At 41.5% G+C, this 59,434-nt stretch overlaps 1 long non-coding RNA gene across 1 annotated transcript, besides 2 other annotated features; it reads left to right on the top strand.

Annotated features, from left to right (window-relative positions):
• The first annotated feature begins 398 nt into the window (after positions 1-398).
• On the top strand, positions 399-32,307 carry LOC107985833 (uncharacterized). Its single transcript, XR_001739229.1, has 3 exons — positions 399-470; positions 6,632-6,720; positions 32,242-32,307. It is a non-coding gene; the product is annotated as an uncharacterized LOC107985833 (long non-coding RNA).
• Positions 25,367-25,529: a silencer, noted in NCBI's record as "fragment chr2:192406286-192406448 (GRCh37/hg19 assembly coordinates)". NCBI's record gives its function as "represses an EF-1alpha promoter that drives an FKBP-Casp9 reporter gene in an ReSE screen in K562 erythroleukemia cells {active_cell/tissue: K562}" and the evidence as "EXISTENCE:reporter gene assay evidence [ECO:0000049][PMID:32094911]".
• Positions 47,811-49,010: an enhancer, noted in NCBI's record as "CDK7 strongly-dependent group 2 enhancer chr2:192428730-192429929 (GRCh37/hg19 assembly coordinates)". NCBI's record gives its function as "activates an origin of replication core promoter dependent on BRD2, BRD4, P300/CBP, MED14 and CDK7 cofactors, with strong dependence on CDK7, by STARR-seq in HCT116 cells {active_cell/tissue: HCT116}" and the evidence as "EXISTENCE:reporter gene assay evidence [ECO:0000049][PMID:35650434]".

Below are 59,434 nucleotides of genomic sequence, written 5' to 3' on the forward strand. Positions count from 1 at the left end.
AGTTCTTTATTCTTTGTTGCCACATAAATCCTGCAATCTTGGTAGAAAAATAAAGAATACAGGAGAGCTGTTTGACCTTTGCTCCTTGCTGGGCATTGGTGTCATTTATAGTTATTAGAGTGGGGACAGAACGGAACTCATTGATGACTGAGCGGGTGGGGAGAGAAGGAGGAATGGCAAGCGGGGAAGGGAAAGGAGAGGGAGGAGAACACAGATTACTACAAGAATCTCATGTTGTGCTTTCACTTTGGGCAAGTATAACACTAGTAGTCCTTTGTGGGAGCTCGAAAAGGCACATGGGGGAAATAAGTCTCTGGAATAAACAGTATGACCTTGGCTGCATGGCTCTACTAACTTGGTTTTGCAGAACTGAGATAAATGGATACTAGTGAATTTGCATCAATTCCATTTAAGGCTTTAAAAAGACATATGGATAACATTATTGGCTACAGACCCTTAAGAAAACTAAGGTAAGTTCCTCTCAAGGCTCAAGCTAAGTCTTGTAGCGGGTAAAAATAGAAAGCCTTAGGCTGAAAAGCTGAAGGTCTCTATGTTACCATTGCTGAACCATTGGTTTACTGGGCAGTAGGGCTGGGGATCAATCTAAAAACCTGTCAAGCATGGTTCTTTTTAAAAATAAAACAAGGCCAGGTGCGGTGGCTCACGCCTATAATCCCAGCACTTTGGGAGGCTGAGACAGGTGGATCACTTGAGGTTAGGAGTTCAAGGCCAGCCTGGCCAACATGGTGAAACCCCATCTCACCTAAAACTACGAAAACTAACCTGGCATGGTGGTGTGCGCCTGTAATCCCAGCTACTAGGGAGGCTGAGGCAGGAGAATTGCTTGAACCCAGGCGGTGGAGGTTGCAGTGAGCCAAGATCGCACCACTGCACTCCAGCCTGGGTGACAGAGTGAGACTCCATCTAAAAATAAAATAAAAATAAATAAATAAACACATAAGTAAAACAGACAGCCTGCTTGTTCTCATGGAATACATGACAACAGTAAGCAAACGTAAAAATGCACAGCATAAACCACAAAAATTTTAATTAATAAAAAATGTAGTAAGAGAGGAAGTAAGAAGACTTGCTGTCAGTGTAAATATTCTAAAAACAGTGCTTCTTTAGATCAGGCTAAAATTAATGTCACTACTAAAGTTTCAGACAACTTAGTAATTTGGGCTAAGAAATATTTATTGAGCACCTACTTTGTGCTGGATACTGTGCTATACCATGGGTATATAGTGATAAACAAGGAGATAGAGGCTGGCTTCAATGTAAGGACCTTACACTCTAGTGGGAAAGATTAAAAAACAAACAAACAATGATGCAAATGCAGGACCCATAATGCAAGAGTACATGGCACTTAATAGGTGTCACTTTGGGAGCCCTCTACTGATAGCTACAGAGAGTGTAAGCTGTTTTCGAAGAATTAATGATCAGAGAGATCATCTTGAAGACAGCATTTAAGTTGGACCTTAAAGGAAGCTTAAAACTTCAACAAAGATGTGGAGGGGAAGTTCTTCTCAAATGAGGCACAGCAATGGTGGATACCTCTGCTTAGCTGGGCTGCAGGGTGTGTTTATGAGAGAAGTGAGATGCCAGCTGGTGTTACATTGAGTGGTTTGGACTTCATGGAGAAATACTGAGCCACCAATATTTTTGAGCAAGAAAGTGACGTGATCAAAGAGATAATTTAGGAAGCATAATCTGGTCGAGTTGGGCAGAAGGATTGTCAGGAAGGGGGTTGGAGGCTGGAGATCAAACAAAAGGGTGAAGTCAGAGGCTCAGTGGGAATGATCCAGTCCAAATAGGATATAATCCATTGAAACAGAAATGAAAGAAACTGTTAATAGTCAAGTTTTATGGTTTAGAAACTAAGATGTTAGTAAAGAAAGTATTTGATTACCAGCTTGACAGTGTCTAGGTAGCTTTGCTACATTCTGAGACTACAAACTGCTTGCTCCAATCAACTCAGTAAAAATAACTGCATTTCTAATATTTTTATTGTTCAACTAGATCCTCTGTGACAGCATCTAAGGGGAGCATAAACCAAAACCTAAAAATACATGCATACCATTTAGTCTGTTTTAGGAACATTTTTGTACTTGTGTGTGTGTGTGTGTGTGTGTGTGTATTCAGTAATTTCTGGGCGAGGAGCTTAGGTAGAACAAATCAATTTGAAAATGGCAATGTTAGCCTTGCCAAGGTTGGCTTTTTAAGAAGATTATGAACCATTATTTGGGAGGTTATTCTATTTTTTTTCCTGAAGTACAACTTCTTATTCCCGAGGAAAAATATTAAACATTCTGATAATGAATTATGTGACAGACGAGACTTACAGCAAGCTGTTCTGCAATTCGTGCCACAGGAGAGTGCTGTTACCTGTGAACAGTCTGACAGACTACAGGAAGAACTTGGCTTAAGTCTCTCAAAGAAAGAAAGAAAGAAAGAGAAATTGGAAAATGAAGTTTGAGATACTGGCTTTAACTTACGATAATAATGGGTATTCAAAATGGAAAAGAAAACTTGGAATTTTGAGAGGTGTGGAAGGGAGAGTTTAAGCATATGATACAGGCTACTTCAATATATATCATTCCTTATTCATTGATGCTGTTGTTCCCCTCTTTTCTCTACAAAGAGTTACAAACAAGAGAAAAATTAAAGAATTGACAACCAGGGCTTAGCCACTTGGTCATAGTCCATTGTGCGAGCATATGCTCCATATAATATTTATGAAGGATGATATTTGTAATTGGTAGGAAAATGATCTAGGGTGCTGCTATGAATTAGAAGGTGCATGTAATTAGGGATCTATTTCCCTGAGCAATTATCATTTTACAGGTAAAGGTCTGGTCTGTAATCTGAGGTCATTAACTCTTAAATACAATGCTGCTAAAGAAGTCTTCAGAGTTTTCACTCTCAAAGAGGCTGTCTTGAATCCTTCAATTTAAATACGGCTTTCCTCCCATTGTGCTCTTTTTTTTTCTTTTTTATGTGTCAGATGTACTCTCTTTTCTAGAAAAGAATTATCTATTACTCATACTATTTGCTTAACTCTCTCTTTTCCAGTTAGTTGATAAGTTTCATGAGGCTCTATATCTAGTCATCTAGCTGCGACCTCCTCTCTGAGCTTCATATTTCTTTTCTTTTCTTTTCTTTTTTTTTTTTTGAGACAGAGTTTTGTTCTTGTTGCCCAGGCTGGAGTGCAATGGCACAATCTTGGCTCTCCGCAACCTCCCCCTGCCGGGCTCAACAATTCTCCTGCCTCAGCCTCCCGAGTAGCTGGGATTATAGGCACCTGCCACCACGCCCGGCTAATTTTGTATTTTTAGTAGAGAAGGGGTTTCTCCATATTGGTCAGGCTGGTCTGGAACGCCCGATCTCAGGTGATCCGCCCGCCTCAGCCTCCCAAAGTGCTGTGATTATAGGTGTGAGCCACCACACCCGGCCTGAGCTTCATATTCTACATCCAGCTGCCAACTCAACTTTTCCACTTGGATATTTAATAATCACCTCAAATTTATCATGGCCCAAACAACCCCTCACCCCAAGCAAACCTGCCTCTCCCGCAGACTTCTCAGCTGCAAACCCAGTAGCCATCACTGACTGCTCTGTCCTTCACACGCTATGGCTAGCCCATCAAGAAAGAAGTCCCTGTCACTCCAACCTTCAAATATGCACTGAGTCTACCTGCTTCCCATCATTTCCACTGCTACAATCCTAGTACAACCACCATTTTATCTCTGCCATTACCTTTGCACTTGCCTCCTTGGCAGAGGGATACTTTAAAAGGGGAATCAGTTCAAACAGAGGGATACTTTAAAAGGGGAATCAGTTCAAACCATTTCCCTGCTTAAAAAACTCCAGTGGCTTCCTATTACAGTCAGAGTAAATTCTAAGCCCCTTACCCAGTCTGCCAAGACTCTGTGGTATCTGACAGCATCTGTCACTTTCTCCTTTATTCACTTCGGTGGGCCAGTTGTAATAGCCTTCTTTTAGATTCTTAGAGAAGCACAGAGCCCTTGCAAGCTTCTTTGTAGAACTTTCTCCAGATCTAGTCTGCCTTATTTGCCATAGTATCTCCAGTACTAGAAAGAGTGGCTAGAATGTGGGAGACACCAGGCCGGGCACGGTGGCTCACCCTGTAATCCCACCACTTTGGGAGGGTGAGGTGGGCGGATCACCTGTGGTCAGGAGTTCAAGACCAGCCTGACCAATGTGGAGAAACCCTGTCTCTACTAAAAATACAAAATTAGCCAGGCATGGTGGTGCATGCCTGTAATCCCAGCTACTCAGGAGGCTGAGGCAGGAGAATTGCTTGAACCCGGGAGGCAGAGGTTGCGGTGAGCCCAGATCACGCCATTGCACTCCAGCCTGGGCAACAAGAACAAAACTCCTTCTCAAAAAAAAAAAAAAAAAAATGTGGGGGACATCAGTACTTGTTGGCTAGAGGAATGAATAAAATTAGCATTGTGGAAGTCAAATATTATAGTCAAAGTATTATCAAGACCAGGGCAAATCCAGATCACCTAGAAAACTGAGAAAAATGGAAGAAGGAGATGTTATATATATGAGAAGAGATATATATATATGAGAAGGTTTATACAGAAGATATGTCTTAATATGATAGGAATCCATTGTATTCTAGAGATTATGTTATCATAAGAAACAATATACTAACAGTTTTCATAATTCTTTAATGATAATACTGAAACATTCCTTAAGACAAGAAGAGGTAATATTTAAAAGTACATTCTAAGTCCATTTGTGCCTGATTTTTGCGTAGACGACTCATAATAACAAGTATTTTGCATATAAATTTGAATGTGGGAAAAGTATAGGGGCATTGCAAATGAGAAATGTGACTATTCAGTGAACGTTTGAATGCGTACTGATGTAAATGGTGACAGCATACAAGACCACTTTCCAAATCAAGCCCCAAGTCAAATGCCTTTTTAAATGAAATTAAATGTAAACAAAATACTAGTTGCAATGTTGGACAACAAAATTATATAATTAATCTTCCACCTTAGGCTATTTCTTTGTCAATAGCACAATCTTCTACTCTTTCACAAAGGTCTGACAATTGACTTCTTCTATGGTTGAAGAAGGCCTGTTACCAAATGAGCAAGCCTATTTATTGTAGAATTTAATTCAACTTTCTTGCTTGCCCATTAAGAAACACATACAGAAAACTTTCATAAAGAAACCTTTTAACTTTTCTTCCCTAAGGATTGCTATTAAAAAGCACACCAAAGCAAGGAAGATTTGAGCTATTTTAAAATATGTAACCCATAGTAATGAATTAATTACCATATAATACTTAAAGCTTTGATTATTCGTACATGAGAGCTTCCATTATTAATGATTGCTTATGAAATTAATCTTTCTAATTTCCATTATGATTCAAATTAACTTGATTAGTTGGTCTCATGATTCACATTTCTATCAACCTCTACTTTTAATTTCTGAAGCATGAAATGACATAAAATGTCTTTGGGGGGAAAAGCACTTAAAATTAAGATTTTACTTTGATGTAGTAAGTAAATGAATTGAATTAGATGAATAGCAATTGAACTTTGTTTTCATTCACACACTGTCCTCTGGTGTTTAAATGTCTACATTGCATGTTAAAATGAGAACCCAAGATCAAATGCAAAAAGTTAATAGCTTCTTGCACTTAGGAAGGTCCGTTTAACTTTGTGTTTGGTCTAATAATTGTCTGCCCTATCAAGATTGTGAGTAAATGGATAAAAAATTCAAATGACTTGATAAAAACTAAGCTCAGTGCTTTCTAATAATACAAACTGCAGGTTTATAGAACATATATTTATGCTGACAGGATACAGACTACCTTTTTAAAAGTGCACATGGAGATTTCTTTTAAAGTGAAATCATTCAGTACTAAAGAGTTCACTTCATTTCCCCCCTACATTTTCTCACTTAAGACTCTTCACTAGAGGTTTTGACAAAGGAGAATTTAGTGATGGTCTAGTGCAGCCATCAGGAGCAATTAGGCCCTGAATCAGGGCTTCGTGCTCATTTTGGAATTCTGTAATCCTAGCAAATATTTCCCAATTGCTTTAATTTGATCATTTTTTCCAACACCTTCTCTCTCTTGATTTAAATTGAAACCAGAGTTAAAATTTTCTTAATGTTTTTTGTTTCAATTTAGTTTACAATTTATATATGTGTGTGTGTATATATACACACACACATATACACACATATACATATGTACATATAAATACACACACACACACACACACACACACACATATACCTTACATGTCTCATTTTAAATCTTTTGGATTGGCTGGAGTCTGGGCTTGTGGATTTCATTGTTTTTTAATTTTTTGAGCAGTCTTTTGCCCCATTGTCTTCTAAGTGATGACTGTAATCATGCTGCCTTTTCAAATGTCATGAATCTAATTTTATTTGTTTAGTAGAGTTGACTGAGGAAGCCTGGTGAGGTCCATGACCAGGGTCTGGAAAATGATAAATGTTAGCCTCAGGGAATTTATCATTTTATGACAATATGTTCACTGAGGGAAAGTCATTCCAAGTAATTAGCATGATGCCGTCAGGGAAAAGCTACTTTTTGAGAGCAATGATTTTTTTTTTGCAGGTAAACGTATTTATCTGAAGCTGGAAGAACACTTTCAGACATAATGGGAGCATTCCCTCATGGAGCATGAGGGTGGCCTAAATGACCTTGTAAGTGATTGTTGACACGAGGAGTCTGTGACCCAGAATATGGTTTTATAAATTTCCCACCGCAGGGCACTGATGAACGACACCCAGCAAAACCTGGACACGTGATCTCCAAAACATGGGAAATTTACGCTTGGAGTGATTTATGCCCAGGAAAATTAGGACTAGCAATCATTTGATGCTGGTTCTTGGAGGACCTTAAAGGATTTAAACACTGAAAAATGAATGCATCATACAGGTCACTGCCTCAATATATTACAGCCCTGAAAATTACACTGGGATGTTCTGTTTTTGAAGTCTCATGAGGGCAGAGGGCATCCCTGGCTTTGCCCACTATCAAATTCACTGCACCTAGCAAAATGTCTGGCATGTAATAAGCATTCAATAAACATTTGTTGGAGGACTGGATAGTGAAATTTGGCATGGTAAACCAAAACTATTCAGATTATAATATTTTAAACTTTCCACTATTGATTATCTATCTTTTGTCTGTCTGTCCATCCATCCATCCATCCATCCATCCATCCATCCATCCATCCTTATATCTAGAAAAAAGACTACTCTGAAATTTGTGAGAACTAATATGAATGGCTTCATTTTTTATAAATAAAGGACTTACACCGGTCAGGCGCAGTGGCTCATGCCTGTAATTCCAGCACTTTGGGAGGCCGAGGCGGGCAGATAGCTTGAGCTCAGAAGTTTGAGGCCAGCCTGGCCAACAGGGTGAAACCTTGACTCTACTAAAAACACAAAAATTAGCTGGGTGTGGTGTCTTAAGCCTGTAATTTCAGCTACTCAGGAGGCTGAGGCAGGAGAATCATTTGAACCCGGGAGGCAGTGTTTGCAGTGAGCTGAAATCGCTCCACTGCACTCTGGCATGGGTGACAGGGAGAGACTCCATCTCAAACAAACAAACAAGCAAGCAAACAAACAAACAAACAAAAAACTTACTAAAGTCTTTAGCTAAAGACTCAACAAAGAAGTTTAAGAACAATGCCTGCTGCCTGACTGGCATGGATGAAGTCACTGTGGCTTGAGGTCTGGTCCTCAGCTTGACAGATTCAGATCCTGGATTTTGTGGCTCAATTGCTGATGTTACTATTACCTCAAAAATTTGCTATTACTACCAATAATAGGTTTTTGTTTGTTTGTTTTTTTTTTTTTTTTTTTTTTTTTGAGACAGGATCTCACTCTGTCACCTAGACTAGAGGGCAGTGGTGTGACTGTAGCTCACTGTAACCTTGAATTCCTGGGCTCAAGTGATCCTCCTGCCTCAGCCTCCTGAATAGCTAGGACTACAGTTGCATGCTACCATGCCCGACTAATTTTTAAAAAATTATTTGTAGAGATGAGGTCTCACTGTGGTTACCCAGGCTGGTCATGAACTCCTGGCCTCAAGTGATTCTCCTGCCTTGGCCTCCCAAAATGCTGGGACTACAGATGTGAGCCACAATATCCACCTAATAGGTACCATTTATTAGGGGTTTAATAATCTGCCAGGCTCAGTGTCTTAAATCTATCACCTTATTTTATCCTCACAACAACTTCCTGTGATCAATTTTATCATTGCTATTTTTTTTTTTTTTTTTGAGATGGAGTTTCACTGTTGTTGCCCAGGCTGGAGTGCAATGGTGTGATCTTGGCTTACTGCAACCTCTGCCTCCCGGGTTCAAGCAATTCTCCAGCCTCAGCCTCCCAAGTAGCTGGGATTACAGGCATGTGCCACCATGCCTGGCTAATTTTGTATTTTTAGTAGAGATGGGGTTTCACCATGTTGGTCAGGCTGGCCTTGAACTCCTGACCTCAGGTGATCCTCCCACCTTGGCCTCCCAAAGTGCTGGGATTACAGGCATGAGCCACCGCACCCGGCCATCATTGCTCTCATTTTTATAGATGAAGAAACTGAAGTTCACAATGGTTAAGTAATTTGCTCTAAATTACACAGCTATACTGAAATAAAAACAAGAAAGCCAATCTTACAATAAAAAGAATAGAACTTAGGTATTACAATAAAGACATTTTAAGAAATACTTTCAATATAGTCAGAGAAAAAGAAACACCAATTCAAGGTTACAAAAATTGTAGTTTAGCTTAAATATCCAGTCTTCTCAGTGTGTCTCTGTGACTACAAACCCAAAAATCTACTTCATGAATGTGAAGCCCCGGTTCAGTGGCTACCTCTGCCTCTCGATAAGTCGTGGGATATTAACTGTTTCGGAAAAGGCAGCCCTGAATCTTCCTTCGCTACTGGAAGGCCACTGACTGCTTCCCTGTCACTGCTGTAACTTCTCAGTCCTTTATTCTGGCCAGACTGGGTATGGACCCCAATCTTTGATTAGCTTTAGCAACACTGTGGAGAGTAACATGAGTTGGATAATGTGGCTTGCCAGATACTGTTTGCATGCTTGAGCTTGGAGCCATCAGTAGGAATGTGGTGTAGATTCAGTCTGGGCCTGTCTCTTTGTTCAACTTTCCTTAACTCTTACTATTTAGGAGGACGCTAAGCACTCTAACCCCAGGCTTATTGTATTAGGAACCCCCTGGGTTTGGGTTCAAGTATCTTTATTTAAAAGCTTCCCTAAAAGACTCTTATTTTTTATTTTTTTATTTTTTAGACAGAGTCTCGCTCTGTCACCCAGGTTGGAGTACAGTGGCACAGTCTTGGCTCACTGCAACCTCCGCCTCCTGGATTCAAGTGATTCTCCAGCCTCAGCCTCCCAGTAGCTGGGATTGCAGGCGTGTGCCACCACGCCCAGCTAATTTTTATATTTTTTAGTAGAGATGGGGTTTCGCCATGTTGGCCAGGCTGGTCTCGAATTCCTGACCTCAGTTGATCTACCTGCCTCAGCCTCCCAAAGTGCTAGGATTACAGGCGTGAGCCTCCGCGCCTGGCCAAGAGACGATTATTCTAAGTGAGGTAACTCAGGAATGGAAAAACCAAACATCGTATCTTCTTGCTGTTATGTGGGAGCTAAGCTATGAGGATGCAAAAGTATAAGAATGATACAACGGACTTTGGGGACTTGGGGGCAAGGGTGGAAGGGGGACTATAAAAGACTACAAATGGGATACAGTGTATATTCCGTGGGTGATGGGTGTACCAAAATCTCACAAATCACCACTGAAGAACTTACTTATGTAACCAAATACCATCTGTACCCCAATAACCTATGGAAAAAAATTTTTCAGAAAAAAAAATGAAAGCTCCCTCAAGGATTCAGAGCAACTAGATTGTGGAAACACAAGTTAAAAACCTTGAAATCCAGGCCTGAAAGAGTGAGGTCAAGGGACAGAGTGGGGAGAGAGCAAAGGTGTCCCCTGCAACACCACCACCCCTGCCTAAGACATACCCAGTTACCTAACAGACACCTTCCTCTTTCTGTGATGACTGACACCAGGAGGCTCCCTCCCTCCAGGGAGACCAGACTAACCAAGACCTAAAGTCATCTTTACTCACAACACCATTCATACAAACACTTCTTTGGGAGAAAATCATACAATGACCGTCATCATAATAGTCACTGACCACTTACTCTGTGCCTGGCATAGTCTAAGTGCTTACAGATATTATCTCAATTAATAGACTATATATGTATCTATATTGATATATATGATTGTATACATAGATTATTATACAGAGATACACGGATTATGTAGATATAATAACTTATGTGAGGTCAGGGTAGGGTTTTGGGTAGGGAGAGAAGTTGTTTTGAGACACTAAATAATGAAAAATAACACTATTTCCTTGTTTGTTTCCTTTTTATGTGCCTCCCACTACACTTTGAGAATAGTGAGCTCAGGGACCATGTCTGTCTTACTCACTGCTCTATACCATGTGCATATTGCAGTGCACGGCACACTGGAGGCCCAAAGATATGTATCAAATGCATGAATAAAAGGGAACTAAAATGCTGATAAAAAGTGTACTTTTACACTGATAAAAAGTGTATTTTTTGTGAGAAAACCTAAATGGGAAACCAGATTACATTCAGATTCAGAGCAAAGAAGGTTATTTGGAAGATACTGTTGGCTGGTAGCACCACACAATGATGCCATCCATCTCTTTGACCATTTCTGCTAAGAGGGATTGTGATCAGCGCACCCTCTTTCCTGAACATAAATGTGTTTTTGTTTTGTTTTTAAATAACAACTTTATTTACATACTACACAATCTACCCCTTTAAATTGTACAATTCAGTGGTTTTAATATATTCACAAAGTGACACACCCATCACCACTCTCTAATTCCAGAACGTTTTCATCACCCCAAAAAGTACCCCTTAGCAGTCGCTTCTTATTTGCCCTTCCCCTCAGCCCTTGGCAACTACTAATCTCCTTATTGTCTCTATGGATTTGCCTATTTTGAACACTTCATATAAATAAAATTATATATGTTCTTTTTTGTCTGGCTTCTTTTTGAACTTAGCATAATGTGTTCCAGATTCATTCATGTTGCAGCATGAATCAGTACTCCATTTCTTTTTATTCCCATGTACTATTCCATCATATTGACATACTGCATGTTGTTTATCCACTCTTGAGTTGATGGACATTTGAGTTGTTTCCAATTTTCAGCTACCATGAATAGTGCTGCTAAGAACATTCATTCACATATGAGTTTTTGTGTGGACATGTATTTTCATTTCATTTCTAGACATGGAATTGCTGGGTCACATGTAAAACTATAGGAACTATCAGACTGTTTGGTAGAGTGCCTACATCTTCTTAACAATCCCATCAGCAATGTATGAGTGTCCAATTTCTCCACATACTTTTTTTTTTTTTTTTTTTTGAGACAGAGTTTCGGTCTTGCCACCCAGGCTGGAGTGCAACGCCATGATCTCCGCTCACTGCAACCTCTGCCTCCCGGGTTCAAGCAATACTCCTGCCTCAGCCTCCCAAGTAGCTGGGATTACAGGCATATGCCACCACGCCCAGCTAATTTTTGTATTTTTACTAGAGATGGGGTTTTGCCATGTTGGCCAGGCTGGTCTCAAACTCCTGACCTTAAGTGATCCGCCCACCTCAGCCTCCCAAAGTGCTTGGATTACAGGCATGAGCCACCTTGCCCAGCCACCATATACTCTTCATTACTTGTTATTATCTTTTTAATTTCAGCCATCCTAGTGGTATCTCATAGTGGTTTTATTTACATTTCTCTAATAAGTAATGGCATTGAACATCTTTTCATGTGATTATTGGCCACTTATATCTTCTTTGAAAAAACATCTATTAAATCTTTCATCCTTGGCCAGGCGTGGTGGCTCACCCTGTAATCTCAGCACTCTGGGAGGCCGAGGCAGGCAGATCATGAGGTCAGGAGTTCGAGGCCAGCCTGGCCAACATGGTGAAACCCCGTATCTACTAAAAATACAAAAAATTAGCCGGGCATGGTGGTGGACACCTGTAATCCCAGCTACTTGGGAGGCTGAGGCAGCAGAATCACTTGAACCCGGGAGGTGGAGGTTGCAGTGAGCCAAGATCGTGCCATTGCACTCCAGCCCGAGCGACAGTGCAAGACTCTGTCTCAAAAAAAAGTCCTTCATCCATTTTGTAGTTGTATTATTTGTCTTTTTATTGTTGAGTTGTAAGTGTTCCTTATATATTCTGAATGCGTTATTGAGTTTATGATTGCAAATACTTTTCCCCATCTTATGCATTGTCTTTTCACTTTCTTGGTGGTATCCTTTGAAGCATGAAAGTTTTAAATTTTGATGGTGTCAAATTAATTAAGCTTTTCTACTGTTACTTGTACTTTTGGTATTGTTCTTAAGAAACCATTGCCTAATCCAAAGTCAAAAAAATTTACGCTTATGTTTTCTTTGGAAAGTTGTATCATTTTAGCTTGTACATTTAGGCCTATGATTGATTTTGAGTAGATTTTTATATATGGTATAAACAAAAGTGGTTAAACTCACGGAATTCTTTCTTGCTGAAACTTCCAGGCTCAAAGTGGACCTTTTTTTTTTTTTCTTTTTTTCAGTTTACCTGATCTTTCTTCAGATCTGCAAATCTCTTTTACAAAGTCTTAATTACTCAATTTCTTTGTTCTGCTCTTCTGGTATGTTGACAGAGAAGTAGGCTGATTACTTCTGGAGATTGATAACTATGTTCATCATGTGTTGACTCTTTGAGAGAAAATGTAGTTCCAGGTTCTTTGGGGTGGGGTTAAGGGTGGGATGATCTAACAATAATGGTTTCCTATATGCTTACCATATAGAACAGATGGTTTCAAACTTTTGGGTATGGTGAGAGTTTGTAAGTTTGTAATGGTAGAATATATAGCTTTGCCTGAACTAAATTGAAAGCTATAACCAAGAAAATAAATATCTTGGTAGCTCTTCACTTTTTGGGATCTTAGAATAAAATTTGGTCTTAATGTTAACTCAAAGTTGTGGCTGAAGTTTAACAGGACAGCATTTAACATTTGCAGAAATGTGTCTGCTTTCTAACTAGGTTACAAATTTGCTCTTGAGGATAACTCAAGGTGAAGACTTGCAGGTCTGGGCTTCCCCAGGCCCTTTGGTGGCAAAGATAAGCCATGAGCTCTTGTTAATTGGTCCCTGGATTTTAATCTTCAGATATAGAAGCCAACAGTTCATTGCAGAGAATTCTCATTTGGCAACTGAGTTTTCCCAAGTCAACAAAGCATAAGGTCATTAGTTCTCAGAAGATAGCACATCTATTTAATGAAGTCTTATTTGTTGGAAGTGGCTAGAGATCAGGGCCCAAATGAGCTTTTTTTCTTTTTTCTTTTTCTTTTTTTGAGATGGAATCTTACTCTGTCGCTCAGGCTGGAGAGCAGTGGTGTGATCTTGGCTCACTGCAACCTCCGCCTCCGGGTGCAAGCAATTCTCTGCCTCAGCCTCTCGAACAGCTGGGATTACAGGCACCCGCCACCACGGCCGGCTAATTTTTTGTATTTTTAGTAGAGTTGGGGTTTCACCATCTTGGCCAGGCTGGTTTTGAACTCCTGACCTCGTGATCCACCTGCCTCAGCCTCCCAAAGTGCTGGGATTACAGGCGTGAGCCACCGTGCCCAGCCAAATGAACTCATTTTCTAATCACTATACTTGACTAACACACAATGGCATGGTGGTTTTCCCTAGGTCTAACAATCAGTGAGAAGAATACATTTTTTTTCCAACTAGCATTAAAAATAAGTTTTCCAAACTGAAGAGAAGACTTCTGCCATCATTATTTTATGTTGCAGTATCCATATTTGTGTTCTCATTAAAAAATTCTTGTTGTCCTCTCTTACATAAACAGAGATGAATACATTCAAAGCAGGAGTATGCAACAAGATACATGGTTCAGAACATAGGAACTGAAAAACACAGTTTTGATGGATCGTTGCTACATCTGGTTATAGACAACTGATTCACAATTAATTGGGCCATGGAGCAAAGTGAGATTATATCTAGAAAATTTTCAACCCTTATTTTAATTCGTCACTTAATTTTAAAAATTTCAGCTTGTGCGTGGATTTGCCATAAAACCAATGATGCAAAAGCTTCATTTGCCATAGCCCTTTCCAGGCCCTGTATCAAATTTTGCTTTTGTAATTTATGTTATTTTCCTTAAAAGGAGTCTTCAAAAATGTATGGGTTTTAGGTTTCACCCTTGCCTGAGTTAGTTAGCTACATCTCACTTCTTTATATAGGCTATTTTTAAAATGCATGCACAAGTGGTTAAAAGCAGATGATTTGTAAAATGAGTTATTTCTTCAAGTTCTATAAAGCGATAGCAAGAAAGAAAACCCTAGATTTCTGTATCATCTATCTTACAAAAAAAAACCCTCCAGTTATCTGTTTTTTCTTACCCTTTTTTGTTTCAAACCACAGTGTTTCACTGAGCAGCTGAGGTCTCATGTGTTTAGTGGCTGGAAAATGTGGTTCATGTTCTTGACTTGGTAGGGCTCATGGAGAAGTGTGTTAGTCTGTTCTTGCATTGCTATAAAGAAATACCCAAGACTGGGTAATTTATAAAGAAAAGAGGTTTTATTGGCTGATGGTTCTGCAGGCTTTATAGAAAGCATGGTGCTGGCATCTGCTTAGCTGCTAGGGAGGCCCCAGGAAGCTTACAATATGGCAGAAGGTGAAGGAGGAGTAGCAGGCTTGTCACATGGCCAGAGCAGGAGCAAGAGAGTGAGAGTTGGTGGAGGAGGTGCCCCACACTTTTAAATGACCAGATCTCATGAGAACTCACTCACTATCATGAAGACAGCACGAAGCCATGAGGGATCCACTCCCATGATCCAAACATCTCCCACCAGGCCCTACCTCCAGCACTGGGGATTACAACTCAACACGAGATTTGGGCTTCAGATATCTAAACTATATCAAGAAGCCAGTTCTACTTTACTTGGTGGTTCTCCAGACCATGCTGTATAAGAAGCTCTGTCAGGAAGATGGATTTGGCTTACCCAAATGCCACATTCTGCTTCGGCTGTAGCTTCCTCATGTGTAAAATACACATAAATTACTTTCCTACTTCAGAGATGTCAGGTGAAATGCAACAGAATAGGTGCTCTTAGGAAAACAAGATGATTTAGAAATTAAGGAACTTCTGTGTAAGCTCTGTGAGTGTTCGACTATGTCTGTCTAGCCCCCAACCTTAGTACAGGGCCCTGGATATAGTAGGTGCTCCATAAATATTTGTGACATGAATGATTGATTGCTGTAGTAGGCTTTGATTTCTTTCATTGCCCTCATGTATTAGTTAAGGTACTGCTAGCTGTTTCAATAGTAACCCCTGCAATCTCGATGACATAATACAAATGAAATCTGTTTCTTGCTTATAGACAGTCCACCTGTGGGAGGAAGGCAGATGGAAGAGGAAATCAATGAGGGTCCTAGGCTGACAGAGACTCTGCCATCTTCAGCAGATGGCTTCCAATATGACCATGAGTGGGCATCAGTGTCAGGTGTCTGAAGCAGAAAGCGAGAGCATGGAGAATTCCACAGATGATATACAGAAGATTGCATAGAGGCCTGGAGAGAGGGTGCACCCTTCCCCTCACATTCCACTGGGAAGAATTCAGTCACTTCGCTTCAACCTACCGCAAGGGAGGCTGGGAAATGAGGGCTCTGGCTGGTTAGCTGCTGCCCAGGGACATCTTTACAACATGGAAGGGCAGCATATGGGTGGCAGCTGGCCTTCTCTGCTGCTCTAGAATACAGAACCTAACGAGAGAAAGAGAGAAAGAGAGAGAGAGAGAGAAGGAAGAGAGAGAGAGAGAGAGAGAGAAGAGGAAAGGGATGGATGATCCAAGGCAGAAATTATGTGGCATGTGATGAGAGAGGAACAAGGACAAAAAGAGTGTCCAGGACATCAGTTAGAGAGATGAATGGAAGCACAATAAGGATGCAAGTAAAAATAGAAGCAATTAATGTGAGAAATGTCCTTTGATCCTTTTGTACAAAAACAAAGCAGCATGCTTCAAACCTCCCTCTGTGTATGTCTTGCCTAAATTTTTCTCCTCGGACTCAACCTTCCATTCATTTTCTATGCTTCACTCTGCCAGAGAGACTATGAAAGCCTTTCAAAAGTAGTTTTCAGTCCTGACTTTGAGTAAGAATGCTACGCAATACTAAATCTTCAACACTCTACTTATTCCAGTTTTCCCTTAATGATGTTACCCTGAGGAACTTTATGGCTAGGAAAAAAAATTACAAGTGTCACATACTTTTTTTTTTTGAGACAGAGTTTCATTCTGTTGCCCAGGCTGGAGTGCAATGGCGCGATCTTGGCTCACTGCAGCCTCTGCCTCCCAGGTTCAAGCAATTCTCCTGCCTCAGCCTCCCAAGTAGCTGGGATTACAGGCATGTGCCACCACGCCCGGCTGATTTTTGTATTTTTAGTAGAGATGGGGTTTGACCATGTTGGTCAGGCTGGTCTCGAACTCCTGACCTCAAGTGATCTGCCCACCTTGGCCTACTAAAGTGCTGGGATTACAGGCATGAGCCACCACACCTGGCCCAAGTATCACATAATTTTTTTTTAAAACAAAAACAAAAACAAAAAAACAGCTTGTCATCCATTAGCTATATATATATTCAAATGCTGATTAAATTGCTGATGTATTTTTTTTTGGTTAAGTGTTATTCTGTCAGTGACCCAAGAGTCTCAGAAATAAAGTGAATTTCTAAAGAGAGAGTCCTCACACCCAGAATGAAGGCGGAAGGCTACTTCTGGAAATAAAATTGTGCAGATGTAGTTGCAAGTGAGTCAGCCTCAGTGAGAAACAAATTGTTTGAACAATAGACTTAATTAACTTGTGTTTATGTCTTCCATCATGGCAGGTGTAAAGTCCCAGGGCACCTGCGGATACACCTGAGCTAGAGCCTAGAGTTGCTTCTAGAAGAGAGTGAAAAATGACTGAAGCGTTAAATAAGACCATGATGGTATGGTAGCTCTCCCCTGCTGCCTGCGGGTAAGGCTCCAAAGGGAAGAGAAATATAGGACTGAGTTCCTGGAGCTTTGTCTACTATATTTCTTTTAACTTGAAAAGAGCATTTAGCACTAACAGAAGTGCAGTTTGGGTTGGCTTATAACGAGGATCCTCTCTATTGGGGGATGTATGCTGCTTCTAAATAAGAAAGAGGAGTGTCAGGAAGGTGAGTCTAACTGGCAAGAACAGGGGTCCAAATCAAATCAATCCCTTTCTCACATCTAACCTGATGGAGAGAAATCCCTTGCTTGTACAATGATGCATATTTGGGGAAATGCTTGAGGTGCTTCATCTCAGGTTTAGTTCTCTATAAAAAGAATTAAATGTTTCTCTTTTTGGAAATATTTCTGTCGTAATTTGGGCCTGCCTTCATTAAATGCTCTTTTTCTTAGACTTTTTTTTTTTTAGTGTTTATTGTAATGTGTATTAAATATGGCAATAAAATGCCTGGAGATAAACAGTACAGAGCATAAACATAACTTCTTGTCTAGTTGTGTGTTCAAGGTTGGCTTCATCCACTAATGATTGGGTTATGAAACTCACTTGGGTTTTTTTACTATTTAAAAAACTCAATCTACTTATTATTCATCTTACTGATGAGGCCAACTGCATTCAGTGTCAATGATGCAATACTCACTTGGTAGAGAAATAGCTTCCTTCCTGAATTCTTATTTTTGGTCTGAAAGTTTGCTGCCAATTTATAACATAGTTTTAGAGAGAAAAATATAATTGATAGGTAGAACTCTTTGAAGATTCAGGTGAATCCAAGGTGAAGAGAATAATTGAACATATTGTAGCTGTATTACTTTTATTTAAGACTGATTAAAATGCTGATATAGAATGTGTGTGTATTTTTGTACATAATTTATTCATTTCTCAATATCTCATCAACAATTATGGAGCACTTTCTCTATGACCAGCATGCTGGGGGCTGGCAGTACAAGGAGAATAAGATGGCCACAAGGAGGTGGGAGTAGAAGGAGATCTGATCTGGTAAGATGATCAGTTCGATCATTTTTGGAATATATTCACTAAATGTGACCTTGGGAAGAGATTTCATGAAGTTCTCTTACATTGTTGCAGGTTACTGTTGGCTTTTATACATTGAGCCTTTTAGCTGTTACAGCATATATGACACGTATACAAACTCATTCAGTCGAATTCCTCAAACTGCTATTGAACTACCTTTGTGCTAGAAGCAGTGATACGATGTGAAAGAACACTTGGTCTTCTTCAGGAGTTGCTTGAGGCAGAGAGTCATGCAAACGATAAGTTATATGGAAATAGCTTAAGCACCAAGCATGAAGGAAGCATAGATGAAGTCAGGTGATCTGTGCTGCCTGGAGAGAGCTCTTGAGATGAGGGGCCATTTGAAGTGAGCTTTAAACGTTGAGTGTGAGCAAAGAAGAGAGAAATGGGCAAGCCAGGTAGAGGGAACAGCAAAAAGGAAAGAACCTGAGGCAAGAAAAGGCATGGACCATTTAGAAAACAGTGGGAGACTCTGTGTGGCCAGATCAATGAATTCGTGGCAGTTAATGGTTGGGCATGAGGGCAGAGAAGCCAACTGGGAACAGTGTGGGCATGCCACTTTGAGGAATATTCCAGAGGATTTTAAGCAGGGAAATGAAGTTCTTATGTGTGGGAGGAAAAGTATGGTGGTAAGTGGGCTGTACATTGTGGAGGGGAGAGACTGAGGATAGCAAGGTTTTCTAGCCCTTTATAAAAGAGGTGCTGGGAGCCTAGACTGCAGAATTGGAATGAAGAACCAAGTTGCTACAGATAAGGAACTGGACTGGGCTTGAGGCAAATAAACCTTTAAACCAGTTTAGTTGAAAGGATAAGGTTCTGGGGGTTTACAAAGGCATCAATAACAAGGAAACAAAGTACTAGAGGAGGCTCAGGTTAGTTAGGAACCAGTTAGTTTGAGATGGGGGGAGTTGATTTAATGAAAGTGTCTTGGCTAAAGTATTGGAGTGTAAGGACAAGCCACAGATATAACACATTGATAATTGAGAACTTTGCTCAAAATAAATTATCCCACTGATGTTGTTTTCACTATCGAATACAGAGGTGAATATCTGTCAAAATGGCCTGGCAACCCTGCTTTGGTGGGGCAGCTTATTTAATATTATGAAAATTAACTATTCATTACTTTCCAATTTCAATCCCATTACGCATTGCATAACCCAACTGGGCTAAGGGGTCCAAGGTCTACGTTCTCTACCAATTCTACTACCACAAACAGTTATCTTGAGAAAGCAAACTTTCAACTTTCCTTCAATAAAATGATTGCTATTGTATATCAATCAGTAGAGCTTGCATGTCTGTTCTCTCCCATTGCTCAAAATGAGCACATAGTCTACTACATCATTTGTCTAAAGGATGGGCTTAGTTAGAAGTTATAAGGACTGCTAAATTTTGGAGCATTTGCTAAGAGAAAATGCTCAGGACTATCTTGTTTTTCTCTTCATTATAATGACTATTGGATTCTCTCAATTCTACTCACTTTTTAGATTTGTCATTACGGGAAACTAAAGCCATACACTTGTCTTGGCATATTGTTAGTGCCCTTTTGACAATACTTGACAGTAATCCAACTCCAAATAGTTTAAATCTTTTTTTTTTAAAAAAAGGGAATTTATTCCTCAAAAAATTTGGAAGTCAAGAAGGATGTTGCAGGTTGGTTTCTTCCAGAAGCAGACACACAGATGGAGTTAGGAGTGCAAACGTTTTCTTGGGTAGTAACACTAGTGAAAGGAAAAGGGAGGAAGCAGAGTGGGCAGAAGAGGCCACCAGTCTGCAAAACAGATCCCACAGTCTCTGCTAGCACCACATGGGGCTCTGAAGGAGCTCTGCATTGGGTGGGAATGGCTAGGACCGTGATTCCTGAACTGCGCTGCCTGACTCTCCAGGGTGCCAGGGAAAACACTCAGGGGCACTGCAGGGTATTTTTAATTTTCCAGGGAAACACGGTAACGTATGTCAGGCACTGCACAAACTACTACTGTTTACTCGTTTGGACCTAACTATTTAAAAAAGGGAACTATAGGCATTTCTTTTGACTTCTGGGGTGCCATGAAAAAATTACTGAGCACTAAGAGTGCCATGAACTGAGAAAGCTTGAGGATCTCTGGACTAGGCCTTGTTTCTTGGGACCCTCAAAAAGAATCTGACCTTGGTTATCAGAGCCTTGCTCAGTCATGGGCTGGGGCAGCCTCAGAAGAGTGTGACCTCAATCTAAAGGCTGGTGGCCCATGAAGCTAATAGCTGGAGGCTGTCTCTACCAACTACAGCCAAGCACACTCCTCAAAGGTGGAAAGCAGGTCCTTTCTTGAAGGGGGATCTGATTCCATGGTGGATCTTGAAGGGTGATCTGTTACATGGTGGTCTGACTTCAGGTGTGCTGTATCTAGGGACTCACTCCTCTTGGTTTCATTCTCTCTGAGTACAGGATGGGCTTTCTGCACCCTTTGAAGAAGATGAGTTTTGGCAGTCTTTCCCCAACTGAAAGATAAGGCTCTTCTCTTTGACTTCAAATTGTGATTGGCCTGGCTTGGGTGGCATGCCCAGTTCTGGGCTAATTGCTGTGTAGGAAACGATTGTTGGGGCTGGTTGCCGTCACATGCTCCTTTCCAGGTATTTCCATGCCAGGATTTTTCCCATCGTTCGGGTCTGTGCTCCACTATCAGTTCTTCAGTATCCCACAGGTGGTTTACAGCTGCCATCTTGCTTTATTTTCTTCCTGTTACTCATTGTTAAAAAGCATACTATTGACTTTTCGCTCTGTGTTATTGTCCACCTCTTCCAGTAGAATCTAAGCTCCATGTAGGCAGAGAGGCTGCTGGTCTTGCTCACTGCTGAAGCCCCAGTGCCAAGACAATGCACTCAATAGATATCTGTGGAAAACTGAGTGAGAATCCATTCCTATGGCCAGGGGAGCATGGCACCATAGTACTCAGAAGGAGCCAATCAGAATCATTTCCTGCATGGTCAGGGTGTGTGGGGAGCAATTCTCCCAAGGAAGTGAAGATTTTAGGCAGAAGAAAACAATGAACAGCTGGTTGTTCTAGGTTGGAGGCAGTCTTGTTTTTCATCCAGCTGAGGCTGGACCTCACCATGGGATGTGGCCCAGACATTCAGATTAGAATCAGTTCCTTTGATATAAGTAGACACAGTCATCAGTGGAATTATTAGAGAACTGCAATTGGTAATTCCAAATGATTTTATGGAGGCTGAGGAGCTGTTATGCAGTTCTAATATCTGTGATCCCCCAGAGCCCTCCCACTCTTTGACAACTTATTTCCAATGCACAGATGGTTTCTATGGGTCTTAAGATGACTATTAAGTCACTAGGCCCAGGCTTACAAATAAGCTTTTATGTGTCAAGCCTTGCATTTTACTTGTGAACTGCTTCTTATTTGGATGATAAAAAGCAATTTCAGTAGCACTTAACAAAATTGGTTTGTGACCAGACAAGGACCCAGGGCTCCACTTGCAGAGTTGGGAAGTATGACTCTTCTCGCCTCAGCAATTCCAGAAAGTTCTCATGTTTTAAATTCAGTCGGGACCTTCAGTCACCCATTGCTTCTGAGCCTGAAGGTGGGCAGGTTACCTGCACCTTAAACAAGGCTTGTGGAACCTCTTCATGTAAGTCACTGAAAGAATTATTAGACAACCAAAAGGTGGAGTTCTGCTTGAAAAATGTGCCAGATGTCTGATCTGGCCTGCTTATTCACATATTTTCATCCACCCTACTTATAGAGCCACGTTTATTCATGCTCGCATTTGCATACTATTCTCAAGTTCCATTTGCATATTTAAAACTTATTATTATTTTAAATAGGCATGTTTACTTGATTGTCAACCTCATCAGAGCAGATCTCATCCTTTCTTACTTTCGTGAACTGGAACATAACAGAAAGAGCCCTGCACAGACATCACATCAACTCTGCCACCAACTCATTGCACGATGTTGGAAGTCTCATGCCCTCCTTTATCTCCATTTTCTTACCTGTAAAACGAAGGAGAGGGAAAGGCCCTTGGAGCTGCTGTGAGTCTAAAAACCCTGTACCTCATCCACAGTAGGTGCCATCATAGGGAGCCTCTTGCCAGCACTGCCTGGAGGAGGGATCCCCTTCCCCAGGCAGTTTTCTTCATCCAGCCTGTGAGTCTCTATTCCCAGCACTAGTCTCAGATAAAAGCTGCTCTGGAAGCTGATAGGGCAATGACAGTCTCCTTGCTAGGGGAGGGGGACTTTTGCCTCACTCTTCTTATTGTCCCCAAGGGAAGCAACCATGATAAATGCAAAACAGGCACAAGGGTCGTCTGCTCAGCTGGTGACACCAGACCGCGCTTTCTGTTGAGCCTAGCCAGTGACACTCACGCTGCCTGGGGGACTGGTTGGGGAGGGGATCTATTTTTCTCTGAGTTGATAGACAGTAAATCCCATTCCTGGTTTACAGTAGCTCAGGGCCAAGGGAACCCTGCCGTTTAGTAGGAAACAGACCTAGGGTACACTGACCAGCCTCCTGAGAGGAAATAGCCCACATGAAGGAAGGGCAGGGCAGTTTGTGACTTTAGTTTTCACTTGAATGGGAGGCTAATTAACATAAAATTAATTTTATTGTGGCTATCAAACAGCCTAGAGTTCATATGCTATAAAAAAATTATAGTAATTAGTGCATCCAGCCAGCACAACAATACAAATATTCAGTGGCATTTGTGATTTCCAACAGAGCATTTGCTACCTGGGCAATTCTCCTTCTGAGTATCTGTTTCTCAAGAATATGGTTTTTAATAGCTTTGACTTGACATTTATATCTTGAGCAAAACTGAAATGGGCAGCTAAAGACTAATTATGCTAAATATTCTAACAAGCATAATTACCGTTGTTCCAGCAGGGGGCACCGAAGGCAATGTCTCAGTGTGTCTTTTTCTTTTTTCTTTTCTTCTTTTTTTTTTCTTTTTTATCCCCCAAGCTGCTGCTTTTAGGCTTATTTAATGGAAGCTGATTGCCCTATCCTAATGATTCTTTTTTTGCATAATCTACACTGCAATAACCTACAAGCATTTTTATTTTAGCATAATTTCAAATTTTGGTTTTTGCTCTGTTAGATTCTTTCTGTTCAGAGAACAAAGAGATTACCAAAAAAAAAAAAAAAAAAAAAAAGAAGCAAAATCTTGGCCTAAGCTCAAGTCCTGGAGGTTTTTGAGCAGAAGCTCCTGACTTGTTCTAAGGACCGCATGTGACACTGTGCCTTGACTGGTGTTGGAGTTCATTGTGGAGGAGAGGAGGACGTGCACACATATCTCTGGCAAATTTGGTTTCTATCCAGTCAACAGTAAAATTGAGAAATGAGCTTTTCACTAGCAAATGGTAATTATAATGAAAAACTCCCAACCTTACACAGTACACAGGAGAAAAACAGACCGCACTGTTATTTCCTGATTTCCTGCAAATCACAGTTGGCAGCATTTGACGGCACAAGTCAAGGACCTTATAGGCAAGATTACCTAGAAAATCCTTTGCTTCAGAAGCCAAAAACCTTTAAGTCTTCAGTATTTAAATGCAGCTGTATTGCTGATTAGATGTCAGAACTAGAGCACACTGAAGTGCCCTATTTAGTGATTAACTCAATGGACCAATTTTGCTTTCAGATATTATACTTCCATGGAGGAAAAATTTGCATACAGATTTAGAAACAGGACTATCTTCTTTCTGGGTTATGCAGGGACTGGGGGATGCAAAATGTGTGAGTGCCACCATAATCCTCATTCCACAATTGTCTTGTCTCTAACTGAATCTCTTAGTGAATCATCTTTATCACCAAGAATATGACATAGCCACAGGGATGTTGCTAGGAACAAATCATTTCTTGTTTTTCAGTGCTTTATCGATTAATGTATCTTCACTCTCTCTGCTATGTAGGAGCCAGCACTCAGAGAGAGAGCTTACAACTCTGTACCACATATTAAAATCTTTGGCTATATGTAAGGTTCCCTAGTGTAAATTTTATTTATTTATTTGAGACAGGGTCTCACACCATTGCCCAGGCTGGAGTTCAGCGGTCTGATCTCGGCTCACTACAGCCTTGACCTCCAGGGCTCAGGTCATTCTCCCACTTCAGCTTCCTGAGTGGTGGGGACTACAGGCATGCACCACTATGCCCGGCTAATTTTTTGTATTTTTTTGTAAAGATGGGGTTTCCCCATGTGGCCCAGGCAGGTCTCCAGAGCTCAGATGATCCACCTGCCTTGGCCTCCCGAAGTGCTAGGACTACAGGAGTGAGCCACCGAATGCTGCCTTAGTGCAAATTCATATGTGACTTTTTTTTCTGCTTGTGCTTATAATGAATCTGTCTAGTGCCTCATGTGTTTTGGATATAATCTGAGGACTCCCCAACATATAGAGAAATTCCTGCAATTCTCAGCTTAAATTCTTCCTCCTTCCCTGATCTCCAGGCATGGGTAGCTAGGGTCTCCGCTGCCATCCCACAGCACTGTGGGTGGCTGAGGGCCAGGGAATAGGTGTGAAGTGGTTTCACTATAAAGCACAGCCTGCCTCAGCCTACAGGGGCAGCTGATAGTGCTACACAGAACATGTCTCTGTGACTTTGGAGACTTATCCTCAATTTGGAAATTGCACTTCTGACTAAGAAGACTGAGCAGAATATAGGAAGAACCCCCACGCCAAAAACAAAACAAAACAAAACAAAAACAAAAACAAAAAAACCCCAAAACCAAAAAAAAAAAAACAAAACAAAAAACAAAAAACTCGAAGTGCTAAGCTCTAAACCCCTGGACATATAAAAATCCACAATAAGTGATAAGCACAGGGCATTTATGACGGGCATTAGAGGAAAGCGAATACAGTTGATGAAGACTGTAGATAAAATCTGAACTGTGAGCACCTGCAGACACAGAGAATATGCTGCAGTGACTAAAGAGGGGTCTGATACAAGGAAATGATCTCCAAGTGCCCACTGGTGAGGGACCAGAGCAGCAGCCTTGCTCCTAACGTGCAGGGTCCAGGGCAAGAGAACAACGGGCGGCCCACGTACCATATGACTACATGTTACAAAATCAGTATCAGGTCTACAACTTGGTAGATAAAATATGCTCTAACTCCCCACCTTGACACATGTAATTTTATTTTATCTTATTTTATTTTATTTTATTTGAGATGGAGTCTCGCTCTGTTGCCCAGGCTGGAGTGCAGTGGTGTGATCTCAGCTCACTGCAACCTCTGCCTCCTGGGTTCAAGTGATTCTCCTGCCTCAGCCTCCTGAGTAGCTGGGACTACAGGTGCATGCCACCACGCCTAGCTAATTTTTGTATCTTTAATAGAGACAGGGTTTCGCCATGTTGGCCAGGCTGGTCTTGAACTCCTGACCTCAGGTGATCTGCCAGCCTCAGCCTCCCAAAGTGCTGGGATTACAGGCATGAGCCACCACGCCTGGCCAGACACATGTAATTTTAGAAAGTCCTGGAAGGTCAGGTTCAAATCACGACCTCTCATATTCCTCAGGCCTAAAACCTACTCTTTTTCTTATCCCTCCAGGCTTCCTCCTGTACAGAGAATGCTGACCAGTAAACAAAGTGTAGATCTGTTGCTCAATGGGTTCCCCAATATTTTCTTACTTGAATTACTCTTTCTCATCCCCATCAAGCAGGCTGGAGGCCCACAAAATATCCAAGTAGGAGGCAGCAAAATGAGGGCTGCTTCCAAAGGCTGAAAAGTGCAGTGCTGAGCATGACTGGGTCTTTTTCCCAAGTTCATTCGTGAGATCCACTACTCCTTTGCAGCAGTAAGTGCAGGGGGCAGGACCTGACCTGGGGGGTGGAAATTTTTTCCCCTCTCTGGAAATTCCAGCAGTGATCTTTAAGTCATATCTTACTAAAATACTTGGAAGAAACTTTGAAAGCAATAGTTACCTGGTCAGGCACAGTGGCTCACTCCTGTAATCCCAACACTTTGGGAGGCTGAGGCGGGTGGATCACCTGAAGTCAGGAGTTTGAGACCAGCCTGGGCAACGTGGTGAAACCCCGTCTCTACTAAAAATACAGAAGTTAGCCAGGTGTGGTGGTGCGCACCTGTAATCCCAGCTGCTCATTAGGCTAACAGCAGGAGAATTGCTTGAACCTGGGAGGCGAAGGTTGCAGTGAGCTGAGATGTTGCCACTGCCCTCCAGCCTGGGCAACAGAGCGAGACTCCATCCCAAAAATAAAATAAAATGAAAGCAATAGTTACCTAATGTCTTTAAGAACCATATGTAGCTCAGTCTGCATATTTTTGTCCTGCAACTGCAAGCAAAATATTTAAAAAATAACAATCTCTTTCTAATGGTTTGTGCTCCATAATAATATGATTTCAGGTCCTTTTTCCAGCCATGACACTCTCCTTCTGCCTGCTTCCATCGAAGGCTTTATACTATTTTTACAGCAACTTGCAGTCTACCACTTGCTTCAGCTCTTCCATGGCATGTCATCAACTGATAGACTAATGAGAAATTACTGTAATTACAACTATAGACTCATTACATAGGTCTCTCTTTTTTTTTTTTTTTGAGACAGGGTCTCACTCTGTTGCCCCATGTGGGGTGCAGTGGTGAGATCATGGCTCACTGCAGCCTCGACCTCCTGGGCTCAGGTGATCCTCCCACCTTAGTCTCCTGAGTAGCCAAGACTACAGGCACCTGCGACCACACTTGGCTATTTTTTTGTATTTTTTGCAGAGACAGGGTTTCATCATGTGGCCCAGGTTGGTCTCAAACTCCTGGGCTCAAGCAGTCCACCCACCTCAGCCTCCCAAAGAGCTAGGTAGGATTACAGGTGTGAGCCACCACACCTGGCCTACATAGATTTTAATCATTAAACTACATATAGCAAAGGGTACCGAAATAAGACATAAAATAGAAAACTTGCTTTTCTTCATTTTGAGTTGATTACTTATTGCTTTTCATGAAACTCTAGAGGCCAGCAGTTTCCTCCTACTTCTCTTGAGATCAAATTATCTCTCTGATTAGGAAACTCAGTGTGATAGATAAAATATCTTTTCATGACATTTATTTTTTTAGAAAGTACCTTGTAAATTAAAGGCCCCTCTTCCTAGGTGCTCACCCTTTGTGCTTTGCTAGCTTGATTGACATTTACGCTTTTACAGCTATTCAGTATTTCTCGTTATTTTGCCCAGGACCTACAGTGTCCTGAGAAGAAACCAGTAATTTAGAAGGTAAGCATTCAAGATAAAGTATTATTGCCAAATTGTAAAAAGTTGGGATGCATTTCTACTTTTTTTTTTAACATCAAAAAAGGGCCTGAAAGAAGTAAATTTCCCTTCCAAAATTGACACATAAATCTGTTTTTGCTTTTGCTCAAAATGATGAAATAATCTAGAGAAGGCAAAAATAAATAAGTTCTCACAGTGGCAATACTCGAGGTCATTGTAGAGATCTGAAGTCATTGTTGCTTTAACCTTGGCTTGGGGCATTAGTGTGACTCTTAGCTAAGCCATAAGATTCCCAGCTCTTTTATTCCTCAGATATTTAGCAATTTTACACCTCATGCAAATATGTACCCTGGAGGAAAGTTGCTCTCCAGTAAATGTTCCTTTACAGTATTGGATTTGGCTTTGGCTCCTGTGGAGCAGTTTTTACCAGCTTTACAAACAGATCACAACTCTTTAAGCTCATGCTGCAGGCTTTTTTTCGTATTTGTGATGCCTGCCTGCTTTGCCTAACCAAAACACGCCACTCAGCCCCTCAGTCGCATCCACCCACCCGCCACGTTCTTGCCTTCACAGGGTCACCAGCAGCTGAAGAGTTTGGGTTCAGCTATTGGCATTGTGCAGTGAAAACTGACTTGAACTGAAGACTCAGCCTTGTTGGTTAGGCTTTAAGAGATATATGAAAGTCAGGAATTCTGCTTTATTTGCTTTACATTATGAGGGATTTCTACTTAGAAGACCAAGATGAAAATAGGTCAGTTTGTGGAAGTAAGATTTTCTCATACGCTGGCTTCAGAAGAAACTAGGTTTTCATGAATGCTGAAGCTCGTCTTTTGCAGTGGGCGGTGTTGTTCTTTTCCGCTCCTCATTTCTTCTTTGTTCTTTTTGTTTATGCCTCTACCCCTCTTGTTTCCTGGATGGAACTTCCTCTCTCCAGGAGGAAAAATGAAGAGGCACTTATTACCTGAATTCTTACTAGCTGTGTGACTTTGGGCAAGATACTCAACCTGTCCAAGTGTCAGATTTCTTATGTGTAGAATAAATGTAATGATGTAGTTTATGAGGAGATGATGAGCATTAAGTATAATGCTTGTAAAGCACTTGGCATAGGGCCCAGCACTTGGTAAACAGCTAATAAATAGTAGCTTTTAGCATAATGAAAATGGTAGTATAAGCCAGTGAGATATTAGTTTACTCACTTGCTATTTAGCTGGTAGTTACCTGGTACAGGTGTCATGGAAATTCTTAGGAAATTGGCCATTCTGCCTGAGGGGGTTGGTCTCATTGGCTGAGGGAGGTAGTCATAGCTCAGGCCTGTGAGTCTTGTCTCCTAAAGGTAGTTTGTAGTTTTCTATTGGAGAATTGCCTTCAGCAGCTTCCTTAGCTGAAGCCCAGTCCTTTGGGCCTGCTGAGGAAGAAGACCTCAGCTGACTACCCCTCATGGTGCTATCTTCCCTCACTTTTCAATTTTACCTCTGAAGTAATGGTTCTTACTCTTTCTACAGCAAGGGAACATTCTCCATTGTTGCTTCATCTTCACTGAAGATTCAGCCAAGTGCTTTCTCTATCTTGTACAGTTTGCTAGATGACCATCCTTTCATTTTCTTTCCCCTATGCCAGTTCCCAAAATGTGGTCCCGAACAGCAGCATCTTTATCATTTGGAAATTTGTTAAATATGCACATGCTTGGGTCACATCCCACATGTAGTGAATCAGAAACTCTTAGGTGGGGCCCAGCTGAGTTTTAAAATCCCTCCTTGTGATTCCAATGCTCACTAATGTGTAAGAACTATTGCTCTATGTTTTTAGATTCAGACTTTTTTCCTGACATACTTCTCTAAGATTTGTCCTGTGAAGCTCATTGCAGTGACATATATAAAGTCAAGGACTATTATCTGTCAAAAGCATGCATTGTCCAGTCAGTCTTGTCTAGTGACTCACTAGGCTGAGGAGGATCCCATCTGGCAGGGGTTCCCATTGGGCCACTGTCCACCCAGGCTTGGACTCTACTTACTTCTGTCATCACTGGCTTTTTGTCTTTCCTTAGCATCTTAGCCACCCACGTTCTTTGGGTCACTCAAATCCTCTCTCTCAGGAACTCAGTTATTTCAGAATGAACCCAGTGATGCTTCAAATATGCCACAATGACCTTTCGGCCTTTCCTGATCAAATCTGTCCAGATCCTCTTTACACTGGAATTACTCCAATTTTCAAGGTGTGTCCCAATCACTCCAATTATGGATGTCACTTGCAGCTTCAAGAGGGTCTCATTAGTGTTTTCCAGGGTCCTGAGTCCTTTGCCCCATGGGGGTTACTCTGGTCAGCTCCAGACACGTGGCTTCCTTTTCAGCTCTCTTCGGGCCCCAAGAAACCCTCTTTCCTAGTCTCATCTCTAAGATGGTGGGACCTGTGAAAATATTCCTCTGACCTCCTTATCTGTCTAGCCCAGCCTCCAAGATCTCATTTTTCTTTTTTTTGTTTTTGTTTTGAGATGGAGTCTCGCCCTGTCACCCAGACTGAAGTGCAGTGGTGCTATCTCAACTCACTGCAAGCTCCGCCTCCCGGGTTCACACCATTCTCCTGCCTCAGCCTCCCCAGTAACTAGGACTACAGGTGCCCACCACCACACCCTGCTAATTTTTTTGGATTTTTAGTAGAGACGGGGTTTCACCGTGTTAGCCAGGTTGGTCTCGATCTCCTGACCTCATAATCCACCTGCCTCGGCCTCCCAAAGTGCTGGGATTACAGGTGTGAGCCACTGCACCGGCCCTCATTTTTCTTTGAGTATGTGTCCAAGATCTCAACCTCTCCCAAAGAAAACAATGCTCTTCCCCCCAGTTTTCTTCTATTCTTGCCCTGATAGGAAGACTCACATGTGTTTTTTTTTTTTCCCAACATTTAATTTTAGAAAATTTCAAACCCACAGAAAAGTGGATAGACTAGCACAATGAAAGATTTTACACCTTCTTCTGCATTCACCAGTTGCCAGCATTTTGCCACATGGGCTTTATCTTTTTCACTACACACACACACACACACACACACACAAACACACTTTTTTACTCTGAACTATTTGAAAGTAGACACCATGACACTACTGCTAAACATTTCAGCTTGTATTTCCTAAGAATAAGGACATTCTCTTATATAACCACAATATCACTATTATATGTAAAATATAGTTATATATCATAGATGTTATTTACTATATATAGTCCCTAGTCAAATCACTCCGAATACCCCAATACTTGTATGTTATCATGTCTTTTTAGTCACTTTTAATCCGGAATAGCTCCCCCCACCACCTTTTGAAAAATGTTTTAAATTTTGTCTTTTATACGGTGGCATTTTTGAAGAGTGCAGGCCAGTTGGTTATAGACTCTCCCAATTGGAATTTGCCTGATTATTTCCTCATGATTAGATCCAGGTTAAACACTTTTTGCCAGAATACTCCAAAAATGATATTGTGTTCTTTTCATACCCACATTTTGTTGCAATCTGGTGAAATTCAGGTTACAGAAGCAAAGGAGGATATGTTAGAATCCCAGAATCATAGAGCAGGAAAGAGCCTCATAGTCTGACCAAACCATACCATGTTACAAATGAGCACACTGAAGCATGAAGAAATCAAAGAGTGGTCCCACAGTATAGCCAGTGGCAGTCAGCTGTTGCTGGTGCACCATCTACTAAACTCTCCTAAAATGTCAGCATTCACTTTCTTCAGCTTTTCAGGACCCTAGAGAGAGTATGAGATAAACATGGGATCCATGGGGTAGTTGACATATTTATACAGACGCCAGAGTGTGTTATTACGAAGCTTTTCCTTTCCCCTGCTTTGAAGTCTGGCAAATTCCCCTAGCGACCTCTCCGAGAGATACTCAAGAAGCAGCTAATGCCTGTTTTCAAAAGAAAAGACAAGTTTTATGTAGAGATTGGCCTTCCAGCCAGCTCCAGAAACACTTCTAGGTTAAGAGAAGCAGCAGCCCAGCACTTCTGAGCTATTTGTGTGATCTAAAAGGCAGGTGTCTTTCCATTGACCTGTTTTCAGTGCTATAATCCCATTACCTTGACATTATCCTCTGGAGTTTTGCTTTGTTTGGGAATTTTAAATTCCTTTATTTGTAACAGATCAAAAGCTATCTGGCACACACCCTGCATTTGGATGCAGGCTCTTTGATGGATCTTGCAGCCTTCCCTAATGCACACGTTCGCATATTTCCCAGATAACCACTCATGGTCTGCCCACTGCCCCCAATTTAAAATAGAAAACCTATTCATAGACCTTTCAAATTCTGTCTCTCAGAGATTAATTGGGACCAGGTGCGGTGACTCATGCCTGTAATCCCAGCACTTTGGGAGGGCGAGGCAGGTGGATCACCTGAGGTCAGGAGTTCGAGACCAGCCTGACCAACATGGTGAAACCCCATCTCTACTAAAAAAATACAAAAATTAGCCAGGTGTGGTGGTGTGCACCTGTAGTCCCAGATACTCGGGAGGCTGAGACAGAAGAATTGCTTGAACCCGGGAGGCAGAGGTTGCAGTGAGCCGAGATTGTGCCACTGCACTCCAGCCTGGGTGACAGAGTGAGACTCCGTCTCAAAAAAAAAAAAAAAAAAAAAGAGAGAGAGAGAGAGAGATTAATTGGTAACTTTGTCAATGAATAGAAAGACGTGACTTTGAAATGTATTTTTGTGAGACCACATTGCTTTATGCTGTGGAGTGGGGTATCTCTAACAGTCACTTCCACTCAGATTCCTGCAAAACCGTCCTAGCGCACTGGCATGCTACATCGTCTAGGTGGGGGGCTGCATCCATAATCTCATCTTTACAACTGTTTTTACAGATCAGACAGTGGAACAGCTGAGACCGAGAACTGTGATGGGTGATTTGAAGAGCTTGGAGCAAGGGTTGGTAAACTATGGTCCTCGGACCAAATCTGCCACCTCCTGATTTACTTTTTATTTTTATTTATTGAGATGGGGTCTTCCTCTGTTGTCCAGACTGGAGCACAGTGGCACAATCACAGCTCACTGCAGCCTCTACTTCCCAGGCTCAAGCAATCCTTCAGCCTCAGCCTCCTGTCTCAGCCTCCCGTCTCAGCCTCCTGATTAGCTGGGACCACAGGCATGTGCCATCCCATCTGGCTAATTTTTTGTTTTTATTTTTTGGTAGAAACATGGTCTCACACCAGACACAGGGCTCATGCCTGTAATTCCAGCACTTTGGGAGGCCGAGGCAGGCAGGTCACCTGAGGTCAGGAGTTCAAGACCAGCCTGACCAACATGGAGAAACCCTGTCTCTACTAAAAATACAAAATTAGCTGGGTGTGGTGGCACATGCCTGTAATGCCAGCTACTCGGGAGGCTGAGGCGGGAGAATTGCTTGAATCCAGGAGGCAGAGTTTGTGGTGAGCCGAGATCGCGCCACTGCACTCCAGCCTGGGCAACAAGATTGAAACTCCATCTCAAAAAAAAAAAAAAAGAAAGAAAGAAACAGGGTCTCACTATACTGCCCAGGCTGGTCTTGAACTCCTGGGCCCAAGCTATCCTTCCCTACTTCGCCCTCCCAAAGTGCTGGGACTACAGGCGTGAACCACCACACCTGGCCACACCTCTTGTTTTTTTTTTTTTTTGAGACAGAGTCTCACTCTGTCACCCAGGCTGGAGTGCAGTGGCATGATCTCGGCTCACTGCAACCTCTGCCTCCTGGGTTCAAGCGATTCTCCTGCCTCAGCCTCCCATGTAGCTGGGATTATAGGCGCCCGCCACTACGCCTGGCTAATTTTTTGTGTTTTTTAGTAGAGACGGGGTTTCACCATGTTAGCCAGGATGGTCTTGACACACCTCTTGTTTTTGTACAGTCTACTACTAGAATGGTTTCTGCATTTTTAAATAGTTGAAAAAGATGAAAAAAGAATATTTCATAATGTGAAAATTATATGAAATTCAGATTTTATTGTACATAAATATTACTGGAACACACCCATGCTTATTCATTTACATATTGTCTGTGATTACTTTTGCATGACAGAGGCAGAGTTGAGTAGTTGCTACAGATATTACATGGCCCACAGAGCTGAAAATAGAGACCTTTCCTTCAGTCATTCATCAAATACCCATTTGGCACTTTTTGTGCACCAGGCACTCTGCAGAGCATAGGAGGTCAAAAGATACAGAAGAAAGCCTCCTCTCTTGGGGAGACATATCTATCAGGTGAAACACGGTGAATGTAAAAAGTGCATCAGAGCCGGGCGCGGTGGTTCACATCTGTAATCCCAGCACTTTGGGAGGCTAGGGCAGGTGGATCACCTGAGGTCAGGAGTTCGAGACCAGCCTGATCAACATGGAAAAACCCCGTTTCTACTAAAAGTACAAAATTAGACAGGCTTGGTGGCACACGCCTGCAATCCCAGCTACTGAGGAGGCTGAGGCAGGAGAATTGCTTGAACCTGGGAGGCAGAGGTTGTGGTGAGCCAAGATTGCGCCATTGTACTCCAGCCTGGGTGACAAGAGTGAAACTCTGTCTCAAAAAAAAAAAAAAAAAAAAAACAAGTGCCTCAGAAGTGCTATAGTAGAGCTGCATGAAAAGTGCCACTGGAACACAGTAGGCAACCTTTCCTGTGGGGTGGGGAAACCAGACAATCTTGACAGACAAGCCGCTGACATTTCAGCTGCAGGAGGAGTGTGTGCTCAATACCCCTACCACCTCACACAACCACTATTCTACCCTTTGTGGTGTTACCAGTCTCTTTTCTTATGCACGTTTTATACAGCTGTGCTCATCTGTCACCTGTTGTTATGAGTGGGAGGTAGTGAAGGGTTGGCATTAGTGTCAGTGTTGGGATTAAACTGCCTGGAAAGTCACTTTACCTCTGTAAGCCTCAGCTTCCTCATCTGTAAAATAACGATACAATGAAAACCTGCCTCAGAGGGTTGCTGAGAGCCTTCAATGAAACGAAGCACTTAGTGCACTTGACACGGATCCTGATGGGTAGTAAGTGCTCAGTCAAGGTCAGCTAGCATAGCCCTCCTTCTCAGTAGCAACCCACTGCCTGGCTCTTCTCCTCCATGCAGGAATTCTCTAGGTATTTGGAAGTGGGTAGAAGGGAGAGAACCAGGAACGTTAACTCCTGGCAAAGGTACTTGAAGAAATGAGAACAGCATGTGCAAGGACACCTTGGCCTTGGATCACATGGTGGTCAACATATTCAGTAGATTTTTTAAATTTATTTTTAATTTTTTTAGTTTTTGAGATGGAGTCTCACTCTGTCGCCCAGGCTGGAGTGCAGTGGTACGATCTCGGCTCACTGCAACCTCCGCTTCCCGGGTTCAAGCAATTCTCCTGCCTCAGCCTCCTAAGTAGCTGGGACTACAGGCGCATGCTACCATGCCTGGCTAATTTTTGTATTTTTAGTAGAGATGGGATTTCACCATGTTGGCCAGGTGGGTCTCGAACTCCTGACCTCAAGTGATCCACCTGCCTCGACCTCCCAAGGTGCTGGGAGTACAGGCGCAAGGCACCGCGCCCAGCCTCAGTAGATTTGACAGATTTGGTTACCTATGTTTTACTTTATTACCATGAGATTCCAGTCAGGTGAAATACATGAAAATAATTATAGTCATGCAAAAATTATGAAGAAAAAGAAAGAGAAAACCACACCATAGAAGCGGGAGTAAGAACAGTTGACGAAGATGTTGCATTCCCATTGCATTCCTGGCAACAGCTCAGAGTTTGAGGTGTAACAGATGCTCAGTAAATGTTTTCTGAATAACATTGAACAGTGTTTCAGGTAATGGAAAGAGTTTGGTACAGCAAGAACATGGGAGGGTGTGAGAAATGGTGGTAAAATATTAGGCTTGAGCCCCGCTATTGTGCCTTGTTGGGAAAGTCCTCCAATATTTATCCATCGGAACTGAGGAGGTTAAAAAAGCCAGGTCTCCAGGGGAACTTAGGAGTCAACAGGACCCAGAGCAGGTGGGGAGTTAAACCGGATAAGGTTGGAGACAAAAACAAAATTTCAATCTATTGGGAACATTTAGGAAGAGTTCTTTCACCAGAGAGGGCAGGATTTAGTTTGTGGTGCTTTAGTGACAATAGGTAAGAAGGAAGGGAACACCCCGCCCAACTTCTTTGATTATAACACTGAGACATACTAGTCAACTATGAACTTACATTTGATCAGCAAAATCCAAGAATCAGAAAAAGCTTTCATCAGAGTACCCTCTCCTGCATCACTGCTGGTTCTCTAACCCAGTCCCCAGTTTATAGTAAATTCTTGAGAGAGAAAGACGAGCTATAAAACTGCAAAGGAAAACCAAGGCCAGGCTACTTTAGATGTGAGCTGTTTGCTAGTATATTGTGTCCCCAGCCAGCATAGGTTATACTACCAAAATAAAATGAAAAGGAAACAAATATTGTGGCTGCCATCTGTGTAATACGGAATTAAATGTCTTTCTGGCTCTACAGAAGGCACCACAAGCTAGATGTCTTCATGCTCGAATATCCCAGAGGCATTTTTTTTTTATTATTATTGGTTGGAACAGCAAGAAATAAAGACTAAGATACATTTAATATTTAACTCTAAATCTTTAGTCTCCCTCATTAGTCTGACTTGCCTGCAGCCATATTGCTGTAAATTAAACAACCTAAGCTGGTATGTTGCCAAAGCGTACATCCGGTGAAATGTTAACAGTTCTTGTTCTTATGCCTGATCAAGTTAAAAACAAGAAAGTAATCTGTTTGCTATCCAGGGAGGTCATTAGAAAGGATGGTTGAAAAAAAACAAAAGCAAAAACAAAAAACTGTCAACGTATTTTGGAAGTTGGAAACTGAAAACCGGCTCTACAGCTCTAAGCTGGTCTTTGTAGAAAGCGGCTAATGGAGCTAAATATGGAAACTACTTCTTTTGATGGGGACCTCGTTACAGAAGAGTTTCAGGAAAGCTGGTTTATAGTTCCCCTATCACAATGTTGCCAAATTATCAATGCCCGGAGGAATGAGAAAATGCCTTCTGACCAGTGGAAGCCGATAAAGTAATACTTTCATTTGGAATGCCACAGAAAAGATAGCAGAAGCTAGAGTTCTCAGCTGGATAACTCACTGTGCCAGGCGCGGTGGCTCACGCCTGTAATCCCAGCACTTTGGGAGGCTGAGGCAGGCGGATCACCTGAGGTCAGGAGTTCAAGACCAGCCTGGCTAACATAGTGAAATTTCATGTCTACTTAAAAAAAAAAAAAATTAGCCAGGAGTGGTGGCACATGCCTGTAGTCCTAGCTACCTGGGAGGCTGAGGCAGGAGAATCGCTTGAATCCGGGAGGCGGAGGTTGCAGTGAGCTGAGGTCGTGCCACTGCACTCCAGCCTGAGCAACAGAGTGAGACTCTTGTCTAAAACAAAACAAAAAACAAAAAAGATAGAGAATGCACTGAGCCAGAACACAGGAACTATCCTTCATGTGAGCAACTGGCCAGAATCTTTTTTTTTTTTTTAATGTGGAAATGTGGCTTGGTCCTCTCTTCAGATTTAACTCATTTGATCAATCTTATTGATCAAGAATGGACAGTTAGCTGTCATTCTCTTCCTTCCATACTAATGACAAAAAATAAGTCCTGATTCGACAAATTATTTGATCAGCACAAACTGTTTATTAACAAAGAACAGAGGACCACACGTTGTCTTTCTCCTGCTTTCCTGTGTCTGTAATAGAGTGGCGCGAAGACAAACACATTCCTGGATCTGTCAGCTTCACCTGACTTGACTCTGGAATTCTCAGTAAGCCTATCTGCTTAAACCACAGTCTCTCAGCCTCAGTTGCTTGTTTGAATCACGGGGAGCTCTGGAAGCTCCTTGTACTCCAGCCATACTCCACACCAGTTACAGCATTATCTTTGTTGGGGGCAGGTGTGACCCAGGTATCAGTATTTTTTAATGATGCCTAAATGATTCCAGTAAGCAGCCAAGTTTAAGAATTGCTGCATTCTCAATCTTGGTGACATATTAGATTCACTTGGGGACCCAGACCAAGCTAGTCAGAATCAGAATTTTTTTAGTCCCCCAGGTGACTCTCATATGCAACCGGGGCTGATAGTTTCTGCCTTTATATAGTGATTCTCAAAGTATGATCACAGAGCTTGCATTAGGGGTACTCACTTTCCTTATTAAATATTTGGTTTCCAGCTCCACCCCAGACCTATTGAATCAGAAATAGGACTTCACTTCGTTTTGCGAGCTCTGCAGGTGATCCACATCCTCTTTAAAGCTTGAAATCCACCACCTGAAACTTCCTCTATCTCTGCTTGAAGATTCCTCAACTTCCACAAAGAAAGATTTATTCTTTTTACCTGAGGAAGACGGAGTTTATATTTCTGTGAAAGTGCAAATACAATGGCATAACATGCAAAATACATTAGGTTTGAATATGATGAACCTGATCAAGAAGAAAAAGGAATCAACCAAACAAAACCAACCAAAACAAACAAAAACAAGACATTGGGTAAAAAGAACAAGGTGCAGAACAGCTGGTATAGCATGTGCCTTTTTTAAACCATAAAAAGGAATAGTTGTATGAATATTCTGGGTAGCTGCTAGGAAGACCTTTTATAATATGTGTCATACACACATAATTCTTCTATTCAAAAATAGAGTAATTAAAAATGCAAACATTACAGAGAGAAGTCATATTAAGCCTCATTAATGTTAAAAGATAAACTGAGGCACATTAGAATATTAAGGAGTTTATTTGAGCAAACGATTCATAAATCAGGTAGCATCAGACTTCAGGTGGCTCGAGGCTCCACCAAGAGGGCAAGAGAAGGCTTTAAAAGGGTTAATTGGTGGCTCCTGAGTTTTAAAGCTGAAGTTGCATTTTCCTAGAATATGACCATTGATACTTGGGTTTCGGTTTGCTTCTGTAGGAATCCAGGGCCCTGGAGCTGGCTCAGCCTAATGGCCTCTCCATTAATTATCTTAGTTACTTATACCTAGAGTGAATCATTTTATCAAAAAAAATTTTCTGAACAGCTTTTGATTTGAGGAAGAACAAGTAGAATAAATGTCCTGAGGACTAGGGAAGCCAAAGAACGTGTGGAGGAGAGGCACAGGAAAGAATCTCAGAGCCTTGAAGTCGGCATTTGCCAACTTTACATTTTTGTTCAAGGTCAGTCTTGACCTTGATTTACATTCCCAAAGATGGAAACAAACCAGTGTGTGTTCTTCACCTGTCACCGACACTCGTTTAGAAAATAATTGGGGTCGTCCCGGCGCAGTGGCTCGTGCCTGTAATCCCAGCACTTTGAGAGGCTGAGGCAAGAGGATCGCTTGAGCCTGGGAGTTCGAGACCAGCCTGGACAACATACTGAGATCCCTGTCTCTACTAAAAATACAAAAATTAGCCAGGCGTGGTGGCGCGTGCCTGTAATCCCAACTACTGGGGTGGCTGAGGCACGAGAATCGCTTGAATCTGGGAGGCAGAGGTTGCCGTGAGCTGAGATTGTGCCCCTGTACTCCAGCCTGGGTGACAAAGCGAGACCCTGTCTCAAAAAAAAAAAAAAAAAAGAAAAGAAAAGAAAACAAGTGGGGGCGTCCTCACTTTCCCAGGCTCCCTCTAATTGTGTGTGGGGGTTGGGTGTTTAGCACTCACAAGCTTCCGCGAAATGCTGCCTCAAATTATCTTGTAGCCACCAGGTGGCAGCAGCAATCCACTTTTTGGTCTAACCTGGGAGAGGCTGAACTAGGATGGTTCTCCTTTAATTAGCGTACTGGCCATAGAATCGTGGACGTTTAGACATGAAAGAACCTTTCTCAAAAGTTCTGACAACTACAGATGTTTAAACGGAGAAAAAATAACAAACATATTAAGAACACTTCGTTGTTCACACAATAAATTTCATCTATTGAAGGGAAGAAAGGAAGTTGTAACATCTACAATGTGCTGGGCACTTTGTATGTTATCTCATTTGATTATCAGTACAACCTTGTGGGATGGATACCAATGCCTCTAATTTACCGTGGGGGAAACTCAAGTTGGGATAGGTTCAGACTTGTCTGATGTCTCAGAGAAGTAGGTAACAGAGGCATTTAAAAGTATCAGACACTAGTCAAAAGTCTTGGAGTTGAACCACAGCATGCTTTGGTGTGTGTGGGGTGGGATTGATCAGCCAAATGGCAGGATTTTGATGGTGAGGGAATATGGTTATTCTTTGAGGACCCTCTGTTTTATGGCCCAGTACTTGTGCTAGTCACAAAAAAGTAAGAGGATCAAGGGTGCCTTCTAAATTTGAACCATCTTGAATAATCAGGAGGAGCTTCTTGAAATTAGAGGAGTCTTAATCAGAGAGAGAATCATGCTCTGAAGAGGGGACAGAATGCTTATTTCTCTTTTTTCTTTTGAGACAGGGTCTCACTCTGTGGTCCAGGCCAGAGTGCAGTGGCGTGATCGTGGCTCACTGCAGCTTTGAGCTTCTGGGTTCAAGTGATCTTCCTACTTCAGCCTCCCAAGTAGCTGGGACAACAGGCATGCACCATCACGCCCAACTTATTTTTGTATTCCTTGTAGAGTCAGGGTTTCTCTGTGTTGTCCTGGCTGGTCTTGAACTCTTAGGCTCAAGCGATCCTCCTGCCTCAGCCCCTCAAGCAGTGGGATTACAGGCGTGAGCCACTGTGCCAAGCCAGAACACTTATTTTTCTAAGATAATATGAACCTGAAGTAAATGACAAATTTTAAGTCATGTAAAGTGTCAGGGGAAATATTTATTAGTGGGACGTTGCTCTATACTTGTTGCCTTCATAATTAAATAATACACTGAAGTCTCTACTTTTTAATAGTATCTCTTCCTTCTCATTAGACGAGATGAAGAAATTATCTTCTCACACTTTCCTGCACCTCTTTTCTCCATAATTTCCCAATTTGGGCTGGGTAAACTCTATTTTTATGTTGTCAAGGTTAGTAATTTACGTTCAGTCCTATAACTGTAAATAAGAGCTTTGGTGGTATAATTAAACAAAGTATTTGGTGAAGAACTGAGCGGTGTGGTTGGTCAGCAGGAAAGACATGTCATCCTCTGTGACTAACTTCATGTCCTTATAAGGACAATCATCAAGGTCAAATGCATCCTGTTCTCTAACATGCTCAAAATTAGGCAATGTTTGGTTTATTTGTGTGTGTACATGGCTTTCTTGCAAACATTTTTGTTTCTTTAAAGGTTGTATTGGCCTTACCTTATTTCAATTGTTAGAGGAAAATAGGCTCATTTGTCATATCACTAGGATATGCCCTCTTGACCATACTATTTATTGAATGGTGCAGTGTGGACTCCTTATGGCTTTGCTCTCCATCTGTCACGGTGGGCTTTGTTTGCATTGCACTGCTTGGCTGGCTTCCCTCTTTGTTATATCTTTGTAAGTTTCCTCCTTAATTGGATTTGTCTATATGTTTTGTTGAACATCCTTAATAATTTCAGAAATAGTGGTCAGGGAGTATATTTTCCAAAGGTTGGCATGACTAAGATGTCTTCTTGTTATTCTCCTTTGATTGAAATTTCATGATGAAAATGTTCCTTTAATTTCTCTCAATAGCTCATAGTAATTCCTTATTTTTATCTAGTACAAATCACTAGAATTAATGTTAGTTGTGTCTTGCATAATTTCTATTAAGATTATTTTAGTACTATTTCAATATTATTTTTAAATAAAACAGATTATATGAGTAAATTATGGTCTTAAGTGAATCTTTCTGGCTGTTTCCAGTAAAAAGTAACCCTCTCTCATTTCCTTTACACCTTCGTAATAACAACTAGACATTTTCTTCTCATATATTCTATTGTATTTCTGTGAAACCTTCTGGAAAGGTTTTTAAAGCAGTATTTCTGTCATCATTTTGTGAGTCCCATTTTCACAACTCACTTAGAAGCGAAATGTTTTATGAGAAACTGTGTGGGGCCTAGAATGAGTAAAGCACTAGTCTTTGAGCATGATTCAGAAAATTAAGTCTTCCAGTAGACTTAAAGCTATTGTAAGGCCCATCTGTGTGCCTAAGGAAAGACTCCTTAACTCACTGAGAAAATGCCTATGAGCGTAAGAAAACTCCTTTTCTCCTCTATAAAATAAAGAAAATGGTTAAAGTTTTACATGTATGACCCGATCCTTTGCTGTTTACAGCATAGAAATCTGTGATTCTCCTGCTGATAGAATGAAAGTTACTTTTAAATGGTTAGAATTGAAAAATGCTCAGATCAAAATATTTGCTGAATTTTCCTCTCAATAATACCTGGGTGGATATGTAATTATTTCTTGGCCTGCTGGGTGAAGTAGCCCACAGGGTTTTGTCTGTCTTCACACATACGGAGAGGACTGTACCGTGGTCAGAACGTGGCTCCGAGGGCCTGACTGCATGGGTTCACATCCTGCCTCTGCTACTACCTAGCTGAGTCACACTGGGCCATTCTGCTTAAACTCCCTCCAACTCTGGTGTCCCCTGAGCCTCAGATGTCCCCTCTGTGAAATGAAGATAACACTAGCACTTAGGCTGTGAGGGAATTGTAAAGGTTAGGTGAGTTAGCCTCTGCAGGGAGCTAAACACATTGCCAGGCCCCTGACAAGCCTCTGGGATGTCTGCTAGCATCATTATCATTCAGTCATGAATTAGGCGTACATAGCTCACCCTCAAGGAACCCTTGAGGCATATTCATGTCTAAAAAAATGAGGTCATTTTGGGTTGATGGGGAAGGAGCCTCCGGAAGAGATAGGGTTCCTTTTCAAAGCTTTGCGGGGTGACAGTGGACAGGATGCATCGACAATGACAACAAATGCTGTTGATGGGCTCTAAGAGATGTATGGGAACGGGGCATGAGTGAAAATATGAACCTACCCAAGTGTGTGTGTGACCAGTAAAGAGAGCGGAACATTAGAGATGAGAAAGGGAAATCCTTATAGAACATTCAAAAGATACAAAAAACAGTAACAGTACACCAATGCTCTAGAAAAGAAAATCTGACTTCACATAGGCATATTAAACATCCCACCAATACTTGAAATGCACTGAACTAGTAGATAATTGAAATAAGGTATTTAAAATTGCATAATAGGCTGGGTGTGGTGGCTCACACCTGTAATCCCAGCACTCTGGGAGGCTGAGACGGGAGGATCAATTGAGGTCAGGTGTTTGAGACCAGCGTGGCTAATATGGCGAAAGCTGTGTCTACCAAAAATACAAAAATTAGTTGGGTGTGGTAGCGGGCACCTGTAGTCTCAGCTACTTGGGAGGTTGAGGCAGGAGAATTGCTTGAACCTGGGAGGCAGAAGTTGCAGTGAGCTGAGATTGAGCCACTGCACTCCAGCCTGGGAAACAGAGCAAGACTCCGTCTCAAAAAAAAAAAAAAAAAAAGATAGATAGATAGTGATAGTTGGATAGATAGATAGATAGATAATGATAGAGATGTTTGGTTGGCCATTGATAAGACATAATACAAAGAAGAGGTTGACTGAAGAAACTACTGAGATCCTTATTTCTTAAAGTCATTCTTTGTGCTTCTAATTTCTTGTAAAAATAGCTCAATATCTAGAAACAGCTTGTCTTCAGAGAGGTAAGCCCAGATATATACAGAAACTGCTGTACTTGTGGTATGATATGGAGGCTGTGAGGATTAAATGAGATTTTAAGTGCCTTGTCTATCACTGATACACAGTAGGCATTCAACAAATATAAATTTCCTTAAAATCTAGCATTAGGTTTAGTCTTTGGATTCTTTATTTAGTCCTCCTTAAATATATTTAGTTCATTCTTTCATTCCCTTTTTTTTTTTTTTTTTTTTTTGAGACAGAGTCTTGCTGTGTCACCCAGGCTGGAGTGCAGTGGCACGATCTTGGCTCACTGCAACCTCTGCCTCCTGGGTTCAAGCGATTCTCCTGCCTCAGCCTCCCGAGTAGCTGGGATTACAGGCATGTGCCAACAGGCCTGGCTAATATTTTTTCTGTAGAGACGGGGTTTCACCATATTGGCCATGCTGGTCTTGAACTCCCAAGTTCAAGTGATCCATCTGCCTTGGCCTCCCAAAGTGCTGGGATTAGGGGTGTGAGCCACCATGCCTGGCATCTCCAAATATTCATTGATGGTTTACCATGTGCCACACCCAGCACCAGCCCTAGGGGTACAGGGTGAATAATAAGTCCCTGAACCCAAAGAACAAGTCTGGTGACTGACAGTGTTAGTGACATCACAGAGAAATGTCTGCTGATTGGAGGGATCAGATCAGGAACCTGTAGGAAAGAGTGGGAGACAAAGAGTCAGAAAAGGGTTCAAGGTAAATCAACGGGGTTTGCAGGCCCCTCAATCTGCTTCTCATTGTAGCCCGGAGCGGGCCTCGGTACCATCCCTGTAGCTAGAGACTAAGTGGGGAATGGCATCCCCTCCCTAGCTGTGGCTCTAATCCAAGTGTAGTGATGCCTTAGAAACTGCTGCCTGAAAACAAAGAAAAAGAAGAAAACAATAACCATAATGAAATAAAAGCCTTAAAGTGAAAGAAAAACAAAATGTCATGATTTGTGCATTTTTCTGCAAAACCGATTTGTTCTGTGGTGGAAGATAGAGTCTGCATTTGATTTCTACAAGATATGCAGTAATGGGTTATGTACTCCAGGGAAAAACTATTCTTAAGGGAGTGAGAACGTGATGGATTCACTTCCTTGGTGAGGTTTACAATATGTGGCAGTTTTAGTGCGAGCAGGTATTTGGTCTATAAACTTGGAGAGCCAGGCATTAGTGGGAGCTCGTTTCTAAATGAAGAAGAATGCAGCTCTCCCTCTCACTCTGGTTATTAGTCCTTCTGGGGATAAACAGGAAGATTAAGTGTTTTCTTGATGTTGTGTTTGCCTGTCACAGTAATGTGCACACACCCCATTGGCAGCACCTTTACGTGGCGCCGCAGACTTGCTATTTTTGTTGGAAGGAGTTGTTCATTGAGAGGCCTGGGTCTCATTCCGTGCTGAATGGCGTTGGGGTTATTTCCACTCTTTGTTCAAATGCTGCCTCTCGATTAGATGCTCTACGATTAGCTGCTTTGCAATTAGAAACTGGATCTGTGAACATCCAGTTTCTTGGTCCCCGGAGGACATTTCATGTCCTCACTCCTCAAAGCCTGCTGTTCTGCTTGTTGCAGTTTAAATGGTGCTAAAGAGAGGCCAACCTGCCAGCCAGCTGGCTTCCCGGAGGACCTTGGAGGCTGCCCGCGCTGGGGCTGCTGGAGAACTGCTCGGCTGGGCACGTGTGGGGAACTTGAATTGTCATCTCTGTGAGAAGTGACTTCATTCTAGGGGGCTTATTTGTGTTAACTAATCTCTTAAAACACTGGCTGGCTGATAAATTAAAATGCCAATTTATTTATTTACTATTAGAAATATACTTGCTAAGCAATATATCTGTGTCAGCCATTCAGTTTGTTCTCTTCACACAAATAAAGCCTATTTGGGGCCGGGCAGGGTGGCTCACACCTGTAATCCCAGCACTTTGGGAGGCCGAGGTGGGTGGATCAGGGGTTCGAGACCAGCTTGGCCAACACGGCGAAACCCTGTATCTACTAAACATACAAAAAACAAAACAAAACAAAAAAACTAGCTGGGCGTGGTGCCAGGTGCCTGTAGTCCCAGCTACTCCGGAGGGTGAGGTGGGAGGATGGCTTGAGCCCGGGAGGCGGAGGTTGTAGTGAGCTGAGATTGTGCCACTGCACTCCAGCCTGTGCAACACAGCGAGACTCCATCTCAAAAAAAAAAAAAAATCTATTTGGGAAACCAAATTATAGATCATATATTTTGTAGTGAGGGAAAAAGAGACTCCTGTACACTGCTCATTGGAATATAAATTGAGACAAGTTTTCTGGGCGGCAATGTTTTATTATTATGTGGAGCCTTTCCATTGGACAAGCATAATGGATTCCTCATTTGTGTCTCCTATCATTACTTAAAAATGTATTTGGTGGTGGAAGCTTCCCCTACTCACTGGCTGAGAACTTGGATGCCCCTCTGTTCTGCTTGCTCTTGGGGAGTAGATTGGCCTATGTTCTAAGCCACAAATGCTGGCTTGATTCAGAAATTAAGAGTATACAATCCAAGCTATTAATCAAACTTCAGTCTTTTTTTTCACAGGTAAGACGTTTCCTTTCCTTGTCCCACCTGAGGTCTGTGTTCAACGGGGCACCTGTTCTTTGCACCGTGGTTTTGGTCACCTTCTCTCACTCCTTTCTTTCCCTCTTTCTCCTTGTTAATTGCATCTTCTGGCCTCTCAGAGGATGGGACACAGCAAAGGAAGAAGTCACTAAGCCTGTGGTGGGAGATACCATGCTCCCCTCTCTCTGGTGATGGGCAGGCTGTCACAGCATGGCTTAGCTGAAGACATCACCTCCCAAATCCACTTCTTCCACACTCAGCACTTGTTTAGTCTTTGCCTGAGTGATCTAAAGTAGAAAGCCTAGCTTTTTTGTCTATCTTTTGAACATTTTGTTCAGGCACCTAACTTCGGTGTGGAACATCTATTGCATGTATTTTACTTTGTGTGTGTCTGTCATGTATTTCCTCAGCCTAAATTCCTAGAACTGGAGTTGTTATGCTCATGAGTGTTAGTAAACCTAGCAGTTAAGAGTGTGGGTTCTGGAGACTATTGTTTCCAAGTGGCAGGGTCAAACTTTAGTTTTAACATCCTAAAATGTTGTATATGCATTGAAAACTTTAAAGGTTTTCATAACAACAGCAAATACTTATTTGGAACTTCTACTAAGTTTAATTTTTCAACAATCCTATGAATTATGTGTTATCATAATCTCCATTTTGCAGATAAACCAAGGCAAAGAAAGACTCAACAACTTGCCTAGAGTCACACCAATAGAAAGGAATAAATCTAGGATTCCATCCAAACTGTCTGCCTCCCATTCTAGGAAATCAGTCTGAGGAAATAGTAAGATACACTAAATAATATAGCTGGATTTTAATTGCAATATTTCTGATAACTTGAAAAAACTGGGTACAACTTACATATTTGATAGTAAGAGATTGATTAAATAAACAGTGGTATCTTAATATGCTTGAATCCAAAGACTTTAAACACGTATTTTAGAGGAATAGTCACATACGAACAATGCATAACTAATGTAATTGCTCTGTCACTCAGGCTGGAGTGCAGTGGCACGATCTCAGCTCACTACAACCTCTGTCTCCCAGATTCAAGCGATTCTCCTGCCTCAGCCTCTCAAGTAGCTGGGATTACAGGCATGCACCACCATCCCTGGCTAATTTTTGTACTTTTAGTAGAGATGGGGTTTCGCCATGTTGGCCAGGCTGGTCTTGAACTCCCGAACTCAAGTGATCCGCCCATCTCGGTCTCCCAAAGTGCTGGGATTACAGGCGTGAGCCACAGCGCTCCACCAACATATATTAATTTTATTAAAAAACTGTTAGAAATACAATATAAAGAAGTCAAAATGGGAAACTGGTTTGCAAGAGAAGATTGAGTTAGAATTGAATTTGAAGTGAAAAAAATCTTTTTAAGAAGGTGATTGGTGAAATGGAGTCAGAACAAAAAGTTGAATAACCTTAAGGATGGTCCATTTGAGCAGTTAAATCCCTGAAAACACTATTCCATTAGAGGGTGACATTAGCCTGCTATCTTCTTGACACAATATATGACCTAGAAAGATTTGGGGAAGAGATACAATTTTGAAATTTCTTTTTGTTACATAAAGGCTACATTTTCCATCTAAAATGCTCTAGTTTCTTCTAGAGAATGCTGATATATAAAGGGGAGGAAGATAAAAAATTTGAAATAGAAGTTTAGCAAGAAAAGAAGATAAGTTTGGGAAGACTTGTAGATAGAGCATGAATAGAGTGCAGTTTGATGTGGTGTGGTTGATCGCAAAGGAATCCCAATGTTGTCTGCAGTGTGGCTTAGTGTACCCTGTAGTCATAAAGTTCATATCCATTGAAAACATCAGGACTAAAATAGGTGTTTCATGTTAAGACCTGGACTTGGCTCTTCCCAGCCAAAAGCAGGTGGTCTTTGTACCATTCATCGCTTGCCATTTGCAAAACTTTGTAAGGTACATTTGGGGATAGTGGGGGTGGGAGGCAGGTGGCGGTATATGCAACATTTATCAAACCTCCAGAGTATTAAGAGGAAAGGTGGTTTCAGAAAAAGAAATCCTTTACATTTCTTCCCCATTTTGACAAAATCCAAACTAAAGCTTCAGTTATGTAGACCCTCTCAGATCTGATATCTTTTCAGGATATAAATAGTACATGTAAGAAAGGAAGTAGGGTAATTATTATAAAATTAGAGAAATATATTTAGTCAGTCAAAATCCTGAGCTGCTTTGCCATTTAAAATTGTGTGTAAAGTTTAGAACTCTCGTTGATCGGACTGTATCATAAAACTGAAAGTGTGGAGAACAAAGACCTCAGAATTCTTGCTCGGCTTTAGAGGATCATGTTCAGGGAGAGGACTCTAATTGAAATGAGGAGTAGATACCAATGGATATTTTACTGTCTATAATGTCAATTGTACAGTTTTGAACTCCATTGTGGGGAATGTCAATGGTCCCTCACTCGTCCAGGGTAACCAAGAGATGAAGAGTTGAGGGGAAGCACTGTGGTGCGGCTTATTGTGGCTGTTTAGTGGTGGTATTTCCTGGAAGGCAAGTTAATGGTGAAATGGAAGGCCCTTTCCTTTTATGTCCCTTTTGGTCTGATATTTTCCATTGTTGACTGCAGGTTGAAATAGCTCAAAATAAAAACCAGAAAATAAAAGCTGCAAGTAAAAACTTCATTTTGCCTATGCCAAATAAAATAGAAAAACTGGACTTCTGGCTTTTCAACATCGATTGCTGTGGGTACTATGGAAGATTCTTCGAATCAGGCACTTCTGGAGAAATTCATGATATGTAATCAAGAAATAACCATAGCCTAGAAGCTGATTTTTTAAGGCGAGCTTCCGTGTTCGTGTTTTCTTCTCCCCTCCTGTTTTGGAGGATTAGATGTAAATGCTCCTTTGTAAAGTTACCCCATCACCTGTTCTCTTTAGCCCATCCTCATGTTTCCCACTGACTTTTATCTCTGGCTTCTCTTTGTCCATGGGAGCTTTTTTCTCTGCCCATAAACATACTCAAATCTACTTTTTTCTTTAAAAGCAACCATCCATCCAGCCCAGAAAACCTTCCCTCAATCTCCAACTCTTTTACTGCCTCTCCTTATCTTGCTTGAAGTCTAAATTCACAGAAGTCTAGTCTGACTTTTTTTCCTATGGCTTCACCTTTCACTCTCTCCCAAGTCATTTCCAAACCAGCTTGCATAGTCACCTCTCTACTAAAGGTAAAAAATGACCTCAGATATCCCATTTACATTCTTTCTGAGTTCTGAGGCATTGACATGTGAATCTCTTCCTCTTTCTTGGAATTCTCATTCCTGGGTTTTGCTTTTTCTTAGTCCTTCTTGCTGGCCCAATCTTCTTTGGACTGTCCTTGGAATCTGGTGTTTTCCAGGTTCTGCCCTCTCTCTCTTCTCTGGCTTTCAGATAATAGCGTGGCATTTATTCATTTCTGGTACTATGCTAAAACCAGAGACACAAGGATGACTAAACATCACCACCTATTAGGAATCTTTGGACACATTAACATTCCAGAGCCTCAATTTTCTCATATAAAAATGGGTCATAAATACTTCAGGTCCAGACCTACATTTGCAATTCCTCATGGTGCAGCCCTGGTTACGAGCCTAACGTGACCAAAAACAAATGCTCAATATCCCCCTTGCACAATCTTTTCCTCTCTCAATAATTCCTCCCATGGCTAATGGCAGTAACATTTCTCTAGTCTAGACACAAGCTAGAAACCTGGGAATCATCCTTTGTTTCCCTTTCCCTCAACCTCTACATCCAATAAATCTCCAAGCCTACCACTTGTCTATCAGAAATATTGCTTTAAAACCTGCCACTTCATTGCCCCACCCAGACCTCATCATTTCTCCCCTGGCCAATACTACCGTAGCCTTTGTTCTCCTTTCCTTCTTCTAGGTTCTACACCGACTCCAAAATTCATTCTCCACAATGCTGCCAGAGTGACTGTTTAAAAGTAATACTTTGATCACATCTTATCTGCTCTAAAAGACTTCAGTGGTTCCTGCTGTCTATAGGATAAAGTTCAAGCATTTGTAAAACACTTCCTGTTTTGTCCACAACCTCCTTGTATGGTCTCACACTGAGTCCTCCTTCCTTTACCCAGTCACCTCTTATTTTAGCCACAAGGGTTACTGCACTTTCGCCAAGAGGAGTGAGGTCCCTGTGCTACGGTTTATGTTGTTCCTTCTGTTTGCAGCACTTTTCTCCTATTCCCCCACATGGGGACATCCTCCTGGATTTCAAAACATGTTCCAAAGTCCTCTTCTTCCCCGAGGCCTTCTTTGAGCCTTCTCTGGAGGAATAAGTCCTTCTCTATTCTTTCTGTGCTCACACAACTTTGCTTCCCTGTTCTCTTTGCCACCTTATCAGATCGCATTCATAGATGTGAGGGTTATCTTATCTGCTTATTGAGCAAGGACTGCACCTCAGGCTTTTGACCATCCCAGGAGCTTATCATGGTTCCATGGCCAGAACTCAACAAATATGTGTAGCAAGAAGCGAGTAATAAAAAAAAAAAAAAAAAGAAGAGTGCAGAATGCCAGCAGGTCCAGGGTTATATGGCAAAGCCAGCCTTGTGTTGGTCTGAACACTAAAGCAATGTTTCTTTTTGTTACCAGCAGATCCCAGAATATTCACCACTTCAATCCTATATCCTGTGACCCTCAACCTAGAGTCAAAGGAGCAAAGCCATGAAGAGAACCATTTTGTCCACATGGGGGCAGCACAGGCACTTCCACAATCGTATCCGAGGTCCCCAGGTTTCTCACCTCAAGGGTCCATTTATAGCCAGACCCAACTTTTCCTTGCCTGAGGTCCAAACTCAAGAGGCTTCACGTCTCCTCCGCCACCTTCTTCTGGGCTATAGAAGGCATTAATTTTAAGGTGATTTTAAAAAACCATTTATGGAGGTTCATCATAAATTGCTTGCCCCCAGGCGCTGGAGTAAGTTTCAATCATTCACCGTGTTCCTGAATAATGAAGAAGCTTCTCCACCGAAACAACGCTATCATACACCCAGACGGGCAACGCCTTTTTCTGTGGGTCCCTAGAAGTGTTTGTTGAGCTCTAAGGGGAGTCAGATCCAGATCTCATGCTCCCTGGAGTTTATGCTGGTTGGAGTGGGTGATTACTCCCAGGCCCAGGGGTAGCACCAGCATACCTAGCATCCACAGTCATATTAACTTTTCCACAAGGATTTTCTTTCTACTGCATTCCTACTTTTAAGAGCAGGCAGCCACAGCTGTGACAGTTTGCCATTCCTCTCCACTTGTTTCCAATAATGCCTCTTTAGTTACTTTGTGAAAAGATTCTCGACTGAGATTTTTCTTGCTTTCTATCTTCTAAAGTGTTTATTACTAGAAGATTCAACTTTCAGATTCTCTGAAGAAAATTCTTTCCTAGGAAAGGTAAGAGGTAGAAGAGGTAGCTAAAATTAGTTTCTTTTTTGGCTCTGCAAAAGCAATTGCAGCAATGGCAATAGTTGGCTGCAATAACTTAACAAATGGCTTCAGAAATGAGCTCTTCACTGGAATTTGAAAGAGCTCTCAGTGAATCCTGTTTTATAATTACTGCCTGATTCTAATGGGACACTCTAAAGCTTGAGTGTCTCCCAGTTTCATTCCTCAGGTGAGCCCTCTGGTTAACTTTGTCCAATTTGACACATCGGCACTGAACTCTCACCCGCAGTTTATGGGCTGATGACTGTTTAATTACACCTGCCAGCCTTCAGCAATCTCAATGATTAAGAATTGCAATACTGTGTCCTATTAATCTGCCTGGATTCCTTTCCATCTAAGGAAGTCAAAGAGTTTTTTGTTAATTTTTGATATACTTAGTGGAACTTGATAGAGAGCGTCAGAAGAAAATAGAGTTAAGAGGATGGTAATTGACCTCGCCAGGATCATTCTAAGTCAGCAGCAATTGGGGTAAGAATTTGGAGATTTGGGCAGCCTTTTTTGTTTAGTTAAAATTAGCTTTGGCCATAAAATCTAAAGCACACTATCATTATACAGGTTCGACTTGTCTTTGCTGTGTGTCTGCATATATTCATGAAATACTTCACCTCCACAGTTAGCACTTTCCATCTCTAAAATGCGGAGAGCAGGTCGGGCACGGTGGCTCATTCCTGTAATCCCAGCACTTTGGGAGGCCAAAGCAGGCGGATCACCTGAGGTGAGGAGTTCAAGACCAGCCTGGCCAACATGGTGAAACCCCGTCTCTACTAAAATACAAAAATTAGCCAAGTGTGTTTCTCGCTCCTGTAGTCCCAGATACTCAGGAGGCTGAGGAAGGAGAATTGCTTGAACCCTGGAGGTAGTGGAGGTTGCAGTGAGCCGAGATTGCAGCCACTGCACTCCAGCCTGGGCGATAAAGCGAGACTCCATCTCAAAAAAGAAAAAAAAGTGCAGAGAGCACAGGAGAGCTGGACCAAAGTTTGCCTACAAATTTCCAGTAAATCTTGGAGATCTTCATCTTTTCCAAACAACAGGACCCACCAAGATTACAGAAGAGTCTGTGGCTAAGGAATTTAGAAATAGAATGTTATAATTTATACTTTTCCTAAGAAAGTCTTTGTTGTAAATAAGGTTGCATACTCCATTGACATGGAAAGAAAAGGGGAAGGAATGAGGAATGTCAGTGATCCAGAGTCTAATTAATGTTGCCACCAATTTTTGCATAATTAACAGTACATTTCTATTCTTTAATAAAATTGATAAGATTCTACCAAGTTCATTGTTTCTGAAAAGTTGGGAAATGGGAGGTGGCCCTGGGGGTAGGGAGGAGAAAGGTGATTATGCAAGTACATGCCTCCCCCAGATTGATCAGGTAACATGCACCTGCTAATGGGGATAAATATTAGGAGATGAGGAAATGGATACAAGTAAATGCTTTCTCCAAAAACAAAGAAACCAAACTAGTGACCATAGGCAGAACTTGCTTCTAATGTTTGCACTCTGATACTGAAAGGTAACTGGACCTATGCATAAAATGTGACACCAATCTGATCATCTAGGTAGCCTGAAGATAGTATGTATTTTGGGGAGACTATTCTATTTCTAGTGCCCTGGAGGATTTCCCAAATTGTTCAGCTAAATGTAGGTTTAATTACCTCTTTACCATCACCACTCCATTACTGCCTCTGAATGATGACTTTGTGCATTTTTCACTTAAGGGTAATGAACTGCTCTCTTAATATGGTTCCATCATTCAACTTTGTTCTAGGGAGTTTCTTTATAGACAATTTTTATTTTAATCAGAAGTGAATGGGACTATTGCCTTTAAAGTGGACCATCTGTGGGTTTACCAGGAAATTTATTAACTTTGATCTTTATTCAATTTAACTTTCTGCCAGAGCTTCCAGTAAAGTTCTTTCAAGCCTGCAGAAAGCAGAGCTCAGAGCTCAGAAAGTGGGCTCTGTGGGAGGGGGAGAGGGGAGGATAAGAGAAGGGAGTGTATGGATACAGACTGCAATCCCAGTTTCAGCTGAGGTGGCAGTGGGGAGCTGGGAACATTATTCTGGAAGATCCTGGAGCAAGTCCTCAACTTGACTCCAGTTCGAGACTCCTCTGGGCTAGCAAGGTAATATATATGTATTTTTTTAAGAGATGGGCTCTTGCTCTGTTGCCCAGGCTGGAGTGCAGTGGAGCCCTCACAGCCCACCGCAGCCTTGAATTCTTGGGCTCAATTGATCCTCCCGCTTCAGCCTCCTGAGAAGCTGGGACTACATGTGTGTACAACCATGCCCAGCTAATTTATTTTTATTTTTGTTTTTGTTTTTTTGTAGAGATGGGGGTCTCATTCTGTTGACCAGACTGGTCTTGAACTCTTGGCTTCAAGTGAACCTCCCACCTCAGCCTCCCAAAGTGCTGGGATTACAAGCGTGAGCTACCGTGCCTGGCCTAGCAAGGTAATTTTAAACAGACACTGCCTTACCAATGATACAGCCTCAAAAGCCCTGATGCCAGCCTGAGCTGAATGTGATGAGCGTGAGGACTTATCCAGGCACTACCCACCTCTGCAACAAAACAGGGAGACAGGTGGGGAGTATCCACAATGCTGTGGATGGATTGGGCAGCAGGCAGAAGCTTCTGGCTTGTAGCTCACGCAGACCACTGCACAAGCTCTGCTCTTACAGCTTCCAAATTACTTTTCTGGCCTTTGAAGTGGAGCGATTTAGGATGCCTGCAGATCCTCCCCTGTTTAACAAATGCTCCCTGCTCTCAGTCCAGGGACCCTCACTCTTCCTGTCCTCTAACTCAGGACAGATTCCTGTCTATTATAGGTAGACAGGAAATCTTTTTGGATATCCAGGAAGATGGATATCCAAACTTCCCCAAGATCCTAGTCTATTTCCTTCCTTCCTTCCTTCCTTCCCTTTCTTTTTTCTCTTTTCTTTTCTCTTTCTTTCTTCCTTTCTTCCCTTCTTTCTTTCTTTTCCTTCCTTCCTTCCTTCCTTTTTCTTTCTTTCTTTCTCTTTCTTTCTTTCTTTCTTTCTTTCTTTCTTTCTTTCTTTCTTTCTTTCTCTTTTTCTTTCTTTCTTTCTTTCCTTCCTTCCTTCCTTCCTTCCTTCCTTCCTTCCTTCCTTCCTTCCTTCCTTCCTTCCTTCCTTCTTTCTTTTCTTTTCTTTTTCTTTTCTTTCTTTTTCAACTTTATTGGGGTAAGTGATTTATAGTAAACGGCAGAGATTTAGTGTGTGGTTTCACAAGTTTTGACATATGTGCTTACCCAGGAAACCGCCACCTCAGTCAAGATAATGAACATTTCCTTCACCCCGAAAGTTTCATAGTTGCCCCCTTTGTAAGACCTCCTTCTTTTTGCCCCATCCCCAGTCTGCTTTCTGTGACTATAGATTACTCTGCGGTTTCTAGGATTTTATGAAAATGAAATCATCTTTTCTTGTCTGATTTCTTTCACCTAGCATAAATATTTTGAGATTCATGCATGTGGCTGCATGTATCAATAATTCATTCCTTTTTACTCCTGAGGATTAATCCACTGTATGGATCCATCACAGTTTGTTAATCCATTGAGGAATCATTCCTTCTGTTTTGTTTTATAAGATCACGAAGCGTTAGATGTGTAAGGGGCATTATAGGTCACTTAATCTAAGAAAATCATCAGTTATCTGTAGTTATCTACCTACAGATTAGGTAACTGAAGCCAGAACACTACTTAAGAATTTCCCTGGAAATTGTTTAAAATTGAGATTCATACCTATTCCTGCCGTTTGATTCTGATGGTGGAGTGAATCCTGGGATTCTGCAGTTTTAGCAACAGCCTCTGGTGATTCTAATCCAGATATATGGTCTACTATACTTAAAACACCGAATTATTTAAATATTGAGGTCGTAGAAGGTTAGGAGCAAAGGCTGGATTTAAATCCACAATTTTTGATTTCTAAGTTTAGGGCTCTTTCTACTACATTATGTCAACCCCAAATAACATCAGACACATGGAAGCCTGACGCTGTCTGCTAGCGTAAATCTCTTTGTTTTCTCATCAAAGAAATGCCACAGCTCGATTCCAGGCTACATTCTTGTGTTTCCAGAAGAGGGTACTGATAACAAATCCTTTCTTTAATGCACGTATTTCTTTCTCTTACTCTCTCTCCCCACCCCCTCTCTCCTCCCTTCTTTCTTCCTCTGCTTGTTTTTGTTTTGTTTTGTTTCGTTTTGGGTTTTTTGTGGGGTTTTTTTTCTGGTCATTAAAGTTGCAAATATGAAAAGCAACAAAGTGAGACCTGGGAAAATGAGTTTACTTCAATAAAAAGCCAAAGTCCCTGGAGAAATTTCTTGACATCATTACATTTTTAATACAAACTTGCCTGTAAGTGCTGTCACTTACTGGCTTCCAGTCACTAATTTTATGAGTCAGCACTTTCCCTCAGTGACTTCCTCAAAATTATAGGAATAGGAGGGGCTGGACAGAACATGCAGAAGTAAGAATGCTGAAAATTTAACCAGAGCTGAAGAAACGTTGACCTTTAGGAACAACAATGACCAAAAATGTCATCTAGTTATCTTACTCCCTATCTCTTTCCATTGGGTAGTTAGGGAGGAAGCCATAAGCCTAACTTGGTATATATATATATATATATTTTTTTTTTTTCCCTTAAGTTATTATAATTCCAGTGACCCTTGGGCTGCCTTCCTCCAAACTCTGAAAATTTGAACTCAGGCAGTGGGGCCTGAACCCTTACTTGATACCTGGTGTCTGAGAATGTTGTTTCTAAGCAAGGATATCAAGATCATGAAAAACCAAGCAGTAACATATCAAATGAAAGAAGAGACATGAGTCCAACTCAAGCTGCCAGAAAAATTTAATTCATCTTTGATAGTTTGGGCATTTTCCTAACAATATTTTTATGACAAATTGGGTAATTCAAATGTGCTGGCTACCTTTGAAGCCCTAGAATGAAAGTGAGCTTTTGCCTCATGAGATAAAATAAGACAAGGCTTTGAGAATTCAGTCGCCCCACCCTGGGTAGAATTGTGAGAAGGCACACTGTGTCCCTAGGACCCTCAGACTCACTTCTTTGAAACCTTTTCTTTCCCCACTCTTACCAGGTATGGGGGCTCCATTGCTCTCCTCATTGGATCCTTAGTGTGAGTGACACAGAGTCTTATTATCCTATGCTGTCTACGTTTGCATTTGAACATTAATTGTGGCAATGACAAGCTTTGTCTTTGAGTCACAAGGCTTGGAAATAAGACAGAAGATTGGTAATTAGAAGTTCTAATCTGTGTTCATCTACTTATCACTTGTGGGCCCTTAGGCGAGTCATTTAACCTTTATGAGTCTATTTTCTCATGTGTCAAATAGTAACGATGATAGTAATATGCACATTTGTGAGTGGCTATAGGGACTAGAGATTAGGTATATAAAGTACCTGGTCCATAAATGGTAGTTAAAGGCATGTCGGCCATGCGGGTGTCAGGCATGCAGATGATGGAAAATTTGGGACTTCTCCTATTGACAAGAGGACTTTTCTAGTACAACTGAAACTGGCTTATTAGAATGGAGAGTGGTAGCTGCCTACTCAATTAGGGTGGGCCTATGTGTTTTGCCCTAATGCCTCATGTCTACCTAATTTCTCTTTGTGTCCATTGTAATCATGGAGCCCGAATCTTTGGATCATTTATGAGAGTCATAAATCTAACTGGGTGAAAGTGGAATTGAGAAGAGACTCCAATGTATTTGTGAGACCAGGTACTTAAGGGTTGCTACATTTGAAACACAATTATAGAATACATACATATACAGAATGACAAATGATTTCCACAAGTTTGACAAGGAAACTAATCTTATTACTTTATGGTCACACTTCTGTGACAATGCAACTTAATTTTGCCAAAATGTATTTCTATGTTTATGCACATATACATGCTCCTCAATGGCCTATTTCTATACTCACCCAAATTGTATATAATCACAAAAAAACTGTCTTTTTTACAATACAGTTTATTTATTGCACTTCTTAAAGGCAGAAACATTCATTGTGATTTCTGTTCTCAGGTAATGAGAAGCTGTGATAGATATTAACAGAAGAAACTTTGAGTGGAAAGTTCTCCAGATTTTCTCACTGCCTCTCTCCAAATTTGATATGCTGTAATATTTTTAGTCTTATTATTATAGTGTCAGGGTGGAGATGAATCATATTGAGAGGAAGAGGTAAAGTGTTAGACTCTAAAAGTGTGTAAACAGCCATCAAGGGAAATTCTGAAGCATCCTAGTGCTTGGGGAAGGTTTAAGGAGTTTATTCTTGGCACCGTTGCCTATAATCCATAATTAGCAACCCATTGATATGGTATTTGTTAAATTCCTACATTGTAGGTTAAGACTATTGAAATTGCAGTACACCAGTGGGAAAACAGACTACAATATTCACACTGGCATAGATTTCAGTCTCTGGGAGTAGGTAGTTTGCCTGAAGCCAGATAGTTCTTAGGAATCAATAACCTCATTAGCCCCAGGAGACTGGATCTCTATACTTTGTAGAGTGGTACAGTTGCTGGAACATCTGCCAATGGGCACCTGCCTTAGTGGAAAGAGAATTATTTTTTTGTAGGCATTAAAGCTCAGAATAATTCAAAAACATTCCTCTAGGTACTGAACAACTATTTATCAATCTTACAGATGGAATTATTGCTGTCTCTGCCCGAAAGCCTTTGTTGACGTCTCCTTCCAATCAGTCAGCTCAGGGTTTAATCTGGTTAATCCCACAGAGCAATGGAGTTCTTTTTCTGCCATAGCTTTTCCTTAGTCCAAGGAGAAGGAAGAAATATTTAGATTCGTGAGAGGTCTGTGTTCTCCAGCACGCTGCTGCAGTATCAGAAATACACGGCAAAAATGAAGCAACTTGTTTTCCTTCTTCAAGGGGTAGATGAGAAATAGCTGCAGTTTTTCAAACTGTGGAAAATGTAACTATGTATGTTTCTGCTGCATGGTATAACTGACTGTCAGGTGTGGATCAGAAGCTAGTTGATGATGATAATGAAATATGTCATTATTTCCCCATTTCTAGAAGTGCTCAGTGTGAGCAGACAGTAGATCCAAAGCATAGAGTAATTAAGACCAGGCCCTAATAAAACTCAGATCCGAAGGTTGTCTTGGCTCTACCTATCAACTTCTTTTTCTATCAGTTAAAATATGTGTGGAATGTAATGATAATCTGAGTCATATTAGTGGCATGAAAGAGAGGAAAAAAGGATGGATTCAGCGATACTAAAAAGGTAGTCTCAGGAGGATTTGGTGACTGTGTTAGTTTCCTAGTGCTGTCACAACAAATTACTCCAAACATGGGGCCTAAAACAACAGACATTTATTCTTTCCTAGTTCTGGAGGCCAGAAGTCTGAAATCAAGGTGCCAGCAAAGCCATGCTCCTTTGAAGGACCTGGGTGAGAATCCTTCCTCACCTCTTCAGCTTCCTGTGAGCCTCTTAAGTCTTCCTTGGCTTATAGCTGAGTAACTCCAACCTTTGCCCCTGTCTTTCTTCACATGGCCTTCTCCTCCTTCTCTGTCTTCTTTCCATGTGAAATCTTCTTCTTTCTTTCTCTTATAAGGATGCTTGTCACTGGATTTAGGGACTATCCAGATAATCCAGGATGATCTCATCTCAAGATCCTTAACTCAAGGACCCTTTTCCCAAGTAAGGTTCTATTAACAAGTTTGGGATTAGGACATGGAGGGTACCACTTAACTCACCACAGTAACCACATGAACGTATTTGTTTGATTAAGGAGTTCTAATAGGGATGAATCCCAAATCTCTGGTCAGGACAGATGGTAAGATTGTGGTGGCAAATACCTAGAAGAGGAAACATTTGAGGAGACGCTGGTTTTCTCATTTAGTTTTAGACACTGAGTTTAAGGTGGGGGATAGAGGAAGCAGAAATTGACTTCACCATTTTGTCTCATGTTAACCCAGCTTTGAGATTTACAAGAATGCTGTCAATGTTTTTCAACTAGCACACATGCAAATAGATAAAGGCTACAGCTATTCCTGAGTTCGGCCTTAGATTATTCTATGTCTTTGTAAAATTTTACTTTCAGAATACTTTGAGATAAACAGTGTGATTTATGAACAAAATTAATTTTTCCTTTATATCCTAGCAGCAGTTAATATTTGAAGTATCCTGATCAGGAATACACACTTCAGGCATAATTACCAAGCACTTCAAATATTGCCATGGAAATCTGCTCTTAAGGACTTGATAATTAGCATAAGAGATGTAAAAATAATTTTTCACTAATGAAAAGATGGGTGTTGGACATATATATTGACTCTCGTGTCCCACCACTGTTGCATGAAAACTTATGGGAATCTGACAAGCCCAGCCATCGAGTTCCAGTTCCTTCAGAGATGCCCTCAGCGTAGAGCTCATTAGTCCT

The sequence above is a fragment of the Homo sapiens genome, chromosome 2 (assembly GCF_000001405.40).
Source record: "Homo sapiens chromosome 2, GRCh38.p14 Primary Assembly".
NCBI classification, from domain to species: Eukaryota; Metazoa; Chordata; class Mammalia; order Primates; family Hominidae; genus Homo; species Homo sapiens.